Below are 70,831 nucleotides of genomic sequence, written 5' to 3' on the forward strand. Positions count from 1 at the left end.
ATCCCAGCACTTTGGGAGGCCCAGGTAGGCAGATCACATGAGGCCAGGAGTTCAAGACCAGCCTGTCCAACATGGCAAAACCCTGTCTCTACTAAAAGTACAAAAATTAGCCAGGCATGGCGGTGGGCACCTGTAATCCCAGCTACTTGAGAGGCTGAGGCTGGAGAATCACTTGAACCTTGGAGATGGAGGTTGCAGTGAGCCGAAATCATTCCACAGCACTCCAGTCTGGGCAGCAGAAACTCTTTCTCAAAATAAATAAATAAATAAATAAATACGTAAATAAAATTAAATTTTTGGACCACCCTTTCTAAGAATCAATTTTCATCCCCATTAAGAAGGTATTCTCTCTATTACCTCCATTCCTGATGGCTTTGATTGGGGGGCTATTTGTGGCTGCCACATTCCCCTAAAAAACACAGACCAGGGCTATCCACAGGTGCCATCTTGAATAGCAAACGAAATGTTTCTGTTCAGAAAATCGAATTTGTCAGCCAGGTGCAGTGGCTCACATTTGTAATCCCAGCATTTTGGGAGGCCAAAGCAGGAGGATCACTTGTAGCCAGGAGTTCAAGACCAGCCTGGGCAACATAGTGAGACCCCCTCTCTACAAAAAATTTAACAATTAGCTGGCTATGGTGGCATGCACCTGTAGTCCCAGCTACTCAAGAAACTGGGGCAGGAGGATGGCTTGGGCCCGGGAGACTGAGGCTTCAGTGAGCTATCATCTTGCCTGGGCAAGAGAGACTCTGTCTCAGGAAAAAGAAAAAGAAAGACAGAAAATTGAATTTGTCCCTAATACCAGCCTTCTATCAGTTCTGAGCCTTTCTCTTAGCTGCAATACCTTGTGTCTTGGGATTATCAAGGCAGGGTGGTGGAGCACTTTGGAAAACAGAGATGATGTTTTTGATGCTTTTTAGAAAAGTAAACAGTGTGAATTCTTCTTGATTTTCTGTCAAAGCCTTCGGCCCTCACCCCTCAGGAGCCCAGAGCTGGAGTGTGCTAGCCCTCTCTTCCCACTTGCCCTTAATTAATCCCTGAAGACTCAGGGGTCTGTCTGAAGTGGTCTTCAAGAGCCTACTCTGGGGCCTGACAGGGGGCCCTCTTGAGCCTCCCCGTCAGGGACAATGGCACTGCATTCTTACCCCGTTTCCGCCCCGCCAGGGCTCCCTTCTGACCCTTGGAAAAGGGAAGGACAACAAGGCCCTTATTGGAGGGCCCTGACATTGCAATGCCTGCTTTTGTCGTCTCCCTGGTGTCAGCAGGATCTGCCCCCCAGCCCCCATTCTCGGGCACTTCCTTCCCACTCCCATGGACTGATGTCAGTTCCAGAAAGAGTGGATTGTTCTCCCCAGCCACCCGGCGGCAGAGCGCAGGGTCCAAGACTGGGAGAAAGAGGGTGCGAAATCGTCCAGCACCCTGGCGACAGAAAACTCATTAAACCTCCTGCCAAGGACGCCCCCCCGTCTGTGGGCGCCGATCCTGCCATTCAACAAGAAAGTGGGTCCTGGCATTTCTGACGGGGTGGGGGCATGTGTTGTCCCTCCTGAGCTCGTAAAATGAATCCTGCCACAGAAAGGAAATGGAGCTTGGGCGTGTTTTGAAGTCCAGAGGAAAGGCAGATGATGGTTATGGGGTCCCATGACTATAAATGTGTGCCTTCCACTTTTTTTTCTCAACGGTCTCATGGCTTTCAGCCAACTAAACACTAATTCAAGGATTTGGTGCCAAACATGAGGAATCTTCTAGAAAAAGAAGCTAACTGAAGGGGGCATGATATGGTCTTGACTTTTATGGTGACATTGATGTCTAGAGCCTTGGGAGTTTCACTGGTCCAATGCGCCCGTTTCACAGGGGTAGAAACAGAGGGCCCAAGGAAACAAAAGAACCCACCTGAAGCTCCTACAGCCCAACATGTAGAAGGTTCTGGATATATATATATATATATATATATATATATATTTTTTTTTTTTTTTTAGGCAGAGTCTTACTCTGTTGTCCAGGTTGGAGTGTGGTGGCACGATCTCTGCTCACTGCAACCTCCACCTCTGGGCTCAAGCAATTCTCCCACTTTAGCCTCCTGAGTAGCTGGGACTACAGGTGCCCACCACCATGCCTGGCTAATCTTTGTATTTCTAGTAGAGACACGGTTTCACCATATTGGTCAAGCTGGGCTCAAACTCCTGATCTCAAGTGATCTGCCCGCCTTGGCCTCCCAAAGTACTGGGACTACAGGCGTGAGCCACTGCACCCGACCAGATTCTAGCCTTTAAGTGACAGTGTTTTCTCCCACAACAACTCTTTCCTGGCCAAAGGTTCTCATTACATTTCACATTTTCTATGAAGAACAAATAGAGCATTCTGTTCTATGGTGATATACAGGGATGCAGAATAATGGTTCTATAATGTTTCTTTTCTTTTTCTTTTTTTTTTTTTTTTGACAGGGTCTCACTCTGTCACTTAGGCTGGAGTGCAGTGGTGTGATCACAGGTCACTGAAATCTCTGCCTCCTGAGCTCAAGCAATCCTCCCACCTCAGCCTCCCCAGTAGCTGGGGCTACAGGTGCACATCACCATGCACAGCTAATTTTTTTAAAAATTTTTTTGTAGAGACAGAGTCTTGCTATGTTGCCCAGGGTAGTCTCAAACTCCTGAACTCAAGTGATCCACCCACCTCTGCCTCCCAAAGTGCTTGGATTACAGGCGTAAGCTACCATGCCTGGCCTGGTTCTGGAACTTTAATCCATCTATTAACCATGTGAGTTTGAACCGTCAATCTAGCTCTTCAAATTTTCTCTCTTCCCACCAAGGAAAGACGATCACCTAATTCATAGGGTCATTGGGAAGATTAAGCATGATATTGTGGCTGGGGGTGGTGGCTCATGCTTGTAATCTCAGTACTTTGGGAGGCTGAGGCAGGAGGACTGCTAGAAGCCAGGAGGTCAAGACAAGCCTGGTCAACATAGTGAGACCTCTATCTCTATAAAAAAATTAAAAATTAGCCAGGTGCAGTGGTGTGTGCCTGTAGTCCCAGCTACTTGAGAAGCTGAGGCTGGAGGATCTCTTCAGCGCAGGAGTTTGGAGCTGCAGTGAGCTAAGATTGCACCACTGCACTCCAGCCTGGGTGACAGAATAAGATCTTGTCTCTAAAACAAAAACAGGGAAAGAAAGAAATCTACTTTATCAATCTACAAGGAACCCTACAACTGCCAAGTCAGTTTCTTGAGTCTCCTGACCAAGGTGTCATCTTTAGAAAACCCTAATGGGGGCTGGGCGTGGTGGCTCACACCTGTAATCCCAGCACTTTGGGAGGCTGAGGCGGGTGGATCACGAGGTCAGGAGATCGAGACCATCCTGGCTAACGCGGTGAAACCCTGTCTGTACTAAAAATACAAAAAAAATTAGCCGGGCATGGTGGCGGGCGCCTGTGGTCCCAGCTACTCTGGAGGCTGAGGCAGGAGAATGGCGTGAACCTGGGAGGTGGAACTTGCAGTGAGCCGAGATCGCGCCACTGCACTCCAACCTGGGCAACAGAGCGAGACTCCGTCTCAAGAAAAAAAAAAAAAAAAAGGAAAAAAAGAAAACTCTAATGGAGAGGTGGAATCTGTTTGGCAAGTTAAATGAATGAAGTTGAAGTTGTCCAATAACCACACCCTGAGAGCAGGGAGTTGGATAGATGATTTTTTTTTTTTAAGTGCCACACAGCCTGGGCAACACGGTGAAACCCCATCTCTATAAAAACTACAAAAATTAGCTCAGCGTAGTAGCACATGCCTATAGTCCCAGGTACTTGGAGTCTGAGGTGTGAGGAGCACTTGAGCCGGGGAGGTCGAGGCTGCAGTAAACCATGATTATGCCAGTGTACTCCAGCCTGGGTGACAGAGTGAGACCCTCTCAAAAAAAAAAAAAGTTACAGCTTCTGGATGTAACAGCTGTAGTCATCATCTTCACCTTGAAGATACCCCCCTAGTCCAAGCAAAGGAGTTTTTGAGAAGTGTATTTCAATATAATAGGTCTTCTTTGAAATTTTATGCATTTTATTTTATTCATCTTAAAACATTAATCTGAGAAAGAGTCCATAGGTTTTACGAATCTCTAAACAGACTGATGGCCAAAAAAAAAAAAAAAGAAAAAAAAGTGAAGGACTTCCAAAGTGTTCAATTAACATTCCTTCCCTTAAGCAGAAACTGAATAGGCAATCAGTTCCATGGGTGTAGGGTCTGATCCTCACTGTGTCCATCGGTAATAGTGCAAGGCGTATGATAAATGCTCGATAAATACTTACTAAATAAATACATGAACTTCATCCCACCGTGTTCTGGCTATGGTGATGTTATATACTTGACTGCAGCCAAATTCCCCCCTCTCCGTCTTGTGCCATGGAAACGGTTGTTTTCTCAGGTTTATTCTTTCATAGATCTGCTTTCCTCTGACAGATGAAGCCCGCTGCTTTCTTTTTCTTTTTTCTTTTTGTTTTGTTTTGTTTTGCTGTGTGTGTGTGTGTGTGTGTGTGTGTGTGTGTGTGATGGAGTCTTGCTCTGTTGCCCAGGTTGGAGTGCAGTGGCGCAATCTCGGCTCACTGCAACCTCTGTCTCCCAGGTTCGAATGATTCTCCTGCCTCAGTCACCTGAGTAGCTGGGACTACAGGCATGTGCCACCATGCCCAACCAATTTTTGTATTTTTAGTAGAGATGGGGTTTCACCATGTTGGCCAGGCTGGTCTAGAACTCCTGACCTCAAGCGATCTGCCTGCCTTGGCCTCACAAAGTGCTGGGATTACAGGCATGAACCACCATGCCTGGCCCACTGCTTTATTTTTCCTGGGAGTCTGCTGATTACCCTATGCTTTATCCCTTAAACATCCCTCTACTTGCCACCTGGTTAACCCCAAGTTGTGATTCACATCTCAGCATTAATGATGTTTTCTTTGAGAAAACCATCCAAGACCATCCTAAAAATGTCCAGGTTATTCTTGAATTTCTTATGGATATATCTGACTCCAGTGGGATGGTGAATCAGTTCAAGTTATTTTTTTTACCTGGAATCCCATTCTTCCCTTTGAGAAATATTCTCACATTATGTGCATTTACATTCATTTGTGTGTTTTCTTGCTTAGGGACTGTCTCCTTCAACAGACTGTAAACTCCGTGAGGGCAGGGAATATCTGTTTGGGGCATCTCTGTGTTCTTAGCATTTAGCATGATGCTTGACACAGAGGAGGGGTTCAGGAGATAATTGTTGGATGGATGGATGGATGGACGGATGGATGGGTGGATGGATGGAAATCATCAATGATAGAGGAATTGCAGATGGGGTATGGGGGAGAAAGGATAATGGATTCAGGTTGAATATACGGCCTTTGAGTTATCATTGAAATGTCTAGGTAGAGACGCTTAGTTCTCTCTCTTGCTCCTGGGAATCAAGAGAAAGATCTGCCCAGACAGGGACTGATTTTGAAGCCAATACATTATTAGGGAACCATGAAATCAGGAGACCAAGAAGAGAGAGGAATTGAAGATGCAAATCCAGAATTAAAGCATGAATTAAAGAATAGGCAAAAAGAAAGAACCTGTTGGCAAGGTGCAGTGGCTCATGCCTGTAATCCCAGCACTTTGGGAGGCTGAGGCAGAAGGATCACTTGAGGTCAGGAGTTCAAAACCCGCCTGGCCAACACGGTGAAATTCCATCTCTACTAAAAATACAAAAATCAGCTGGGCATGGTGGTGTGCACCCATAGTCCCAGCTACTTGGAAGGTTGAGGCACAAGAATTACTTGAACCCAAGAGGCAGAAGTTGCAGTGAGCAGAGATCATGTCATTGTATTCCAGCCTGGGTAACAGAGCAAGGCTCCAGGAAACAGGGAAGAGAAGGGGAGGGGAGGGGAGGGGAGAAGTGGGGAGACCTTTCACGTGTGCAGTGGGTACTAAGACGGCCAGAGATGTAGGGAGATAATTAGAATTAGAGGACCATGGGGTCATGAGAGCTGAGGAAACAAAGCAGTTTCAAGGACACATGGTCCACAGAGTTGATGGAGGCCAAGAGAATCACGGAAGATAAGGCCATGTGAACAGTTTCAACAAAGTGTGGCGTACAACGGCAGTGGATGGAGTACAGCGAGGTTTATCTCTAGCCCTCCACAATCTCCTTCCTGGAATATACTTGATTTAATCTTGCAGCAGTGACTTTTTACCTTTTCAGGAGAGGGGCATAGTTATCCACATACTTTGACAAGTTGAAGAAAACTATGAATCATCTACCCAGAAAAATGCACATCTATACAGCATCAGAAAACTAACATTTCAGAGGATTGTGGACCCACTGAAGCTGGAGCCCAGATAGGAAACAACCAGCCAAATTTTAGGGGCCGGGAGTGAAATTTCTTCTTTCTTGCTTTTTTTTTTTTTTTTTTTAATACAGGGTCTGGCTCTGTCACTCAGGCTGGAGTGCCATGGCGCGATCTCAGCTCGCTGCAACCTCTGTCTTCCAGACTCAGGTGATCCTCCTGCTTCAGCCTCCTGAGTAGCTGGGACTACAGTGCATGCCACTACCCTGGCTATTTTTTGGAGAGACGGAGTTCTGCCATGTTACTCAGGCTGGTCTTGATCTCCTGAGCTCAAGCGATCCGCCTGCCTCAGCCTCACAAAGTGCTGAGAGTATAGGCATGAGCCACCACCCCGGCCTTCCTCACTCTTTTCAAAGTCTTTCTTAACTCAAAAAGTGGAAAATACTTGTTTTCTTTTTTCACCCCTAAGAACAACTAATGAGATTGTGAGTAGCTTGTAGGAACGGCCAACGTCTCAAAATGGTGTAGAGGTTCTTTGTAATCACTTGGGAAACCTTTTAAAAATACTGGACCAGAAACTGTGGCTTACACCTGTAATCTCAGCATCCTGGGAGGCTGAGGTGGGCAGATCACTTGAGCCCAGGGGTTTGACACCAGCTTGGGCAACATGGTGAAACCTTGTCTCTACCAAAAAGTAAAAAATAAAAAAATAAAAATTAGCTAGCCATGATGGTACATGCCTGTAGTCCCAGCTTCCTGAGAGGCTGAGGCTGGAGGATTGTTTGAGCCCAGGAGTTCGAGGCTGCAGTGAGCCCTGATTGTACCACTGTACTCCAGCCTGGGCAATACAGTGAGATCCTGTCTCAAAAAAAATAAAATAAAATAAAAGGAAAAGAAAAAGAAAAAGAGAAGAGAAGGGGAGAGAAGAGAGAAGAGAAGAGTAGAGAAGAGAAGATAAGGGAAGAGAAAAGAAAAGAAAAGAAAAAAGAGAAAAGAAAAGAAAGAAAAAAAAAAAGAAAGCCAGAGAGGGCCTATCCCCCAAACTTTAATTCAACCAGTCTGGTGTGGAGCTCAGGCACTGGGAACCGTTAAGGCTCCCCAGGTGAATTTAATGTGCAATTGGGTTGGGAATGGCTGTTCCCAATGGAAGGTTGCTATGGACATGCAATGATTGGCGAGAGCACACCTGTTTGATTTTTAGCATCACTACATATGTTTTGATTCACACTCAACATTTTTGTGCTCCTTTTGGCTTGCTGGGTTGCCCTTGTGTTTATGGAACGTGGAGTTCTCTGGCCTTGAAATGGCTTTGAGTCCTGACATCAGGACTTAACCCTTCTACGCCTCCACTTCCTTATCTGGGCCCATGAGTAAGCCTGCCAACCCCCTGCTGCCCTGACTGGCGTGAGCAACGGCAATAAATAAATAAGAACAGAGACAAGAAGCTTATGTACTTTGGAGCTCCTGGTTCTATTTGATGTCATTGGACACCAGTTTGCTTTTCTTTAAAGCCTGTTTCTTTTGAACTGGGCTGCCGCAGTCTATAAAATTTTAATGCATGGATTTCCCATTGTTCGGGTGTCCGTGGGGCACCAGCCTTCCTGTTTCACCGTGGTGTGCCGACCAGGAAAGAAGCCGACCGGCTGGGAGGTCTGCCTTGTTTCTGGATATGCATGTGATTGTGTTCACTTTAGCAGATGGGATCTCAGACCCCACAAATAATCATCATAGCAGGCGTGCATCAAACTTACTGTTGGAGTCCCTGGGGGGTTCTGTGCGGGATCTGCATTATCTCCCAGCAACCCCATAAAGCAAGGATTATTATCAGCCCTGTTTTAAGAGGAGGGAAGTGAAGTCTCCAAGAAGCTTCAACCCTTTCCAAGGTCACACAGTTCCTAAGCAAATGGGAGGCATGAGAGGGGAGGGGGACAGACATATCTCACTCTAAAATCCACTCTTTTTTTTGTAAGAAATTATAGAAGACTTGTTTTTAGTTTCTTTTCCAAAACTCTGCTGTATTTGCTCAATTTTATTTTTGAGCGTGCACACACACGCACACCATAGCTGCTTTGATATTACATATGTTGGGAGTGTTTTCACAGAGCAGAATTGCTAGGGCGTTGAGTGTGCCTCCTGGATGGGGTTTTTGTGGCAGCACAAAGGTGATTGACCTCAAACACAAATTGGCTTGGCCCTCCAGAGTCCACCCAGTCGGCCTCTCTCTCCCTGTGGTTTTGTTCCTGCCCTTTCTCCTTAGCTACCAGGCCTTGTTCAACCGGGGACAAAACAAACAGGGGCTGTCTGTGGAGAATTGGCCTCTTCAACAACACAATGGGGAGCAGGAGGGGAAACAATTACTCAATAATTCAGATGTGGATGTTAAAACACTCACAACACAACCCCCACGTTTACCTAAATTATCTGGGTAATTGCCTCCATTTTCAGCTGGGATTTGGCTTCTGTAAGTCCTGGGGCTTCAAGATGATTAATAAGGAGATTCTCATTTAGGCAGAAGCTGAGAGGACCAGGGCACTGGGGCGATTGTGATGGAAGGGGACGCAGAGGGGGAGGCCCTGTGTTCTGTGATGAAGTCATGCATTGGAAGGGGAACCTGGGGCAAATCACTTAGAGTCTCTGAGCCTCAGTTTCCCCAGCTCAACCTACAGTGAAAGCTGGGTTTTGTGTGTTTGTTTTTGAGACAAGGTCTTGCTCTGTCACCCAGGCTGGAGTGCAGCGGTGCCATCACAGCTCACTGCAACCTCGACCTCCTCGGCTCAAGCGATCTTCTTGTCTCAGCCTCCTGAGTAGCTGGTACTACAGGCAGGTGTCACCACACTGGATTGATTGATTGATTGATTGATTGATTGATTTTTGTACAGACGGGTTCTGGCTATGTTGCCCAGACTGGTCTTGATCTCCTGTGCTCTAGCAATCCACCCGCCTCAGCCTCCCAAAGTGCTGAGATGATAGGCAGGAGCCACTGCACCCACTCTTTCTTAATTTATTATTTTATTTTTCAGAAAGACTAGTCAAATACAGTAGTGAGAAAAGGAGAAGGAATAGAATAAAGAGTTCAATCTGTAACGGACTGTGAACAATCAATTGAGATAACTCACTACCTTCTGACCAGCCAAAGCTGTTATCTGCACTAGGAAAGGATGGACGAAGAGAGAAAGGAAAGAGAAAAGAAAATTATTGTAGTCTCCTTTGTGTGCACTGAATTGCTACAAGCATTAGAAAGGAGTAAACATGACCTTATGTCTCCCCATTCAGCCTAAAGGAAAGCGAATCACAAAACCCTCCTTTCAGAGGAACCTCAGCTTTTGTCTTTCAGCTTTAGGCATTCTGGTTTTAGTTCACTGGAAGTGGAATCTAAAACAAAGCTGATTTCACCTTGAGCCTGCAGTACCCACCACCATTCAGCTTCCTTTGATTCCCACAATCTGTTATTTTTAACCTTTGACTGACTCATTTTAAGATGAGACATCCTGCAACCAGCGTGTTCTCTCCAAGACCCTGCCCTGAGGAGGGGACATTTTGTGAATGAACAGGCTATTTGATTGAGGACCTACTAAATGCTGGATGTCTTCATGGGCTATAGCTCATTTTCATTTCAAAGTAACTTTTAAATTCTTATTATTAACCTCATTAGCACCTTGGGAGCCTAGCCTTCAAGAGACTGGGCCCCTGGTCTACATATTTTTGTTTTTCTTTTTTTGGTTTTGTCTCATTGCAACGAACTGGCCCAGGGCTTTTTTTGCATGATTTGTAACACAGTTTTCTATTTTGGCAAATGGATGTAGTAGCCACCGCTTCCTTTAGACCAGGAGCTGGTAAGCTTTTTCTGCAAAAGAAGATAATAAACATGTCCAATTTGGAGGGTCATACAGTCCCTGCTGAAACAAGACAATATGTAAATGAATGGGCATGGCTGAGTTCCAATAAAACTTTATTTATGATCACTGAAATTTGCATATCATGTAATTTTCACATGTCATCAAGTATTGTTCTTTTTTGCTTTTACCATCTAAAAACGTATGGCTGAGTGCAGTGGCTCGTGTCTGTGATCCCAACACTTTGGGAGGCAGAAGCAGGAGGATCACTTGAGGCCAGGAATTGGAGACCAGCCTGGGCAACAAAGTGAGACCCCATCTCCATGTAAGAGATAATCAAATAAATAAATCAATATTAAAAAGTGAAAATCATTGATGCTGTTGAAAGGACAGCGGAGAAAGGCTGGAGTGACAAGTGGAAAAGTCCCAAATGACCCAAATATTTCAAGTAGAGCAAATGCAGCTAAACGGACTTTGAGGTCAGCTTTGATCAGTTGCTGGTGACCTTGTAAGAAGCCCTCACTAATTGCCCATTATTTGCCTGGTCTCCTGATAGCAGGTCAGTGAATGACGCCCACCAGGTCCTTGCCATGGGTTGTTTATGCTTCCCTAGGGGGTACATATACTAAATATCTCATTATGGAATTTGTTATCTAATTATAATTATTATCTGCTCAGAGGAAGAGGAGTTAGAGGCCCTGAAAACCTGTAACAGGGAGACCTAAAGCAGTGTGGGAGGCTAGGAAAGATTTTCTGGACAAAGTGATGCATGTGCTGAAATGAACCCAAAGGGAAAGTGGGGGCCAGGCTGGGTGGCTCACGCCTGTAATCTCAACACTCTGGGAGGCTGAGGTGGGCGGATCACTTGAGCCCAGGAATTCGAGACCAGCCTGGGCAACACAGTGAGACCCGGTCTCTATAAAAAACAAAACATTAGTTGGGTGTGATGGTGTGTGCCTGTGGTCTCAGCTGCTTGGGAGGTTGAGGTAAGAGGATCACTTGAGCCCAGGAGGTCAAGGCTGCAGTGAGCCGTGATGATGTCACTGCACTCCAGTGCCTGAGTGACAGAGTAAGACCCTGTCTCAAAAGAAAATAATAATTAAAAAAGAAAGAAAGAAAGAAAGAAAAAGTGGGGAAGGAATTCAGGCTAAAGCAGTGATTCTCAACCAGGGGTGATTTGCCTCTTCTCCCCCGACCCAGGACACTTGTCAATGCCTGGAGACATTTTCTATTGTCGCAACTAGGGAAGAGGATGCTACTAGCAGCTGGTGGGTAGAGGCCAGTGCTGCTGCTAAACATCCTACAGTGCATAGGACAGCCCCTCACAACAGAGAATCATCCCGTTCGAAATGTCAAGAGTGCCAAGGCTAAAAAACCTTGGGCTAAGAGAACAGCATGTGCAAAGATGTTGAGTAGGAGAAAAGAAGTATGATGACTTGGACAACATAGTTTGATTTTAAAGAAGCCGGGCACTGTGGTTCACGCCTGTAATCCCAGCACTTTGGGAGGCCGAGGCAGGTGGGTCACTTGAGACAAGGAGTTTGAGACCGGCCTGGCCAACATGGCAAAACCCCATCTCTACTAAAAATACAAAAAATCAGCCTGTTGTGGTGGCAGGCGCCTGTAAACCCAGCTGCTTGGGAGGCTGAGACATGAGAATTGCTTGAACCTGGGAGGTGGAGGTTGCCGTGAGCAGAGATCATGACACTGCACTCCAACCTGGGCGACAGAGCAAGACTCTGTCTCAAAATATAAAATAGGCTGGGTGTGATGGTTCATACCTATAATCTCAGTACTTTGGGAGGCCGAGGCTGGAGGATTACCTGAGGCCAAAAGCTTGAGACCAACCTGGCCAATATGGTGAAACTGGTCTCTACTAAAATCACAAAAAGTAGCAACCAGGCGTGGTGGCTCACACCTGTAATCCCAGCACTTTCAGAGGCTGAAGCGGGCAGATCATGAGACCAGGAGTTTGAGACCAGCCTGACCAACATGGTGAAACCACATCTACTAAAAATACAAAAATTAGCCAGGCATGGTGCCAGGTGCCTGCAATCCCAGCTACACAGGAGGCTGAGGCAGGAGAATTGCTTGAACCTGGGAGGCAGAAATTGCAGTGAGCCGAAATCCTGCCACTGCACTCCAGCCTAGGTGACAGAGCCAGACTCCATCTCAAAAAAAAAAAAAAAATGGGAAAAGTAGCTCGGCGTGGTAGTGCATGCCTCTAATCCCAGCTACTTGGGAGGCTGAGGCAGGGGAGGCAGAGGTTGCAGTGAGATGAGATCATGCCACTGCACTCCAGCCTGGGTGACACAGCGAGACTCCATCTCAAAAAATACAATACAATAAGATAAGATAAAATAAAATAAAATAAGAATAGAGAGCAAAGTGAGTCTGGAGAGAGAAGTGGGGGCCAGATCAGGCATGCCGTAGGAGGCAGGGAAGGTTTGACTTGATGCCACAGAAGTCACTGAAACAGGAAGCTGATGAGGGCCCTGGGGTCGGTCCTGTGTGATATGACCAATGGGTTTGAGGGGAGGCAGTCAGGAGTGGATTTGGGGAACCCCATAATGCCAGGATTACCACTGGTGGGAAAGGCTGCTAGCAGCAGCTAGAATTGGCACAATCATGCCAGACCTCTCTCAGTAAGTGCGGTACCAGGAGGCCTCGTAAAAAAAGACAGCTAACTGGAAGACCAACCTCATCTTACTCATCTTGGAGTATTTTAAACCCACACACTGAATCTTGACTCAATTAATATCGAGGCCAGGCACAGTGGCTCATGCCTGTAATTCCAGCACTTTAGGAGTCCTAGGCAGACGGATCACTTGAGGTCAGGAGTTCGAGACCAGCCTGGCCAACATGCTGAGACCCCATCTCTACTGAAAATACAAAAATAAGCCAGGTGTGGTGGCACATGCCTGTAATCCCAGCTACTCAGGAGGCTGAGACAGAATCACTTGTACCCAGGAGGTGGAGGTTGCAGTGAGATGAGATCACGCCACTGTACTCCAGCCTGGACGACACAGCAAGACTCAGTCTCAGCAAATAAATAAATAAATAAATAAATAAATAAATAAATAAATAAATATCAGTTGAATTAAATAGATGGAGATTGGTGAAATTGGAAATTGGCATAGGAGATGAAGCAATTTTCTAGAACGCTCAAGAGGGAAAAAGTGCTAAGTAAGTCTGTACATGGTGGCTCACGCCTGTAACCCCAGGATTTTGGGAGGCTGAGGCCGGTGGATTGCTTGAGCTGAGGAGTTTAAGACAAGCCTGGGCAACATGGCAAAACCCTGTCCCTACCAGAAATACAAAAAAATTAGCCGAGCAAGGTGGCACAAGCCTACAGTCCCAGCTACTTGGGAGGCTGAGGTGGGAGAATTGCTTGAGCCCAGGAGGTAGAAGTAGTGAGCTGAGATTGTGCCTCTGCACTCCAGCCTGGGTGACAGATTGAGACCCTGCCTCACACACACACACAAAGCTACCTAAATAAATTCTGCCTTTGCTGGAATTCCCGAAAGGGGAAGGAAGTAGAAACTACTGACGGAGCAGGTGCTTTGCAAGGATATTTGTCCCTTGCTCTTTACAGCACATCTGCCTGTAAGGATGTGGGTATCATTATTCCACTTTTATTTTATAAGGAATTCAGACCCAGAAAAGTTAAGCCACCTGGCCAAAGGACACACATTCTCTCTATCTCTTAGTTTTCAGGGAATGGCCGCGGGGCTTGCTTCACTGGAATGCAAGTTCCATGAGAACAGAGAGCATGTCCCGGTGATGATTAATTGTTGAATAAATGAATGATAGATAAATGAGTATGTGACAGCCGCCCAGAAGTATTAGAAAAGCCTCATGCACTTTCCCATGACACCAGCAGATGGCGGCAAAACAGCATCTTAGCAAAGGCAGAGGCAAACACTTGGCGTTTCTTTTATTTATGTATCCTCTCTTCCTTGATCTTTGCAAAACAGGTAGTTTGCATTTCCCCTATACTCCACCTCCACCCCCTCCCCATTCAGGAGGAACCAAGAGGTAGTGCTCACAGTCTATAGTCCTCCCTTTCTGTTTTGACGTCTTTGCCCCACCTCAGAGACAAGGATGTTTCAAGAAATGGAAGAAATAACACCAGAAGAACTTTAATGGCAAGGAAAACCAGTGAAGAAATGACCTTTTTATTGACAAATAGAGAAAAGGTATCGTGTCCCCAGCTGCTGACGAGGCAGACACAGGCTGTCACCCAACACTGGCCTCATCATCCATACTTTTGTGATTTGCCTTGAAGGGAAGTTTGGAGTAGAATAGAGGTGGGCAGGGGAATTTCTTGTTGCAACAACTGAAACAGAAGTGTTGGGGGTGGGATGGTGGCAGTGGAGAGGCGTGGGTAGCCTTGGTTTACATCATTTTGTTTGAAAATTGTCTTGATTTCCTTGACGTCAGGAAGAAATCCATCCCTAAGTGGCCAAGCACCGCCAAGAGACATTTATTTAGTCAGGGCCTAAGAGTGACAAGGGACTTCCCTGTGATCCTATTTTAACAGAGGGGAGGAAAGAGGAATAACTATCTTTTCCCTTGAACATTCTGCAGTGTCTACACTATTCCTTTATGTCTGTGAATTTTCATGTGTGGTTGGTATGTTTGCCTGAATAAAAAGTGAAAGAGATACAAGAAGGAGACAATGACAGAGAGAAAATACATGCACTGGAACCACTATAACCTCTGCCTTCCAAACTAGTGGAACCCCTGGGCACATTTAAACTTGACCCACACACATGTTTCAGGCAGGTGCCTACTTTGTTCTAGGCTTTGCTGAGCAATGAAGAGAAAGGGAATTACCTGCACTGAAAGAGGTCCAAGCCTCCTGCTTGTTCATTTTTGCCCCAAGGAAAAGATTCAGGTGATTCTCAGGCCCCAAACTACCCGCTTCCAAACTATCCACTCTGATTTTCCAAAATTCAAGCCCCTCTCCAAGTAATCACAAGAATAAGGGTAAAACACACACACACACACACATGCACACACACACACATCCACCAGGTATGGAAAGAACTAAGCCTTTCTGAAGACCCAAACATGGGTGAAACCTGTCCATAGCAAATGTCATCCTGAAGTATGTGGAGGTGGAAGGTGTGGGGGTGCAGGGGCCAGGGAACCCTCAACCTGGACCCCAATAGTCTCTCCATGAAGCAGACTCCCTGTAGCTCGTTTTACCCTTGATCTTGAGGTGGGAGGCACCTACTAAAAAGCAACGTTGTTTTATGAAAAGTGGTTTCCTTTTATTACCTGTGATAGCCCAGGGTGGGTGGCCCTAGCAACAGGAAATTAACATAGAATTCATTGGAGGGCGATAATAATTGTTCATAACGATTGAGTTGATAAGTTAATATCATTAATTACTCAACAAATTATACAATGCCCGAGGCCTTGGGGTCTGGAGACTATTTAAGATAAGCAAGGAAAGAGCGTCCTTCCCTGAGAGACACAAAGAGAAAACTTCTAAAGTTAAATTCTGCTTAGCCAAGACTCGAATCGTTAGGGATCACTTTAAATGTTCCCCAATCCTCCCATTTCGTGTTGTTCCCGGAGCAGTGATGGGAGCGTCTTAATTTGTTTGGGCTCACACACTTCTGAGAATCTGAGATAAATTGTAGGATCCCGTCGAGAAATGTGCACCTCTGCACAATAACAAACTGCGTATGATTTCAGGGGATTCACGGGAAGTCCTGAGCACTCTCTTCCTATTCGAAGTCCTAGCCCTGGGACTCATCCCCAATTAGCTCAAGGGTGCTGGCTCTGGAGGAGTGGGTGCCTGGGGGGCAGAGTGGGGGGAAAGCCGGGTGTCGGTTGGGGTGGTGGGTGCGCCATTTGGCGGATACATATTCAGCGCTGGTGCTTCTAACAGGCTCCCACTGCGGCTGTATGCCTGGGTTGGGAGGGTCGGAGGTTGAGGGTGACTAAGGTAACGACCGGAGACAGCTGGCGCTTCTGCGCGAGTGAAGGGCGCCTGGTCCCGGCATAGAAAGAAAAAAAAAAAGTTTTGTCAAAGATGCCCGCGGTGGGGACTGGCGTGGACAATGCGCAAAAGTGTTAGGAAAAAAGTTCGCGCCCGACTGTCAGTTCCGTGCCTGCGGTGTTCCTGACGCTTTGGGGACCTTTGGGAGACAAGGGGTGGACCTTCCTGGGCCCGCCGCACGGGCGCGAAGAGCACCTAGGCTAGAGTTGACTGTGCGGGCCTGGGGAAGCCAGTCTGTCTTCCGGGTGAAATTCCCCAACCCGAAACCAGAGCCTGGGTCATTAGCGGGAAACCGAAGTGGCGCGGGGATCGCATTTCAAAAGCTCAAAGAGACAGGCTGACTGGGAGCGCTGGAATGGGGGTCATGGTGGGAGTGGGGGTAGTGAGGGGAAGAGCCGGACCGCCCGGACAGTACCCGTCCAGATTCCAACTGGTTGAGTTCCACCCGCACCAAAACCTTCCTCTCTTTTGCCCCCATTCCAGAGACTGCGCCTGAGTCTTATTCCCTGCTTTGGGGAGACCCAGGACCCAAAGGCAGTCAGAATTCACCCCAGCCGCGGCACAGAAGAGCCTTACGTTTTAGGGGCAGGCGCTATTCCCTACTCAAGCCACTTATTTCCACCCTTACCCAGTGTGCAGCCAGACCCAAGCTCTGGCTGTCTAGGGCCGTGGGGCCTGCAGTTGTCCAGGCTGCGGGAACCTGGGCCGCATCGCCCGGTAACCAGGCGGCGCTTTTCCTTCGCAGGGCTGCACCATATTGGCACCCCCTCGCCGGTTTCTCGGTAGAATCCTCCTTTCCACCAGCTGAACCCATGGGCTTCTAGCTGGGACCAAAACGTTGGAAGTGAGAGGGCAGAAAAAACTAAAATTTTGTAGGTTACTGGAAGCTGGGCAGGGTTGAACACAGAAAGAGCGAAGATCTCCGTGCCTGCGGCGTCTCCACCTGCAGTCCCCGGACTGCGCTCGGCCTTCGCTCCTGGGTAGACAGAACACAGCAAATGCTAGGGACGCGGGGGAGGATCTGAGGCGAGTAGAGAAAGCCTCAGACATCCAAAGCCCAAGTCTTGCTTCCAGACCCCGCGGGAGAGGGAAACCCCGGCGTCAGCGTGGTGGTCGTCCTGCGGCCCCGGCGCACGCCAGCTCTGTTGTAATTTCCTCTCCCCCGCGGTTTCCCTCGCGGCTCAGATCAGGACCAGAACGCGATCAGCTTCAGTGCCCCGCCGCAGGCATTTTTAAATAGAGTCTTGCGTTCCCCATTCAACCTCTCTCTTCCTCTACCTGGGAACAAAGGCCCCAAAACCGCGGTCTTAGCTGGGACGGGTGTCCCGGGACACAGAAGAGGGTTGGCCGGGGAGTGGGACGCTGAAATAAAAGCTGTCCTTGTACATTGCACGACAGATGTACAAATAAATTTAAACGTTCTCGTATTAAAACAAACAAACAAAAAAGCTTGCGACGCACTCCAAAATCCAGAACATCCCCTCAGATTTCTGTAAATCCGGGACATAAACACCGCAGGTACTTACACCTCCACCTGAATTAGGAAAGGGAATTACAGTGGATCCTGGAGCCCACTTCGGTTTGAATCTTGGCTCCATAATTTCCCCAGTGAATCTTGGGTAAGTGATTTAACGGTCTATGCCTTAGTTTCCTCTCTTGTAAAACAGAGATAAAGATCATATATACTTTATAGGGTTAACTGTGAAGGCTAAAGGGGGTCACTTTTATGGGGTGCTTCACTGAGTGCCTGGCTTGTGCACGTGCCCCTTGTATGCCAAGTATTTATATTATTCTTGTTTCGTGTACTTTGAACGCCGACATCTGCAACATATACTTCTTGATTATACGCATCTTGATTATAAAACAACCAAATGCATCTACATCCGGAACTGTCTTGCGCATGAACTTCTAAACCCAAATTGGAAGAGACAGCTACAGATGGAGCACGCACAGCTACACGCAAACACACACATATCCTTCTAACACCTGCAGTTCCTGGTCTCAGAACACAGACACCCAAGAGCTACCCATAGATAGGAGTCCATACTGGGCTACCTACAGAAGAGCCCAGGTCGCCGCTGGCGGCCTCGCAGCTGCACCCCGACAGCCACTCTCTTGGCTGGTTGCCGTGAGGTCACATTGGAAACCAGCGAGGCAGAAAGCGCGCTGTCGTGAAGCGTTGCAAGCCTCTCATAGCAGCCTGAAGGCGGCTATCTGTCTGCTGGCTTAGGGGAAAGGTCAGAACCTGGGTTTTCCTTCTTGGGTGGAATTTTTTTTAAGGACCTACACGTCGGGAACTGTCCCCGCAAAGAAAGGGTGGGTCCCAGAACAGCGCAGATATAGAGAGAGGCCCTAATCGCGCGAGCGCGCGCGCGCGCACACACACACACACTCCCTCTTGCACACACCCGGCTCCTTCGGGTTGCCGGGACCTCGGGGGGAGGGAGCCTCAAGGTCGTGACCCCTGCCTCTGCCCGAGCGCGCCCTTCGGCCCCTGCAATTAGCGCCGGGAGGTCAGCAGGAACCCGGACGCCTTCACCCGCGGCTCAAAGCACAGCAAAAGGCGACCCCATCCCCTCCCCTCCGCGGGTCTCAGACGCCAGGGCGCAGCCCGGACTGGAGCCGACCTTCCCGACAGGCAGGGGTTGGAGGCCTCTGACCGGCACCCGCATTTGTCACCTTAAATCTACAAATCACGAAGGCGCTGGGCCCTGCAGGCTGACCCTCGTAGGGACTGCTGCTCCCGCGAGTCACGGCCTTTGTCCTTGTAGACTCGGCCAGGCTAAAAACCAAAAACTTCCAAAGTTGTAGAGTAAAAAAGAGAGCCCTGGTACAAGGAAGTTGTCCCCAGGGCAGAATTTGAGGTGTGTATGTTGGGGAAGGAGGTATCCTTTCTCTATCCACCCATCGCGAATTCAGGTTATCTCCTGCCAGGCGGGGTCCAGAACAAGGGTCTAGAGATATCTACAAGAAGCAGCAAGGAACTTGTCCAGAGAATTATGAGCCAGGGTTCCCGCACTGAATTTTCTAACATTCTTTGGAAACCCAGAGAAGGGCAGGACTGTTTTTCTCATCTGAGGCACAAACAGGAGTGAAAGTGATATCCAGGAAAGAGGGGAAGGCGGCTTCTTCCGAGGCTGAAAATGGGGCTGGGGACGGAGGAGGAGGGGAGTGGGGCTAGGAGTTGCGGGGGATGAGAAGGAGCAAAGGCGAAGTGCCCAAGTTCCGGAACCCGAGAGGCGCTGGGGTGCCAAGCCAGCTGCGGCGACCTGGACGCATTCGTAGACGAGACAGATAGGTGGCACTCGAAGCCTAGAAAAAAGGCGAAGGCGCCTGCCCTGAGTGGCCTCTGGGGCGGCCGCAGCCACCATAAAGCCTGCGGCGAGATTGCGACCGGCGCCAGGTGAGTAATAGGCAGCAAAATCCAGAGAGACTGCGAGCGGTTCATCCCCTCCACCACTGTCCATCAGCGCCACAGGAGTTACTCATTAACATCACAATATACAAATGAGATACACAGGAGATTAAAAAAAAAAAAAAANAAAAAAAAAGAAAGCCAGTAAGAGAGACTGGACACACGTCTGAGCAGGGTCCCCAAATCGGGGGTGGGGGGAGAGAGGGGAGGAGGTAAGCAAATTTGGACTGAGAAAGAAGAGAAAAGAAAAGCATTTCTTCCCTCTTTGAGGCTGAGTTCTTTTTTCCCCAATTCGGGAGAGCGCCGCTGGGCGCCACCAGCCAACCACCACCTTCTCAGTGGCGCGGACACCGTGCCTTGTCGCTGGATCCAGAGCTGGCCCCTTTAGGCTGTAGCCGCTGCGCGGAAGGTGCGCGCCCTGAACATCTCCCAGTCCTCGGGGGAGCCCCCGCCTCAAAGGTCCCCAGGCCCCGTCTCGGCTCTGGCCCTGCCACCCCCGCAGCGCACCCCGCCGCCCCCCAACTCCGCACCAACATACTCCGGTTGTCTGTCTTCCCTCCCACCCCCGGGAGATATCGCAGAGGAGGCCGTAGGGGTCCCCACGTGCCTGGCCAGAGATGGAAGGGGCTTTGCCCCGCTCTCCAAAAGGTCTCGACCTCGATCCCTTCCAAGTACAGGATGAGGGAAGGGAGGGGGTGTCCTCCTCTCCGGTCATTCAAGAGGCCTGAAGGTGACAGGGACGTGGGGCCGGGCTGGCGGGCTCCAGGGGGTGGGGGTTGGGGGGTGGGGAGGGAGGCAGCCGCCAGGCAGGCTCCAGCTGGGTCTTCACGTCATGGCCCCCAGGGCAAGAAAAGGGCTATGGACTAACCCTCGAACCTTCCCGTGCCGCCCCCGCCCCCCAACAGACACACACCTCGGAGGCGAGGCTGGGGGTCGGGAGACCAAAAGACTGACAGTGCCTCATCATTTTTTATTGAATGTTTCAAAGATAAATTGAACTTCAAAAGGCAACTCCCCGAACAGCCTGGAGACTGGTTTGAAGGGGAGACTAGGGGAGGATGTCAGCCTCCTGGGTGACTTTTGCCTTGGAGGGGGTGAAATGTGCACCCTGGAATTACCTTTCCCCTTTCAGGAATAATTTCCCTCCTCCCTCGCGTGACACAGCTAAGTTTTCGCGGAGCTGGCCGCGCTTCGCACGCACAACTCGGGATGGATGGGGCCTCGTAGGGGCGCCTTGGGCCAGCCGGGTTCAATTTGAGGCACCAGGGACTGCAGGGCTTGTTGGGGGTTGCGGAGTGGAAAGGCGTTGCGTCTTGTCCACTTCTACAACCTGGAGGGTTGCTGCCTAGCCAAGCCCGCTCGGACTGCTGGGGGATTCTGCTGGCCTTTTCCCCGAGCCAAACACACTGGTGCAAGAAGATATTTTTGACTTGGATTCGCCAGATTGATGTCAAAAGGGAGGGCGAGCTTAAAACGAAAAACATTCGTACTGCCGAGCTTATTTCTGGTCGGATTTGGGTGGGAAAACCTAACTTAGGGAGCATGTCAGTCTTTTTCCATTAAAATTTGAAAGTATCTGAAATCACTCTTCTTTCTGTATTCTCATCAGGCCCCTTTCCGTCTCCCCGCTTTGCTCCCTAATTTAAAGGAAAAGTAATTTCAGATTGAAGTGGCTCCCTTCGCTCAAGTAAGGGACTTTTGTTTTTAGCTTTGTAACTTGAGTGACATCTCATTTTGGTTCGCTGGGGGCGGTCTTAATTATTTAAAGGCGAAGGGAAGGGGGTAAACTCAGAACAAGAAGAGAGTAAAGTCTCCCCTGACTGTCCACCTTCAGGAAAGGTTCCCAAAGAAAAGCATTTAACACAAGGCCTAAAGACATTTCAATAAAAATTTATTGAAATTTCAGTGATGTTTTAAAGAGAGGGGGAAAAAATACAGAAAACCAAAGAACTCATCAACAACTATAACACAAAATATACCTTCATGAATTTGTCTTTAAACCATCTCTCAGCACCTGACTTTTGAACTGTGAATATATCTCTATAGGCACCATTCAAAACACCATCGATATTGACAACAGTAGTAAATTCCACTTCGTTGTGAGGAAATCAGAGACTAGCACATACAAATAACAAAAGAAAAATTAGCAAGTCAAACCACAGCCTCTGCCCTCCTCCCTCCCCACAGCAATCTCAGTTATATTTTAAGGAATTTGAAGTGGAGCTGGAAAGTAGCACTCCTTCCCCAATTTTGGCTAAAATAGGAAATAGCACTTTCTCCCACTTTCGGACATTAAAAAAGAAAACAAAAATGTTGCAGACAACTCTTTTGAAAGGGTATTGGTGTTGGTGCAGGAAGTGTGTTTTCTAGTGTTAACAGCAATTCTGTGACCTGGAAATAAACCTAACTAAAGAAAAACAAGAACACAAAACCTGACAGTTGCAATTCTATTTACACAGAGCTATGTACAATGTCAATAAATTAAAGTTTAATTTTCCAAGCATTCATATTCCACCTATTTACAAGAGTTATCAAATAATTACATAAATACTTTGTCTAATAGTCTCACTTCTTCTTTATTATTTTTTTAAAACCTTGTTATTGCATATACAGGAAAGAGAAAGAACTGTCAAAGAACATGAATCCTGCTACAGAGCTTAGATAAAATAAATTCATTTTATGTGTTTTGCCCACTCCTTCCCTTTAAATCCCCCCCTCCCTTGGGTCACTGATCTGAGGGCAAAGGATTGGGAAAAGGGTAGGGGGCTATATTGTTTTCTCTCTAAAAGCAAGCGTTCAAAATAAAAACCACAAATACATTACTGTGGACATGCAAGAAGAGACCTATAGCGGCTCTGAAAACATCACAAGAATATTAAAAAGACACAGATTTTCTTAATATAGACTAAACAAGGATGGTAGGGACTTCCCTCCCCAAACAAAGCTGCTCAGTAATTTATTGAGAACCGATAATGCAAGTCCCTATAAAGTTTTTAATCTGCACAAACAGAATCATGTTAATGTATTCACTTGTCCCGATTTTTTTTTTGAAATATTTTATTTTTGTTTCCACTTGACATAGTGAAGGAAAAAATACATAAATCCGCACTGAGGAGATGTCTTTGAACACCTCCCCGCCTGGTGGGCAGAGACCCAGACCAGCCTTGCTGGAAGTTGCTCTGGACATAAATGTTGGAACTCCCACCCCCAACAGCTCAATGCAACCGACGCTTCTGAGCCCCCAGAATCTGATCCAGATCCCGGATATATAAACCACGCCAAGACGACAGGGGCTGTCTCTAGCACATTCTCTCGAGGGAGTCCAGGGCCTCTTCCCAGACGCAACTGCAAAAGGAAGGGCTAACGCCATGGCGGGCCTGTGGTTTATTTTACATCCGACAAAGTGCACGGCAGCCTGGACTGGACTGGAATGAAGAGACGTGTCTGGGAGGGGTCTACGGGGACGCGCTGCGGGACCTGTCCGGCTTGGCTTCCAAGCCGCTGACCAACCGCTGGATGCTCTGCAGTTCGCTGGTGGCCGCCTCTTTCTCCGCGCAGAGTTTGGGCGACAAGGACACGGAGCTGGAGGAGAGCGTGGAGGAGCGGCTGTTGAGTTCAGAGCCCGAGTCCACCGCCACCGAGGCCGGGCTGGCGGCCAGGGCAGCGACTTTGCCGTCCAGGGGCCCCGCAGCCGCCGCCATGGAGGGCAGGGCGGTGGTGAGCAGGCTGCTGCCGTCTGGGACCGGCACCGGGATGGAGTAGGGGCTGTAGCGCAGCCGTGGGCGCATGGTGTTCAGATTGAGGAAGGGGTGGCGGTGCACCGAGCTGGAGGCTGCCGCAGAGGAGGCGGCCGCCGCTGCGGCCATGTACGTGTAGGGGTAAGGGAACAGGCTTCCGAAAGGGGACATGGCCAGGCCCTGGGGTGAGAAAAGAGACACACAGCGAGTCAGCCAGGTGGGAGGAGCCTACCTCATCCATCTCCTCTCTTCTGCCCCTCCAACATTGGGCAAGCCATGAATCCCTGATATGTTTTGTTGTTGTTGTTGTTGTGTTTTTTTGGGGGAAGAGATGGGTGGGGGCAGGAGATAAGTCAGCACTCAGAAATCTCTAGGTACAAATCTTAGCTGTGTCACCCTAGGCCAAGAGACTTTGATTCACTTCTTGTGCCTCAGCTTCCTTATAGGAAGAAAAAACAGGGAAATCATAAGTAATTCATATGCTTATTGAGGACTTTGTAGATATTAAATGAGTGAAAGCCTGCAATATGCTGCACACAGTGTGTGCGGCCCCCAGGAAATCTCCCCTTAAGGGTTATTCCTTGCACCTGTTAAATGGGGATACAGATTCAGTTTACCCCACAAAGGTAAGCAAGGGGAAGCCAGAGGACATAAATTATTAAGAATAATTTTTAAAATCTTTCTTCTTCCCCAACCCCCATCCTCCCACCCCAATCCTAGAAGTTTCTCCAAAAAAAAAAAAAAAAGTGAAGATCTTAAGCAAAAGGAAAATGGGTGAGGGAAATAAAAGGGCATTTGCTATAAACAGAGACAAAGAAATTGTCCAGCATGATTTACTGGTGTTCCAGGTGAGAAGCCGAGGTAGGCCCCAGGAGTTCAGGAGTGCACTAAGCTGGGAATTGGCAGAAGCAGCATTTAAGATGCAGGGACCCTGGCCTGGGCGAGTTCTCTGCACCATGCCTTGAGGTGCCCTTAAGGTTTTGTCTCTACAGGCAGCCCCTGATCTACCAACCACCTGCCCACCTAGGACAGGGTCTCCAGGAGAAGCCAGCAGAGGAAATGGGAGGAACTGAGAAACGCCAGAAGCCAAGCCTTTTCTCAGCTCCCTCCTCCCTGGAGGGGAGGCCAATCTGGCTTCTTGGCTCAGGGAAGGGAGACGAATGTGCTCAGACAAAACAAAAGGCAACAGCATGCAAAACCTCATAGAACCTTTTCATCGAGTTCAGGGTGTTTCCAGCCGCCTGAGACTTCCCCCTAGCACAGCTGTCTGAGCCACACACAGGCCTCTAGGCCTGCCCCAGTCCCTGCTTATCCCTGTCCTCTGACATTTCCCACGTGTGCACAACCATTAACCCTTTGAGGAATAGGCTGGCCTGCTTGGGTTTGGGGGTGGGGAGAAGAGCTTGGAATGGGAGGAAAGGCTGGAGGAATCGAGACTGAACTCCTACTCAGGAAGTACTCACTTCTCCTCCCCAGGCCTAGAGTCCCATTCCTGGGGGAGGGTTGACTATGAGACACTTAAGAGACATGTCAGCTCTGAAGCTAAAATCAGAAACCCTCAAAGAGGCCCTGGAGTCAGACAGCCTGGGGTTGAGTCTCAGCTCCACCATGTACCGGCTGTGTGACCTTGGACAAGTGACTCAGCATCTCTGGGCATCTTCCCCTTCATCTGTAAAATGGAGGTGATAATAGTACCCCTGAAGGGTTAGGTCAAATGAGTCAATACAGTGCAAGCACTTAGAAGAATGCCTGAAAGTAAGTGCTGTGTCTAGCTGTTATCTTTATTACTACCTATCTACTCTGCTGGAAACGGCCTTTAACGTAGGAAAAATTTTAAAGTTTTTCTGGGGTGAATGGGGAGAATGAAGTCATGATAACTCAATGAGCTAAGCCTTGAACCTGGTAATGGCTCAGTAAAAATTATTACAGCTACTAGGCCAAAGGGGTCGGTGCGGGTCTGCTGGCAAAGGACAGGGAAAGTGGAGGAAAGGTGGAAAGACTGGAGGAGGCAGGAAGAAGGATCCATACCTGAGATGCCAGGACGTGCTGCTGGAGGTGGAAGGGCAGGGTGGCCGCGGACGCCCCGGACAGTCCCTGCGCCGCGGCGGCAGAGGCCATGGCCGTGGAATCCAGGCCCGAGACGCCAGTGGAGGCCCCAGACACGGTGGCCAGGAGGGGCCCCATGCCGGCGGCTGCCATGCTGGAGAAGGCGCCCCCCATGGCAAACTGGCTGGGGTGCAGGAAGAGCGGGTGCCCGTTGAAGAACTGTTGGCCCGCCAGGCCCGGAGCGAAGCCGAGGCCGGGCAGGGGACCCTGGGCCAGGTGCGCGGCGGCCGCCTCGGACTGCACTGTGAGCGGCGCAAAGGCCTCTTTGCCCGGGAGCGCGCGCGCCTCCTCCACCTTGGCCGGTGCTGCGCCCTCGCGACCCGGACTCCTGCGCTCCTCCACGCCCAGGCCGCGAGTGCTGGACGAGATGGTGGCGGGGCTATGGCGCGAGTCGGGCGACGCTTTGTCCAGCCGCCCGCTGTCCCGGGGCCGCTCGGCGGCGAAAAGGTGCGCCTTGACAGCGGGGCTGCCCTTGTCACGGCAGGGCTCCTCCGACGTGGTGGTGGAAATCTTGGCCGCGTCGCAGGCCTCGGGGCCGTGCTCCTCTTTGCTCTCGGCCTCGGCGTCGCTCTCACCCTCGCTGGGACATAAATCTACCATAGGAGAAGAAAAAAACAAGGCAGAAGGGCGTTAGCTCCAGTCTGAGCCAGTAGAACTCCAGTTCCCAAGTTGGAATCCCAGCTCGTGGCTTAGCGGCTGTGTAATCCCGGGGAAAGCCCCCTAGCCTGTCTGCACCTCAGTGTTCTCATCTGCAAAATGGGGATAATCGTGCCCAACAACATTGCTGGAAAATTCAATACGCGATTAATGAATTTAAAGTATTTACCCAGAGTTTAAACTTTCCCTTAGATGGACAAACCCCCAAATCAGTAGCCCTTCTTATTATAATGAATTTTACTTCTTTTTTTGAGTTCCTGCGGTGCAAGATTTCACATACATTTCCCCATTCAATTGCAAATCAACTTTTTAAAAGTAAAAACTAACATTAAAACTCATAGCTGGAACATATTCTAATTACTGTAAGAGTTTTTGGTCAGTGAATGACAGAGAGCAGCACCTTCCACAGATTTGTGAATTACTCTGGAAGGATTTGTTCGGCAGCAACCCTGACATCTGAATTGATAATGGCAGAAGGGACACCTGTCCCTCAACACCAGCACTCGGTTGAACCTTCTGTATTTGCCCCAGTCCCTGCAGACAGAGATGAGTGTCGGGCAGCCGGCTCACCGCCCAGAGACAATCATAGATTCTTTTTTGCTTTCACCACACCCTCTGTGGGTGTTCCACCAGAAGAAAAGAAAAAGGGATCCTATTTTATGTTTAAAGCTTAAATGGATTGAAGACATAAAGGACTTGCATTTTATTTCACTAAAAAACAGGTTTCTTCCCGTCGAGAGAGAGAGAGAGAGAGAGAGAGAGAGAGAGAGAGAGAGAGAGAGTGTGTGTGTGTGTGTGTGTGTGTCTTTCCAAATAAATAGTGCTTGCTCTTTAAACACAGGAAACTGAGGGGGGATTTGAGCCATCACGTCCACTCCTCACCCCCTCCCCTAGCTCTACCTCCACCGCAGATCCCCAGGGCTCCACCTCCTCTCCCAGGTCAATTGTTGCTCTCTAGCTGGATGTTTTCTAGGCCACCTTCCCGGTTCCAGGTAGCAGGGAATCCCTTGCTTCCCCCCCACCCAGTCCAACACATGGTAACCTAGAGTTCAAAGACAGTGAAAAGCCAGCAGTTGGAGCCTCTCTTGGTTAGAGAGAATGGGAGGAGAAAGAAACAGAGACAGAGAGAAAAGAGAGAAGCGCTTCAAGCAGGTTTTCAAAGCTGCTTGCCAAGAGGTAGTATGCAAACAGACACCCACCTCCCCTCCCCACCAGCCAAATAAGGATCTAGGGGAAAGGCCTCGGTGCTCTCCTTCTACTGCCTTAGGGGGGAAGGGGAGACACACCTGATAGCTCTTTTTGAACTCTGGCTTCTGTTTAAGGATGTTTAGAAGGGTTCTAGCTTTTAAAGGGCAAGTGCCCTGGTTGGTGCCCCATCCCCCTTCAACTCTTCCAGGTCCCGAGGAACTGGAGTCCAGTGATCACAAAGGTGGCATGGCTTACCTTTGAGGTTCGATGTCCCTACAGTGGAGACGGCTGGAGAAGAAGCCTGGGCGAAGCAGTTGAAAGCTGCTTGTTCGCTGGAGGACTCGTCAGAGGTCCCGTTCTCCTTTTTGTGTCTTTCATCAAACACCCTCATGGACTGCAGGGTGAGCTGTTTTCTGTGGCAGAAGCCCACACCCACGTTACAGAATGTAACATACATTTCCCCTCTTTGTTTCCCTTACCCTTTCCAAAGCGGCACACACATGCCTCACACCCTGCCTGCCGCCCAGGGACAACACGAATTCGCTGAAACGTGCTTGCCCCAGGGCAGCAACATAGACCCAAGCATTGTTCTTGACCCTGTGACTGGGCTGAAGAGTGTGGCACAGGGTTAGGGAGAAAGCAAGGAGGCTTCAGTTGCATTTATTCAAGATGGGGGTTTCATTAGGAAAAATCATTTGCTTGGGCTGTGAAATTTTATTTAAAAGCAAGAGGAGAGGCTGGATCTAGTCGGAGACAGCTGGAATGCTGGTCTTATATAGGGAGAACTGGGTGTCCAATCCTGCAAACACAATGCTGTCTGTCCCCAGCATACCCAAATTTTGGATGGTTGCTAAGATTTGGGAGGAAGTGGTTATTTTATGCTGCACTTTACTGTAATCGTTTTACTAATAAATTAATTGGAATAAAAATATATTTAGCTGTTACCAATTATTTTTTAATGCCCATCCCAAGGGCATTTAATAATTCCATGAATTATTAAAAATGTGGGGGTGATTTTCTGGATTTTAGAAATTCTTTGAAAGGGGGTGGGGGAGGGGAGACCCTCTTTCATATACTCTCCAGCTGTCTACTTAATGCAAAATGATACATTGTCCCCACAAAGGAGGGAGGGAGCCATACATCTTTCCAAAGGCCCCAGCTCTGTCTGATGGTATTTGGAAGACAGGATTGCAAAAATTCCCAAGCATTTTGTGAATGGCATGGTTCTTTCTGGGACCTGCCTAGGATGAACTTAAATTAATTAGGAATTAGTAGGCATCCCTGTATAATCTATTATCCCTGATGCTTCTCTTCCAGAGATAAGTATGTAAGGTGTAGCCTAGTTAATTTCCTTAAAGCTAAGGAGGCAGGAAAAGTACTTGTCCTGGGTATACTGACAGCAGCAAGCATGTAGCAGTGGGGAAAGTGAATGATTTCCACCCGCTTTTCTCAGGACAAGTGCCTGCATCTCACTTCTAATACTTCAGAGTTGGATCCTAAAAAAAAGTGATTTTTCTAAACTATCTAATAAATAATTGTTTCAACTCACCTTTTTTCTCTTCGGCCATTTCCAGTGTCCCGGAAACCTTTTGCAAAAGGGTTGTTGTCTATTTTTAACTGAGTTATCTATTGGAAGAGACACAAGCAAGACAGAGACATTGGCCTCATTTTCTAGAATGTTTTGAGGGTGTTTTTCCCAACTCAACAAGTCTAGAGATGTGATTGCCAACAGAAGTCATATAGATATGCCAGGAAAAGGAGATAATGGCAGAAGTTTGGAGAGAACTAAGAGAAAAATCAAAGGAAACTGTAGCAGGGCTTGTATCTCCTATATGAGGCCAAACCAGGGATTTGGGGATGAAATTATTCAAAGAAATTCTTTTCTTTGGGCAGCCAACAGTTTGAGTTTAGACATGGAAGTGTTGTCAAAGTCATCAAAAGGGAAAACCTGTAGATCTTAAAATTATGCTTTCATTTTGATTTTTATACAGTGCAATCAATCATAAATTATAGCATACTCCCTTGACACACACACAAACACACACACACACACACACACACACCCACACACACACCCCTTTCCCATGAATCCAATAAATGATTTATGGGGTTTCACTACCCTTGTGCGGGAGTGAGTGCAGCAGTAAGTTTGATTTTTTTTTTTTTTGCTTGGGGGGTGGTTTGAGGAAATTACAATATTGACAATTATAGTACTGAATGACCACTGGAAACATTTGTTTTCATTTATATTCTCTGCCATGGCCATTAGGTGGAGAAGGCCCATGGCCTTTTTGTCTGATCAAAAATGCTACATTTTATTATTACATTAACAACTTCATTTCACAGGATTCTGGGTTTAGAGGGCACATGCATTTTGCACTCTGAGAAAAATGCCATAGTGTGTAATCTTTCAAATCCCTTCCCCTTGGTGGGGAGAAGTTATATACACAGAGTTACTCAGAGGTGGAAACGGGGACCCTTGGTTGGATTCATGTTCTTGGAATAAATTACTCTATCCAAGACTTCAGGTTTCACAGGGAGAGATGATCATGATGTTCTGGTATTCAGACTAAAGAAATTTAGCTGGAACATCCCCACCATGAAGTCCACAGAGGACCCAAGGACAGTGACAATGACAGTGAGTTCAAAATGAAGTGTGTTGTCAGGTAAAATGGACTCTCTCTGAAGTCCAGGATTGCAGAGTGGGGGTCTTCAGTCCCTCCTCCCACCCCTATAACTGCTAACAGTCAATCTGGGAACTGGTGAATCGGCACTAAGGGTCACTTTTTCTGTGCCCATGACCTTCAGGCCACCATAGCTCTAGATATCAGGTGCTTTCCCTTTTGGGGATCCTTCTAATCTCCAGATTCAGGGCCGGGGGGGACAAATTCAAATGAAGTGGTGACTTTGGCCACCTCAACTCAAAAGCCTCAGACAACTCCATTGGTATGACCCTGTGATCAGGGTAGGTTTTTCCAACCACACGCATGCATGCACACACATGGGCGCACGCACACACACACACATACACACACATCATAAAAAACACAGCAGCATAAAAGGTAATAAAAACCAGACCAGCTACTCAGGATTTCTGGCTAGGGCAGAAAAGCTGGTCTCTACCAGGATTCCCCTCCCAGGATCCCAAATGCTTTTGCCTTAATTTTTTAGCTGGTTCCTTTTGAATATGACTTCTTGATCCTTCTTCCTCAAGGGGAAGAAGATGAACCTTAAAATAAACAGGACAAAGCCCAAGGAATGGAGGAGTGGGTAGCATCAATGACAGCAGTTACAGGAGCTTCTCTGTGGCAAAATTAGTAGGTCATTTTTTTTGCTCAGCATTATTCCTACCTAGTCAAGGTGTTTTTCTGTCTCCTTGAGGGGTCATTGTCCTTTCCACCCAAATGCTTCACAAAAGAAAACTCAAGACTCTCATCTCCACTCTCTTGTAACTTTCTCATCCTGACTTAAAGCAGCTTTTAAGGGGAAGGCAAAATATCACCATTAAAAAGGAAAGTCCCTTGGGTTTACCTTATCATTCTGGTATGCAGTCACAGCGATGAATTCAGTTTCGGGGAATAAGTATGTCCGAAATGTACTATAAGGCAGTTTCAAGATGTCATTGGCTCTTACAATGTGGAACCGGGGCTGGTATTTGTGCATGGAGTTCAATATAGTCTGCAGGGGCAGGGAAGAGGAGACATACATAAAACAAGGATTTAGCAGAACAAATGGGATCTTAGAACCCCTGCCAGGCTGAAATCTTCCCCACCGCAGGGTACCACGCTTGTACCGAGCCCACCTCCTTGGAGTACCCCCTGGGTACATTTTGCTCCACAGATGTTATCTTCTGGAGAATCCAAATTGCTCCTCAGTTGCCAAAGGGTCCCCCCCACCCTCACCATCTAAGGATCATTCGTACCTTGAACCCTAGCCTACCTGAGTACCAAAACTATAATTCCCCTGCCACGTAGCGTGATCACTTGGGAAGGCCAAAGTCTTAAAAGATAGAGAAAAACATGCATTTTAATTTACAAAATGATTCAGTACTTTAAGCGCCCACTAATTGACGAGCCCAATCCACTTAAAGCCCTGAAAGGCTGAACTCTAGAGAGGAATATTTATGCCTTAATCAAATCAAGGGCTTCAAATGCAATTCCTGCCCGCTGAAGATATTTCCGCGCCATTCGCGTCTTCCTGGGCCTAATCTTTCTGCTTACTCCTTGCTTATCACTCTGTTTATTTTATTGAAATGTTGGGGAGGGGTAGGAAAAGGCGCAAAAGGTCCTTTGCCTGATTTCTACAAGCAATCCAAGTTTTCTAAGTTTCTAAGCATTCTCACTGAATCCATATATACACTCCCAACACACAAACCATTTTTTCTGAAGATCTAAGCCTCGTTTAGGGTAAGCCTGACTCTCACCTAAGCCCACTTCTTTTTTTAGTAAAAGAACGAGTTTTTAAAAATGTATTCACACCATTTAACCAACAGAGTCAAGTCTCCAAAACGTAAACTTTCCCAAGAAAATAATATGGCTGGTTTCAAAACAGAAGAATGATATTTTAAAACAAAACAAATCCTTTATGAATACATAGCCTTGAAATTGATTTTAGCTCTTAAAAAATGGTTTTTAACTTCACTCTCAGGTCAGGCATCTACCAAAGAGCTGGAATTGCTATAGAACACAAGCCAGTAAGTTTTCTTGCCCCATTTCTTTTAGAACGCCAGGTCTTCCATTATCCGGAGAGAAACACCCCGAATCCTTTTTCCGGACAAGGACAAGTTTGCTATGCTCAGGGAGAAGCAAAGGAGAAGTCTGGGCTGAAACTCATGAAACGGGGAAGCACTGCCTTTGACTGAGTGAAGAAGGAGAAAATTTTACTGAAGAGAGCAATGAAACTTACAAATCCATGTTTGTCTGAAATGTTGTTGGTGAGTTTCAGTTTGTGGAAAGTGACGACTTTGGACATCCACTGTTCCCCAGTAGCGGGGCTGTCCGGGTGAATGTACATCCTCTTTGGCATTTCAGGGTCGGCCTTACCAGCCACCATCCACCGAGAATTGTGAAATTTATAACGACAGTCATCAGCAGCTATAATGTCCATCAATAAAATATATTTGGCTTTTTTATCCAGCCCAGAACATCTCACTTTAAATGGAGGAAACATTCGCCTATAAAAGGAAAGATTAGAAAAGAAAAAAGAAAGATAAACCACCCATAATCTTGGGTTTGATTTCCTATGTATCATATAATATTGAAACCAAGTTTAAGACTTTCTATTGTGACTGATAAGCTTATATGTTTCAGAGTGAGGCAACTGGCTGCAAAATTGTTTTCTTCCACAATTAATATATTAAATATTCTCAGTTTCTCCATATTTAGATGTCCCAAGGTTCAAAACAAATGCATTGTGGCACTGCATTTCTCTACATTGTCTAACAATTTCTTCAATATTTTTTTTTTCCTTATATGACTTTACAGATTGCCCTCCTGATAGCAAATTCTTGCCCATGTCTTTTTCTGTGGGTATCTAGTTCTAAACAGGTTGGGGTAAGATTTTAGTAAAGCGCGGTCAGTTAAGACTAGAATTTTCCACCACCCATTGATGAGAAAATGTTAAACTTATCAAGGAAATGAACGTCAAGTTGCACCCCTCCCTGCTGCAGAATAGCAATCCCGCTGTGGGCGAAGTGAAACTGGACGTCAGTGAGTTCGCAGAACGAATTTTGCAGATTTCGGTGCACTCCCTGGCCTGATAACCTATCTGCCCATGGAGCTGCTAACACATTCCCCCACTCCTTAGGCCAGTCCAAAAGTGCAAGATTGTGCCACCACATTGCTGTTAATTTCACAGAAATGTTGGCATTCTGTAGTCTTGACTTAAAAGGAAGCAAGGAAGCACTTCGCTGGAAAACTAACTAAATGTCTTGTGGGTTTGAGGATTTTATGCCAAACTTTGGCCTCATTTAGCTTGGAAGGAGACAGAATGCTTAAGATATCATGAAGGGGATTTTATTTTTATCTTTTTAACTTTATGCCTTTACAGGCTTCAATGCTATTTTTTAAAAATCCGTGTTTTTAAATGACTGTTACAGGATCTTCTCTTCCAGGCAGGTTTTGGTCAGGCAAGGACCTTTAAATATTACGTAAAATATGGTTGATAATATTCACACATTAAAAAAGCAGTGTGTGTCTCCTCACTGGCTCCTTCAGTCTGCAAACACAATCTTAAATTATGCAAAATTGCCTGCTGAACTCGCCCTTGGGTTACAGACACGTGAAGTGGTGTGGGCAAACAAACCAAAATGCCCTTCGATTTCTCTCTGACCAGGGCAGCAGCAGGCCCCTTTAGACCCAGAGGCTAGACTGGAGGGCTGAAAGGGCCGGGGACTGGTGTCACGCCTCCCGCTACCCACACAAAAGGAGAGGGCTTTAAGTTTTTCTTTCTGGAGAACAAAATAAAACAGACAACACAACATCAACAAAGAAATAAGGATGTTCCAGGAGGGTTTGCAGAGTGCATTTCTTGCAGTAGAGTGCCTTTTTTTTTTTTTTTTTTTTTCCTGCTCCCTGCAGGGATATCTACGCTCCATTGAAAAATTGTCTGTTGGGGAGGGAACCCACGATGCAGACCAAATATAAGACCCGTGCAGATGCCCAGGTAAGCTGAAATTTCCTGCCACTGGGGCAGGGCCTGGAAGTCTGTGCACGTATTTCTATGGGAACTAACTTTTCGTCCAAGCCGTAATAACCGACCAACCGACTGTTCTGGGAGCAGAGAGATAAAGGGAGGATAAAACTATCCAACAGCTTAGGGGAGGAGGCCCCCACTGCTTACCTTCCCGACTTGGTAATGACCATCTCTGTGCCCCGCTTGTGAAACTGATCCCAAAGTTCTTTAGCCTCCAGGTGCACCTTGGGGTCGTCCTCCACCTCTTCTTCGGGCTCCATGGTCTTCAAAGGCCTCAGATGCGCCTGGGGCCCCAGGGAGGAGAACGGGATGCCGGTCTCGGCCGCCCCCACCAATTGATCCATGATCGGCTTGGCCAGGGCGCCCGGCAGCGAGAGCGCCGCCGCGCCGTTGGGAGGCAGCGTCAGCGCGGGGAAGAACGGCGGCTGGTGACCCAGCACCGCGCTCATGGCGAAGTCCGGCGCCCGGTGAGGTAGGAACGGATGGTAGGCCATGCTTGTCCCAGGAATGACCGGATCTCTCATGGAGAGGCTCATCCACTCCAGGCGGGGCGCTGGGCTCCAGCCGGGGACAAGTCTGCAGCTGCTGTGTTTTGTTGTTTTTTTTGTTGTTGTTGTTAACAGCAGCACATAGTTCAAAAGGGGGGAAAAACAAAACAAAAAAGAAAAAAAGAAAGAAAAAATAAAAGGAGGCAGAAATCACAACTAATGCACTTCAAAGGGAGGAAGGAAAGTTGTCTTTTGGAGAAGGGGAGGCCGCTTTTAAAGAGGGCAAGGCGAAAAATCAGCAAACATAGTCGCGCGGGTGACCGTCCTTGTGCCTTGCGTTTTTAAAAAGCCGCTCCTGAAAGTCAGTTTCAGAAGCGAGAGAAGCGAGCAGGGTCTCGACTCGCGCCCGAGCCCTGCCGCTGAGCTCGAAATAGACACTCCAGCCCTGCGTCCCAGGAATCTCTCTCCAGCCCCTAGGTCCTTTGTTGCAAATGTGAAAGGTTCTCCTAGAAGACTTTTTACCTTTCTTTTTCTTCTTCCCCCGCCCCCTATCTCTCTTCCTCTCCCTCTTTCTCGCTGGTGGCGTCTGCAGCTGTGCTAGACCCGGCTTTAACAGGGAGCGAGAGAGCGGAAAAAGTCTCTCTCCTTTAAAAAAAAAAAATCTGATTTAAACCCCCTTCTACCAGCGCTATCAAAACTTGAACTGCAAACTGGCTTCCGTTCGCCCTCCTCCTCCTTCCTCTGCTCCGAGCCTCCGGAGGGTGTCTCAGTTTCAATCCAAATCTTGCTGGGCTCTTCTCCCGTGCCTCTCTCTCTTCCTTGTCCTAAAACGTGAGCGAATTCGCTTCCTAAATCTGTGTCCAGGCGCGCAGGGCAGGGAGGATTTAGAGGGGGAAAAATGGAACGGAGGGAAAGAGAGAGGGGGAGGGAGAGAGAGAGAGTGAGAGACGGAGTCGGAGAGGGAGGGAGCGAGGGAGGGAGCGAGAGAAAGCGAGAGCTCCTCGCCACCCTCCGCCGCCTCTAGAATTCACCGGGCGTCTGCTCGGCGGCTCTAGAAGGTCGGGCTGCGCTGTGGGCTGCGGGGAGCCGGAGGCCTCTTGATTGGCTCTTTGACGCTTTCGGACCAATTGTGTTGCTGCATAGGCGTGGTTTTCACAGGTCGAGTGCTGGGGGATAGAGCTGAGTTATAAAAAGAAGGTGTCGGAAACTGTAACGTCGCAGCGCCGCATCGGTACTACTGCCTGTCCTGTGAATATGTCAACATGATCAGAGGGAGGGCGGGAGCCACTGGGGAGCGCGCGCACAGAGTCGCCTCTAGGTGGCTTATCGAGAGATCGCTGCAGCCCCTGAGCTCGCTCGCTCTGGTTCAGCCCACGTCTGAAATGCCTCAGTCATCCAGCCGGGGATCGAGGGAGGAGGCAGGGCCAAGGAGGAAGGGGGAGGGAGAGAGGGAGGGAATCAGCGAGCAGGCGAGCCGGGAGGGGAAGGCGGAGAGCGCGCCCGGGCGCCGGGCAGGGGCGCTCGCCTCTCTTGCACTCCGCTCGCCTCTCCGACCGCCGCAGCCGGTACTCTCTCCAGCTCTCCTTCTCCCGGCGCCAGGCGAGCCGGGCGGGTGGCCGAGCCTCCCCGCGAGCTGCTATCCGGCTGCTCGTTTCTACAAAAGCCGGCGGCTGCGGAGAGGCGAGCGCCGAGACTACAGACTTGCGTGCTCTCCAGCCCCACGTGGAGCCAAGCTCCGCCTGGCCGCCGCTAAAGGGCTCCCGAGCTCGGGTGTCTCGGTGCTGGTCTCCCCTGCATCTGGGCTAGGGGAGCACACGGATGTGTGGGCTTCCTCTCCACTGTGCCCCACCTGCAGCCATGTGCGGAGACCCAAACACCCCCAGTGCATCTGTACTCGAACACGCGCCAACACAGTGGGACTGAACCACACACCGAAAAACACGTACACACAAACACGTACACAGCCTGCGCGGCTCACCCTGCCTGAGCTCCTGGGGAAGATGGACTTAGGATTTTTACGAAATGCATTTACCCGGCCCTTTTGGATCTCGTCTTTCATTTGCATGCGGGCCCCCATATTCCACCTGGATGTGGGTGTGGGTGTAGAGAAGAGAATGGAGGATCTGGACAAAGCGAGCACAGCGAGGGACTGGGTTCTGAGCCTGTCCCCTCCAAGCCGCTGCCCTCACCTCGAGGCCCGGCTGGGTGCACAGCAGAGGGTAAGGGGTGGGCGAGTGGGTTGGGGGAGGCGCGCCAGCCTGGTATCATCTCTAGGCATCGCACTTATCTCTCGGTGCCTCAGTTCTTTCTCCACCCCGGAGACTTATCTCGCCAGAAGTCGGGGAGGGAGGCTGAGTTTGTAAAACAAACCGTGAAACGCCCCCACCTCAGAGGCGAGATGACTGTTTTCAGTACGGGTAGGGTGGGGGCCTCCTCTTGGGCGGACGAGAGGGAAACGACCGGATCTTACCAATCGCCGAATTACTAACTGTTACCGCAGCGCCCGGTCGGGGTCAGAGGATTCGCCTAAGCCCACAGTTCTTGATTCTGGGGGCCAATGACTTGGACCATGCTTGCTTAGATGAAGGGAAATATTGAAAACAATGTTCTTTTATCTTTCCTGAGATGAAAGCTTCTTCGATGGAAAGGGAACGGAGAAAGGGCTGATCTGGGGGCTTCGGGGTTTCAGAGACCCCGGCTTTGGATGTGTGAGTCTCTGCAGGCCAGCGCAGGCCTCTCTCGCATTTTGCCTTGTGCACCCCCGCAACTCCCAGCAACTCCGAAACCCCAACGTGGCAGCAAGGGACGAGTGAAAATGAAGTGCTCTTGTGGGCCAACCACGCTGAGATAGGGGTGGACCTTTTGAGGCGACAAGCTTCTCCAGCCTCGCATTTTTGACGCACATGGTTAAGAGAGTTTGGCGCCAGCGTTGAGAATTCCCTGAAGTCACCAGAGAGAACAGAGTGGTTCTGCGAACTCCGTCTGGCTCGCCATCTCGCCCCTTTCTTTCCCTTTCAGTGTGTCTTTCTCTGGCGTCCTCTCTGTCTGTCTCTGCCAGTGGTTAAAATAGAGAAAGGAGAGACAGGGGGAAAAAATGAGGTGGTGGACCCTAGAGTGTTGGCTCATAACACCCCCTCCCGCATCCCCTCCGCCCCGCCCTGAAGGGTGCGAAAGACCAGGCCATTTCCCGCCTTATACAGAACACGGAGGTCACTGCAGGGTTTCATGAATCTCTGGGGATCCCCCCAAAAAAAGATAGAAAAAAAAGTGCATCCCCTTCCCCCACACTGCTCGCCTCCGGGGCCTGGGGCCGCTTCGCTGCACTTTCAAGAGCGGCCCCAAATCCCAGCGATCTGGTTTTGCCTGCCTGCCCTCGCAGGCCAGTCTCTGCCCCACCACTTGGAGTGGAAGCAAAGTAGTTCTACAACCACACTGTGACCGACCCCCTCCTCACCCACTCGGTGCCCCCAAGCGTCCCACGCACAGCAGGGAGACATTCCTCCGCATTGGCCAGCTGTCTGCTTTGGAAATGGGAGGGGAGCTTGCGGATTTTACTAAAAAATGTCTCGACTTGTTTTTGGCTCCGCGGGTGGACTGAGAGGGAGTTCTGCCCCTCACACTGTCCTCCTCCCTCAATTGCCTATTTTTTGCCCATAGCTCTAACTTAACCCTGGGATCACCCCAGATCACTACTTCTGACCCCCACGTCCTCCCCCACCCCCACCTCCAGCGCGTGAAGCAGAGAACGAGAGGAAAGTTTGCGGGGTTCGAATCGAAAATGTCGACATCTTGCTAATGGTCTGCAAACTTCCGCCAATTATGACTGACCTCCCAGACTCGGCCCCAGGAGGCTCGTATTAGGCAGGGAGGCCGCCGTAATTCTGGGATCAAAAGCGGGAAGGTGCGAACTCCTCTTTGTCTCTGCGTGCCCGGCGCGCCCCCCTCCCGGTGGGTGATAAACCCACTCTGGCGCCGGCCATGCGCTGGGTGATTAATTTGCGAACAAACAAAAGCGGCCTGGTGGCCACTGCATTCGGGTTAAACATTGGCCAGCGTGTTCAGAAGGCTTGTGCTGGGCCTGGCCTCCGGGAGAACCCACGAGGCCAGCGCGCCCCGGACCCCGGCATTAGGCGCCAGCTGCCGGCTCTCCGCGGTCTTTTTCTCTCTGCAGACCCCTCGATCCTCGTTCCTTCGGTCTTAACACTCAACAAAAGACAGACTAGAGACGTTGAAAGAGCCTGCCCTTTAGCAGAGTCCAAGAAGAGGGTGACTTAAGGGCAGGAGAAGGGAGAAAGAGGGCAGATTTCGGGTCAGAAAAGACCCAGATAATTTCTGGTGTCTCTGAAATATTCCTCCACCTTTTCGCAAAAAGAGTTTTCATTTAATTGTAGGTCTGGAATTAAAAAAGTAAATTAACTGAAAAACCTCTCTATCTGCAATGCCTGCAGCATTTAAAGTAGTGTGAGTGCATGTAGGCGAGTGTTAAAGGTGGGTGGGGGGAGGACCCCGAAAATAATGTTCGTTTGTGGGGGTAGGGTCGGGGTGGGGGTGGGGGGAACAAAACCAAATCAACTGTCCTTAGCCCAGGCCACGGTGCCAGCAAAGAAGCTGGCCTTGCCTGAGACGGAAGCTTAGCCCGCACCACTTTTCCCTGCCGCACTGCCTGCCTCAAACTATAAAGGGGACAAACCGACCCTTTTGTGATCAAATGGTGTTTATCTGAAGTTTACAGAAAAGGCGGGGAGGAGGGGAAAAGGACGGTGGGTAGGCGGGGTCGTTTACTTTGGCCAGTTTGCTGTAAATATTCCCTTCAGCATGTGTGAGGTCTGGCAAGAGACTATTACATGCTTATTCCCTCTTAAACTTTCACCCCCGTTTGCCGCAGAGCTCTTTTCAGTCGGAGGTGTCACTAAATTGGGAATTCTGTTGACAGAAGGGCATCCAAGATTCTCCGGGGATAGGAGACCTAATTAAGAAGTTTCGTACAGGGGTGGGTTCATATATGAACTTTTCCTGGGGGAGGGGCTTTCTGGTCATCCTGGCAGTTTGGCAATGGCTTCTCGTTTCTGCCCAGTGCCCCAGCCCATTTGATCTCAGGATCCCAGCCTCTTTTGATATTGACAAGCTTTGAAACTGACCAGGTGCCTGCCCCCCTAGGGCTCTCATTCTCTTTCGGGCTCAGTTCTCCCACCTGAGGAAGTGATTTTCTTATCACGGATCCCAAGGAAGTAGCTCTCTGGGGAGTATCTAGTTTACTGTTTGTGGTTCCTCCTGCAAATTGCCTAGCACCCCCTACCCCTCTGGGGTACATACATTAGCACTGCTGTGCTACCCGGAACCCTGACTCTCCCCCTGGCAGTGCTGAACCCAGTGGAGGCTTGCTCTTCCTCCAGGAGTCTCCACTCACCATGAACCCCCACCCCCTCCTCCTCCCCAAAGCTTGCTTTGAGAGCGTTGTTCCTCTCTGGTCCAGAGGCTGCCTGTCAGTCCCTTGGAGACAGGCTGGGCTCCACCACCTTTCCTCCCTCCAGAGCAGACACTAGCTTCTTGGTTGGACCAGACAGACAGTCCAGGACATTCACCTTTTGTTTCTTTTTCCCTTCCTTTCTTTCTCTTCCCCACCCCGCCCCCACACCCTTTTCTTTTGGTCTCCCTGTCTTTCTGCTCATCCCCATTTAGGATTATTTGAATGTGGGTCTGGAATCTTTCTTACTCTTTTTCCTTCTACTTTTTGTTTTCTTCCTTGCATCAATCTTGTTCTTGGTTTCTATTTCTCTTTCTTGTCTTGTATCTATTTCCCAGGCTTTCACTTCTCATGTTTTGTTTTGTTTTGTTTTGTTTCTGTCTTCTTTATCCTTTCTTTCTATTTTCTCTGGCTGTCTTGGTCCTGTCTGAATTCTCTCCTGTTTTTCTGACCTGGTGCCTCCGTACACTGCCACCTTTCTCTCCCTCATCTTTCCCAGCAACCATGACAGCAGGGAGATCCCTCTTCCTGTGGCTGAAGCAAACACCTTCCCCTCACTTCCTTGACTAGAAAGATAAAGTGTCTTGAGAGATGGAAAAACGTTGTGTGCATTTGCCTAGGGTGGCAGTTTCACCTTCTCCTCTTGGCATTTCCAAAGCCACCCCTTTCTCCAGAGTTGAACCCCATCCTTGCTCCCTAAGCTCTAAAGCCACCTCCCCATCTTTTCCAGGGCAGGCATCTAGGGTGAGGAGCTGCAAGTGGAGCTCTATAGCCCCAGCTCCCAGCTTCCTACTTGCCCCAGCAGCACGGAGCTTTCCTGTAACGCACATTTCTCCTATCCTCTGACATTCCTCTAAATTATTGATCTGGGCAATTTGGTGCAAGCATCTGTAGCATGTTTCAGAGAGAGAAGATTGTGAAAGTTGTCTAGCTTGGAGAAGTAATATTTTCAGTACAGAGGCTCAGTTTGGCGCCAGTTGGTTTATGCCGTTTCTAAAGCATCATTCTCTATGCACTTAATCCATGCTCATCATACTTCCTTAATGTAAATATGTTTTTGGCAGAGGCGAAATGAATACATTTTGCCCTCCATATTATTCTTATTAGCACCTACCTTTCCTTAAAGCTGATCACCCTGCAAAATGGCAAATTTGTACACAGCCAGCGATTTAGATAAGTTAGAAGGGAAATGAGAGAGGTAAGATTGAAGGATGTGTTTGTGTCTGGGGAGAGTGCTTTTTCTACATCTGTGAAGGTTTTTTCCTCTCTCAGGAAAGGGAACTAATTGTGGTTTCCTAATTTCAAGTCAATCTATATCTTCAACCCTCTGTGTGTGTGTGTGTGTGTTTTGCCCAATTACTTAAAAAAAAAAAAAAAAAAAAAAAAAAAAGATAATGCAATGGGCATTACTTAGGCCGGCAGAAATGAACTCACAAGGAAGGGGCCAGGAATTTTTTCTCTCATTTTATCTGACCCAGAACCACCAAGACACAGGCCAGAGCTGACTTTTGCCCCAGGCACTTTTGACCACCCAGCACCTTTCTTTCTTCAACATCCTCTTTCCAGATTTTCAGTCGAGACAGGTAAGGGTGTAAGTGGCCTCTCAGAGGTCTCTATCAAAATTTTACTTGTGGGGTAGAGGGACTAAGTGACAGAATACTTTAAGAGGGTGGAGGAGAAATTTAACAGTCCTCCTGTGCAGACGGAGGGTGACATTCAAATGGGAGAACTTACTTCTGCGGTTTGCTGCTGTTTCGTTCTTTCCATTATCATTGGTAGTGTTGTTAGGTGGCAGGGTTGTGAGGCTGAGTGGGGTTTTGCCCCCGGGGGAGCATATGTGACAGAGGGCGCAGGAAGATCTGTAAGTGAGAGGGCATAGCAAATTAAATGACCGCTACTGTCAGGAAGGTTGACAGGCCAAAGAAAGATCGGCTCCTCCAAATCTGCTGAACTAACTCTCCCCTCATAGCCCCAGACACGTTTTCTCAATTTGAGCACAATATCCATTACTATTTCCCGTACTGGGTTTCAATTAAAGAGGGTGAGAGTAGAAAGTTCACTGGTGTTTGGGGGTTCATTTATTTCTAAGCACGATGCAAATGAAAGGGGGCCGTGGGCACAGAGTCGTCGTGTGTGTTTTTCCTCCTTCTTCTTTCGGTTTCCTTCTTGCAAACTTCCCTCCACGCCTTGCCAGCCACCCAGCACACCTGTGTTCCCAAAGCAAATGTTTTCATGTCTTGAAAATCTAGTTAGGGTAAGGAGAGAAGGAAGGTGATAACATCATACCTACTCATGCCCCATAGAGATGAAGCTGTCCTGGGGGCACTTCAGGCTTTAGGGAAGGTTTTAGCTTCTCGAGGTGGGCACAGGAATTGGGGTAGTGTGAGCACTTGAAGGGTTCTAGGTTTTACTGTTGCACTGAAAACAGATGCAATCCCTCCTGCTGTAACATACTCCTATGGAAAAAATCTAATCTTCTGTGTGCTTATCCTATTTTGGTCTTAGAACACAGGGTGGTGATCTTGCTTCTCTGGGGGGTGCCAGGCAGATAGAACACGTGAAAATCTGCTGCCATGGTCGGGATGTAGGTCCCGGATTCAGGATCTTGACCCCAGGCCTGCCCTGCCCGCTGAGCAGTAGTCTTGCAACCAGGCAAACTCTCTGGCGGAACTCACTTCACACAAACTTGGAACTAAGCGCCAGCCTCCCCACCCCCTCCATCTTCTATGATCACTGACTCTGTACCATGGCCACCCAGACCACTGGGCAGAAGAGTAGCTGCAGGGTGTCCGTCTTAATTTCATGACACTCTGCTTAGCTTCCTCCTCCTTCCATGTCAGCAAGAGAAACTATAGGCCTCAACAATGTGACTGTAGTTTGAGTTGGGATGTGTCCCTCCCAAACCAATCATCCCTGACGCCAAATAATACAAACAAATCCTGCGTATTTTAAAATGTCCCAAGTCTTGTAGGATATCCAGGGACCGATCAGTGCCGACTGAAGAGACTATTCTCTCTCCCAATCCTTATAAAGGGATAGGTGAAGGTTGTGGCCCTAGAGATCCCAGAAGCCCTTAAAAGTCTTTAAATTGGGGTCTGAATAATGAGGGCTAGATACGTCTTTTTCCCTTCCTTTCAAAAAAATTTTTATTTATTTTTAGAGGAAGGGGAATGAGGAAGGCGCACGCGCACGCACGCACACGCACACAGAAAGGGAAAGAATGTTTGGAATTGTGAAAGTGCCTTTCCTAATAGTTGCTTTTACTGGCGCCCAGGCCTCAATTCATTTCATCTCCGAGCCAGTTACTAAAAATCCTCCCGGCAAGTGGAGAGGACTGGCCTTCCCGGGTCGGGAACCCGCCCTCTGTCTTCCCTCGCAGCGCCCTTTCCTCCTTTGGCTTGGGAAAGGACGACTTCGAGCCCCAGGAAGGAGTTGGGAGTGAGCGACACCCCAGAGCGTCCCATAAGGTCCTTTTGGCCATGTTTCCGCCCCAGGGGGCTTCACCTAGATCCCCCACCCCACCCCTTACCCCCGTTGCAAATACGTAAGCTGGACGCGCCTCGGTGCGGATCCAGGCCTCGCTGAGCACGGAACCGGAGAAGCAGCTCACGGTCTCGGATTGCACTCTCACGCAAGGGTGGAAGGGGTGACAGGGCTCGGATCTTGCCCCAAACGCTGCACAGGCCTGCAGGAGAGCAAAGAGGTTTCGGACAGGCTGTCCTTCCCCAGCTCTCGGTCGCGACAAGGTACCAACAGGTCAGGGAACCTGCGAACCGCCTGCAGGTAACCCTGCGCTGGGTACCTGCCTTCCCTCTCCAGCTACCGGGGCGGGGCTCGGCGCGGCGGGCTCCCAGGGTGGGGAGTGAAGAAAGCGCGGCGGACCCAGGGCAGCGAAGCGCAGGTCTTTTTCCTTTCGAGAACCAATATCAAGATTGCAGGAATTCAGTTAGAAGCCGCTCACCTACCTCCACCTCCCGCCCCACTCCGTCCGATGTGTCTTTTTCTGCCGCATTGATTGCTACCTTCCCCCCTCCCTTCGCTTGCAAAGGACAAATCGGGAGTGGACGGTAAAGATCTTGCGGGGGGCCGTGGGGGGCGGGGAGGGGTAACCAAAAATAAAACAGAAATGTAGGACACTGTGTCTCCCAAAGTGGTGGAAACGCGATTGCAAGGAGATAACTCTCGGGAGAATAACAGGCTTAGAGAGAACGAAGCCGAGCAGGGGGATCTTCATGTTCGGAGCCGGGAGGGTTGAGGGGAGGGAGAGTTCTCGTCTCCCACCGCTGGGGTGTGTTTTTACATGTTTTCTTAGCAGCAAGTTTTATAAACAGGTCATCCCTACGCTGCCAGCCCAGGGAGTTGGAGCCTGTTTCTGGCTTCTGATGCAGACACCCTTCTTTCCCATTCGCCCCTTGCAAGCCAAACGCGCAGAGTTGGGAGGGAGGGGAAGCTTCCTTCCACTTCTGATTTGGGGGTACATTTGCTTTTGAAAGGCTCTTCTTGTCTTCAGACGGTGAAATACGAGTTCTCCACATGTCTGAGTCTGGTACCTCAAGCATAGATGCATGGGGAAGTGGGGAGCGCTGCTCTAATTACCTCTGCGCTGGATGGGGGTGGAGCGGGGGATTCTGTCTTTCAACCTGGCCCTGCTGGGGTGCCGAGGCGCATTATTAAACCCAGACGCTCGGGCCAGGAGTTGGGGCCATGCGGAAAAGATTTACAATTAAGCCAATTGGGGCCGAATACAGCCATCCAAAGTTTGCAGGTGTAAATAGTGTCTCGAATTTTTTTTCTTCCCTTCCAAGTAACTTCATTGCCCAACACCACCCCCACCCCACCCCACCCCCGCCTCCCGCCAACCCCTTCCCCACTTCCTGGGACTCTAATTCTTTTGAGAACAGGGAGAGGAGGAAGGACGGTATGGTAGAGTTGGGATTTTTCTATTAGACAAGTTAAAATATGATGTTGCATTCACTTTTATGTGCGCGTATTAATGCAGCGAATGTAACCAGGACAGGCTCCTCCATTGCATGTCTCCATCTAGAATTTGAGAATTGTTGGAGTCAGTGAGACCTTTTGACTTCGACATATGATTTTTTTTAAGGGAGTGGAACAGACTTCTGTAAAACAGGGATATTGCAGTTGAATTATGAAGTTTTTGAGTTGGGGAGATTGGGTGAGGCAGGAGTCAAATGCAAAGGAAATTCCCTCTGGTAGGGGTATAAGAAGATTGCTACAGATGGAATCTGAAGGGGAGGTGAGGCTGGCTTGCTAGGAAGAACAGAGTCACGGACCTTTCTAGCGCTTCAGTTTAGATCTTCCTAATGTTTAGAGCGCTTACTGAGTCGTGTATAGGTCCAACCTTAAGCCCATCTCTCATTGCATTATTTAAATGTCAAATAATATGCATGTGTGTTTCTAAACTGTTTTTTGTGGGTATCAGTGTGTATATGGACATTCCAAGTAGCCCAGAATATAACATTAAATCTCAGACTTTAAAAATGCATCGCAATCACACCCCATGGGCAGACTCTTATTTGATCAATATAGACGGAACTAAATTTGTTTTGCAGCTACGCAGTTACTCTTTTTCTCTTGGAGCAATAAAGTCTGTCTGTTACAAATTACCAGGGAATTGGAGAATATACCCCCCCATACACACAGACACCACAACTGTTGTTCGGTGTTTTTAGTCTCCCACTAACCCACTCAATAATAGGTATAATATGTGTGTACACAGGCACTTTTCCAAAAAATTAGCGATAACATTCTGGGTGCATGAAGAGGGCATTTTTCTCTCTTTGCATTTAGGATTGGTTGCACACTAAGTTGCTACTCAGGAGACCCATTACCAGGGGGATAGACACCCATGGGGCCTCAGGGAAGAAGTTTAACAGCCTGCATTGCATGCAAAGACAGGGAGTCAAGGCGCCTGATTCCAGTCTGAATAAGGGCATAGGTGTAGAATTAGTAAGACAGGACTTAACATGTCCACGGAGCTGCAAGCGTCACCCAGCCCAGGATGAACCCCTCAGCTGCCACAGGAAAGTTTCCAGGCAGTGGTAGTGAAAACACTTTTTCTCTCTCTCTTTTAAAAGCTTCCCAGCCCAGTGCACAAGTTCCGCATAAATAAAAGGGGCTACTTGAACACTAGGTGAACCTGAATCAGTCTGAAGCAGAGAAGGAAGTACAGGACCCAGGCTGGAGATGGAGTGCCCCAATTTGCAGAGGTAGAGAAGGAGTGGATTGCTTCCCACTTGGAAACCTCTGCTCTTCCCTTCTGGAGAGGCTCATCGGGAACCCCTGCGGAAGGTGCCCTTGCAGTCTCCGCTGGATGGCGCTTGGGGGAGACGTGGCTGGTGGACAGTGTCCTCTGTGTGCCCCAGAGGGCCTTGTCAACTGGTTGGGTTGGGTTGAGGCCTCAGTTTGGAGCCTCTGCGGTGGCAGTTCCAGATATGCCAGGAGGCTGAAGCTGCTCCTGGAGTCTGGAGCAGGAGAGGGCCACCTGGAATCTGCCAAATGTGGGAGCTGGGGCAAGAGAAGTTAGGTGCAAGCCAGGAAGTGGGGGAAGAGGGTTCTCAGCGCAAACTAGCATCTCATTTCTAAAGCTCTGCTTGCACTGTATTAACTCCTGTTTACCGAGAAAGGTGTTGAGTGAGTGCGTGAGTGTGTGTGTGCTGCGGGAGAGTGGTCTGGAAAGGACCATAGCCAGACAAGTGTGGAGATCCGCAAAGGGTTCATGGTTTTAGGAACCTCAGGGTCCCACATCCCTTTTTGCAAAGGCCAATCTGGTGCCTGCCCAGCCCCGGTCCACTCGTTAGAAATTGGAGTGGCTGACATTAGCCGGGAACCAATCTGAATTGTATCTGGAATTGGGAACACAGGAGTGGGTTCTAATCTAATCTCATGGGCACAGGACCCCCTTGGAGGACTGCTCAGTCCATTGTATGACTGGCTTCAGTAGTCATTTGGAAGGGTCTCTGTCAAGGTGATTAAGACCTCAGCTGAGAGTGGAGCTGTGGGCTACAATATTAGGAAGAATAAATTCATCCAACACTTACTGAGTTCCTATTGTGTACCAAGCAATGCCCTCACCTTTATGATCTTGTCAAAAGTTAAAGAGCTAGGCAGCAAAGAAAAAAGACTACCAACTATAGCCAAATAAAGTTAATAGGCTACACAGTCTGTGTAGAAGTGTCTAAAATTAGGTTTTCTATTTTGTAAGAGATGGGGTTCCTCATCTCTCCAGCTCTGATCACAGTGCTCACAGCTAATGGGTGCTCAATAAATAATCGTTCAATACAGGAATGAAAGCCAAGAAAGAAAGGGAGAGAAAGAGACTAAGAAGGGCATTTTCTCTGCCTTTGTAAAACAAATAACCACTTCCAAAGTGCATTTGTAAAGAACCAGTATTCAATTTATTAGCTACTCCCCTAAACGGATTCTGATATATAAAATAAGACAGTGAAAAGCTGACTTACTCTAAGATGGTAATGGGAAGAGAGGTTTGGTATAATGGATAGAAAATTCCACTCCATCATTGAACAGATATTGATTGAGCTGGTACCTATCTAGGTACCAGTTAGTCTTCGAAGTGCTGGAGACAAGGGGGTGAATACAAGATGGGTCCCTTCCAGCTTAATGCTTATGGTCCTGAGTTTTGTTCACTCCGGTAAAAGTATATTATTAATCCCATTTTGAAGATGAGGAAAATCGAGGCCCACGAAGAGTGGAACAGGAGAGGGCTTAATTTCAAGATCTCTGGGCAGGACAGGCCAAACTCAATCAGCCTTAGCTCTTCTACGCGCTGTGGAGAGGTAGGGCTGGGTGATTTTTTGCTCTTGGGAGCCTTGGAAACCCAGACAGCGTTACTGACCTGACTGGCGGAGGTCACCGCGGGCGCCAGGCGTGCGCGGGAGCCGGAGCTTAACACCCAGCCGCTGTCCCCCAAAAGACTTTCCCGGATCTGCTCACCCCAGCTCCCAGCTCAAAGGCCCTCACTTCTAAACTCTCCGGTCCGTTTCTTGCACTCAGAGCACACGCCTAGCCTACAAGTGGGTAATACTGCCGCTCTGCACAAACAGAAAACTTTGGGATAGACAACTAGGGAGTCTTGCGCCTTCACATTGTTAAAAATTGACAGTAAAAAGGTTTCCATAACCCCTCCCCCGCCGCCAGGGTTTTATGCTTCTGTACAGACCTCTCCCCACCGTTAGTATCCCAATGCTCAGCGCTGTCTCTGGCACATGCAGTGTGTTCATCAAATGTTTGTTGATTGACCAAATAAACTATTTTTCTTTAATTTTTGTTTTAAAAACATAACCAAAGTAAAAAATGAATTAGTGATCGAATAAGAGGCAGTGGGGTGAGAAGCTCGTTTTGCGGGCGCCCTGGGAGGGGGTGGAACCGGCTTAGGACACCCGTTCGTTTTCCAGCAGCCGCTGGGTTACTTCCCACCAGCTTTGCAAAGACGCCTGCGATTTCCTTTGGTCTACATTTCTGTCCCAGACTTCGTTCAGTTGATCGATGAAGGAGACAAGCTGGCCCACAGGGAGGTCAATACAATCGACGCGGACCTCGACGAAACGGAAAAATCTCACCGGTTCCTGCGTACTGGGTTCCACTAAAAATGTTTCCGGATTTAGGGTTTCTGCCTCCTCGCTGTCATTACTGAACTGGACGGAGGATGGCAGTGGGTGGGCAGGAAGAAGCCTCAAGTCGCACTCAGGTGAGCCTAGAGGTACACCGGGCCTGGAGAGCTCCCCCCCCCACTTCCACCCAGCTGGTGTAACCCATACCACCGAGTGGTGAAATCATCAGAGTTCCCTAGTAGATTTCGTTCTTGAACTTCTCGGCCTTGGAATCAGACGCCCGGGTCATTGCGCAGCGGGGCCACTCTTCTTAGCTCCGGGTTCCTCACCTGAGAAATGGGTTTCTTATAAAATACAATTTATTGGCGAGAACATTTGTGAAATACTTAGGAAGATGATAATGTTCTAAGAGTTCTCCCACACATCAGCTTATCAACCACAATAATCTAATGAGGCGGGAGCCTTCTCAGTGACCTCCACTTTCCAGACGAGGAAACAGAGACACGCAGAGAAAGACAGAGGCTTGCCCGAAGTCGCACAGCCAGTGTTTTGGGGAGCTGGAATTTACCCTGGGGTTTGTCTAATTCGCGTCCGACTTTTAACAGCAAAACAGTAGGAGTCCGACACACGCACACAGTAGGTACACAGTAGCGATCTGTTTTCTTTGATCTTTGCCCTTTAGGAAGAGAAGTTCCATCTAACCCTTTCCCGCACAGATTTGAAAACTGCCTGTATTCTTTGGTCCCTTCCTTCTGGAAGCAAATGCAATTGGTGGGTGGGGAGTGCGAGTCTGACAAAAACCTTAAACTCTGGAAATCCAGATCTTTACCGCCCCCTCTTTTTTCAGCACGAAGGAACCAGGGGAAAGTGCGCGCGCGCGCGTGTGTGTGTGCGTGCGCGCGCGCATTTGTGTCTAGAATCAATATGGCCCAGACAGCCCTTCACAAAGGGGCTCCAGGCGGGCGCCTCCGCGGCACAGCCCCTGCCCCACCGCCCGCGGCGAATTAATTGGGCCCTGAAAGAAGGGGCGACGTAGCTTCCAGTTAATTAGTCAAGAAATGAATCAAGTCCCAGCGGCCTGGCAAAGGCTCTTGGGGCGCGGGTTTTGTGCAAGCCACAATGGTCCGTGGGGCTCTCCCCCTGGGCGGGGTGGGGCGCGGTGGGGAACACAGCTTGGACGCCTAGGCGTCCTGAGCCCGGCGCCCTGCGCGCAGAGCAGACCCAGGCGCTCTCGCGGGCTCTAGCGTCCGTCATGTTTCCTCTCTTTTTTTCTTTCTTTTTTATTTTCTTCTTTTTCCTCTCTCCTCTCCTCTCTTCTTTCCCCCTTCCTTTTCCTCCTCTCTCTCCCTCTAGCTCTCCCTTTGTCTCTCTTCCCCTTTCCCCTTCTCCCTCCCTATCTCCCCCTTCCTTTCTCCCTATCTCCCTCTCTCCCTCCCTTTCTTTTTCTCTCCTTTTTTCTCTCTCCCTCTCCCCCTTCCCCTATCCATCTCTCCCTCTCCTGACTCTCTCCCTCTCCCTCTCTCTCTCCTCACTTCTCTCTTTTTTTTCCCTCAGTCCTCACCATCCCCGTCCCCTTTCCCCTTCCGTGGTTCTCTCCTGAACTTAGTCCAAGTTTCCCACCTGCAGGCGCTCCTCCCCTCACCCCAGCAGCGGCCCTGTCCAAACTCTCCTCCCTGAGGTCGCTCTTTCTAAAGCTCCAACCTCAGCCTGGCAGGATCTGGGGCTGGGTGGTTTCGGGATGTCGGGAATCCTTGACTTAGGGGGAATGGATAGAAATGAGCGCTGACTTTGGAGCCCAGAGGCCTGAGGTGTGTTGCTGGATAGATTCTTCACCCTTGGGTCACCTTGGATTCACCCTCCCCAAGGCGGTTAGAACCCTCTGAGATCATTCAGGGCTTTGAAAGGGCTTGGTAATGGGCGACCTGTGTCCTCACTCCACGGAGATTTAGAACTAAGGCAGACCTGCAACACAGGAGCAATTATTGAGTGCCTGCTGTGTTCTCATCTTACATTTCTTCTCAAACACCCCCGTGTCAACTAAGGCACTGAAGATCCGGGTGATCGGGTGTTTTCGTCAGAAGCAGCTCTGTTGGGGGAAGGGAGGGGAGTCACAAATCCTAAACCCAATTTTTTTCATGGCTTTTTTTTTTTTTTTTTTTTGGACCGAGTCTCACTCTGTTGCCCAGGCTGGAGTGCAGTGGTGTGATCTCTGCCCACTGCAACCTCTGCCTCCCAAATTCGAGCAATTCTCCTGCCTCAGCCTCCCGAAGAGCTGGGATTACAGCCACCCATCACCACGCCTGGCTGCTAATTTTTTGTATTTTTGGTAGAGTCAGGGTTTCACCATGTTAGCCAGACTGGTCTCGAACTCCTGACCTCAGGTGATCCGCCTGCCTCGGCCTCCCCAAGTGCTGGGATTACAGGGATGAACCACCGCGCCCGACCTTGTTTCAAGGCCTTTTTGCTCCACGTGCTGGCTGCCCTTCCAGAACTAAAGAGACAGAACTCAGTGCTCAGAGAAGTAGAGACACTTTCCTGGAGTCACACAGCAAAGGAGAGGCAAGGCCGAGGGTTCCCCCCACCCCAGGTGGACATTGGGTTCCTGTTGCCCGCCACTTGGCACCGAGAGGGCCTCACGGAATCACATGTCCGCCTGGCCTGGCCTGGCACCAAATGTTTACAGACAGGACGAGGGTCGCTGGAATCGCTTCGCCCCTTTCAGCTTGGCGCTAAGGTCCGAATCTCGGTCCTTCTAGTATTTCTCTGTCGTCTGTCTTTATCTCAGTCTCTGCTTTTGTCTCTTTCTCCCTCCTTCCTCCCCAGTCTCTCCGTCTCTTTTTCCTCGAATGCACGGGGAATTCGGAATTGAAAGTTGAGGTCAGAATCTCCTCTTTTTCTTCCACTTATCCGCTCCGCTGCCCCACGCCTCGCGCTTGGATCTGCCTAGACATCTATCTACCGTCAACAGGATCCTAGTTGCAGAAGCAAACCCTATCTGACTCCGCACCATCCCTGCTCTGTAGACCCACTGCCTCTTCCCACACCACATCTTTGAGGTTCAAGTAGCGACTCCAGCGGATGATTCGGAGAATGCCCTGCTTTCCAAATGCCCCAAGCCGCGTTTTTATTTTCTTCTTCCTTTGCCCGCTTGACCAACTGTGGTTTCGTTCAGGGTCCGGAGGTGCCTGCGCCGCGCTTGGCTTTGCTTTCCGCCGCCCGCAGGAGGCCCGGGACTGTGGTTTCCGCTCCCCACATCCCAGCCTGGTGCGCACGCAAGAGCCTGGCGAGCTTCCAGCGCGCGCTTACAGTCAACTACTTTGGGTCTCGGTTTCCCTGCTCCTTGTAGATCAGAGAAGAGACGGGCGAAATGCCTGCGAGGGAGGGTCGGCGAATGGATTGGTTGGTGGCAAGACTGCAGTTCTTGTACATGGACGGGGTTGGGGGGTCAACACTGGAAGAACTCCTGCCCGACGCCAAGAACCACCCGTTTTCCAGCTCGTCCCACTCCGCGGACGTTTACCCACCTTCATGCGCAGAGGAGGAGGTGAAACACTGGGAATGTCTTGTTTTCAACACTAGGAAAGGAGCACACCAATTTCCATGGCCCCAGTCTCCCCTAAGTGGGACCCACAGCTTGGTGGACTCTGCCACGCAGGTGTGCCAGGCTGCGTGTGTAGGCGAGGACAGACCAGGTTCCAGCCAGCAGGTGCACATTCGGGTGTGTGCAGAGGTGGTCCCTTGTGGGCCTGCTTGGTCCACTGTGATAGCTGCTGACGTTTGTAGACTGGGTCAGTGGCTTTCAACGAAGTGTTAACCGACCTCCTGCTGAGCATTTGGAATTTAGGAGATGGCATATTGGAGCCTTGGAACTTTGTATCCCTCCATTTACCTCTGTAAGCCTCCCTTGCCGCCTCTGAAAAACATGAGACTCTCAGGCTCTCCCACAGAGGAGCACTGCAAGGAGTAAGTGAAATCATGCATATGCATCACGCAGCCCAGTCCACCCCCTGGCACACAGCGAGTGCTCATGAATCATTAGCTGTTTGGACTTCCTAAACTCTGTGCTTCCGTGTGTATATGTATATGTGTGTATGTGTAAATATATAAATCTATATATACAATGGTAAATATATACATATATTTATATATACATAATGATATATATAATATATTTACTGAAGCACAGAGTTTATATATATTATATATGTATATACACAGAGTACACTCTTAGAAGACTACCTGGCATATATTATGCCTTCTCTCTGTTATTATTCTTACTCTCTCTTGCCCAGTGCTGTTCCCATCTCAGTCTGAAACCCCATTACTTGTCTTCTCCCCAAGTCGATACTAAAGTGAGATCCTCCATTAAGCTTCCCACTGAAGGGTTAGCTCCTGTGGACCCCTTTCCCGAATCCTGGCATCTCAAAACTGTGATGGATCCCAGAGACAAAGTGCTCCCTTCCTCTCCTTGCACTAGAGTTCAAGTCCCCAGCTAGGCTCAGAGACCCTGGTGTCCTAACTTTGAATCTAATCCCTTGCCTTTTCCACTATCTCCACTCTGCCCAGGTCTTCTCCATCTCCTGAGGTCAGGAGAAAAATTTCTCAGACCTACTGAGAAATAAGAACTTGTAGAGAATAAAGGAACATTAGTGGGTCCCTGGTGGAGCCCCTGAAGCAATGACCTCTGAAAATGAGGAGGGGGTTGCATGTGAACAGGACCAGAGAGAATTTCTGACTCCTAGGGATGCCCAGAGACCCCCTGTCTCTCACAGCAGCTGTGTGGCACTGAGGTCCCGACTCCTAGGGCCAGGGTACAATTGCAAAACTCCAAGCCAGCAGCAGAAGCCCACTGTCCCCCTTCCCAGTTCTCTGGGGCATTGCAGATCTACTGAGGCAAGAGCTGGGGCTGTTCCCAGCCCCCCAGCTTGAGCGTCTGGCAGGAGGGTGAGGAGATGAGGGGAAGGAGATGAGAAAGGTGGAAAAGAGTGAGGACAGTGGAGCTGGGGAAGGAGGGTGAGAGAAAGTGAGAGAGGGTATTTGTGGATGAGGGAAGAAGGACAAACAAGGGAGGAAGACAGACAGGCATAGGAGATGAAAAGAGACCCTTATATACCCTGATAGTGGGAGAGGCATGGAGAGGAGAAGAGGAGAAGAGATGAAGGTTAGAGAAGAAGACACAATGACAGAGAGAGATGGATCAGGCAGCCTGGAGGTGGGGTGAAAGGACAGAGATTAAGAAACACAGAGAGCAAGGAGCAAGTGCAGAGGCGAGGTGGTGAGGGTGGGGAGGAGAGGGGGGGAAAGAGAGAGAGAGAGAGAAGAGGTGAGACAAAGAAAGGGAGAAGCACCTGGAGGCAAAGAAAGTGGGGAAAGTGGGGACTAAGGAAAGCACATGGTAAAGGAGTGGCCAAAAGGAAACATAAGAAAGATGGTGGGGAAATGGACAGCCAGAGAGCCGGGCCACCCTCCGGATGAATTACTTAACATACGTATGACATTAACGCGGTATAAATGCCTCCATTAAATCACGATAGAGCTTCTCAAACCGACCAATTCCCGAATAGCCTCCAGCCCTTGGGGAATATGGTTTTCAAAACCGTATAAAGCAACAGATACTAGCAACTTAGGAGAGAGGTTCTCATTCATTAGGGGTTTCCAGGGGCTCCCAGAAGGGCCTTTGTGGTAGAGGGTCGGGGAGAGTGTGTGGCTGGGATCTTGGGGAAAAAGACACTGTGTTTCTCTCTTTGTCATTGACTTCGCAGAAAAGCCTCTTCACCACTCCAATGGCACCCGCCACACAAACCGACTAGGAAGTTCTGGTTGGTAGGGACTACTTGGCCAAGAAGAGAAATGGGATTCCCTAGAGTCCTCCCTATTCCCAGAGTGCATTTGGCCCAGTAAAGAGGGGCTGCACAATTTCCTAGACATTCCTGCTTGCAATGGAGAGGGAGGGGACGATGAAGGGCAGCCTCCTTCCCAGTCTCTTGGGAAAACAGAACTTTGTTGAACCACAGGAGGCTGGTGGACCATGAGGAGGAAGTTTGAGAGTAGCCTGGTGAAGGTGAAGTCCGCATTTGCACCCCCTCCCCTCCCCCCTGCAGGCTCCCAGCTCATCACTCCAACTAGTTCAAATAAACCGAAGCTCATCTTCCCTCACTCTACCTCCTCCCTTACTTGCCTCCCAGTCTGCCAAGAAAGGTATTTTAAAAGGTAGCAAATACAAGGATTTGTTTTCCTTTTTCCTTTTCTTTCTTTTTTTTTTTTTGGTTGGGAAGTCTTGTTTGCTTTGCTTTAACAAACAGCTGATAGAATTTGCTTTAAAGGAGCACTAAAAAAAAAAAAAAAAGAAAGAAAAAAATAGTGCCCACAGGGCACATGCCTGCATATACCTGTGTGTCTGTGTGTGTGTGTGTGTGTGTGTGTTTAGACCTCCCGAGCTGGTGTGCAGTAATAAATGGAACCTGCTTCAGGTGCAGAAAGCTGGGAGGGGTCGAGGGGAGGAATGCATAGGCTGATTTACACCTGTCCCTACAGCTGCTATCGACAACACTTACAGCCTCCAGAAATGACCCTTGGTGCCGACTTGTCTGGAAGCCATCAGGGTTAGTTTTGAAACAGGAATCTTCAAGTGGACCAGAGAGTGAGCTTTGCCCAGCCCCGCCTTCCCTGCCGTGGTCTTCAAGTGCTGCCCAGTGGAGCAGGCTGGCTGCTTCTCTCCCTCTCTGCCCACCTGCTCTTTCTTCTCTGTTTCCTCTCAGACAAATATCATCATCGACTTTCAGCTGTCTTTGGTGCTGCCGCCCAAAAAGGGCTGGGCAGGGTGTAAGGTTTGCAGCCAGCTCATCACCACCCTTTCCCCCTAGGAGCTGGGTCTGGCCCCAGGAATCTGTGTGGGATTCCTCGCTCTACCCTCCAGCCAGTTTCTGCCCTCTGCCACTGGCCTCACCCCACCCCACTGGCCAGAGAGCTGAGTTACTGATAACTTCCAGATGCCTCTGGAATCTTGCTTCCAGTCCTCCCAGCACTCTGCCTGGTCTGCAAAAGTGGGGGCAGTGGGGAGCAGGCACCCTGCCCTGAAACTTGTTGCCACCTCTCAGAGGCTGATGAAAGCCCCACTCAGCTGGGCCCTTCAGGCCGGGGGACCCTGGAGCCAGGGCACTCAGAAGGGATGTTTGACACCCACGCCAGGAACGTGGAGTCCCTGACTTTCTAGCCCAGGCCCTACAGAGGTTTAGGAGGACTGAGAGGGGGCAGATTGCAGGCCACCAGCTACCAGAGAAGCCACAAGGAAAGGCCTGGCACTTTCCCTGGGAATTAACAGGCTCTGGGAAAGTATCTGGGTCCCCATTGCCTTACTGGTAGAACAGAGCAAGGGGTGGGGGCAGGAACTGTAATATATACTACATTGACATTTTATTTTACTATTATTTTCAGACAGAGTCTCGCTCTGTTGCCCAGGCTGTAATGCAGTGGCATGATCTCGGCTCACTGCAACCTCTACCTCCCGGGTTCAAGCAATTCTCTCTGTTTCAGCCTCCCAAGTAGCTGGGATTACAGGCACACACCACCACGCCCAGTAATAATTTTTGTATAATTTTTGTATTATTACTAGAGACAGGGTTTTGCTATATTAGCCAGGCTGGTCTAAAACTCCTAACCTCAGACAATCTGCCTGCCTCAGCCTCTCAAAGTGCTGGGATTACAGGCATGAGTCACCATGCCTGGCCTTATTACTATTTTTTGAGATGGGGATCTCACTATGTTGCCCAGGGTGGTCTCAAGCTCCTGAGCTCAAGCGATCATCCTGCCCCAGCCTCCCAAAGTGCTGGGATTACAGACGTGAGCCATGGCGCAATGCCCTAATAGTGTACTTTTGAAGTTGGAATGAGCAGAACAACATTTCAGGATCACAGTCACATCTGTAATGCAATATACAAACACCTGAGATTTCTTTTTTTTCTTTTTTTGAGATGGAGTCTCGCTCTGTCACCCAGGCTGGAGTGCAGTGGTGCGATCTTGGCTCACTGCAACCTCCGTCTTCTGGGTTCAGGCGATTCTCTTGCCTCAGCCTCCTGAGTAGCTGGGACCACAGGCATGCGCCACCACACTCAGCTAATTTTTGTATTTTAGTAGAGATGGAGTTCCGTCATGTTGGCCAGGCTGGTCTTGAACTCCCAACCTCAGGTAATCTGCTTGCCTCAGCCTCCCAAAGTGCTGGGATTACAGGTGTGAGCCACCGCGCCTGGCCTAACACCTGAGATTTCTGTTGGTGACCAAGTCACAGCCACTGCTAATCCCCGCTGTGGTTTGTTGTCTATATTCATAATAGAAGGAAATACTAATTTCACTGCAAGTTTAGTGATAATGAAAGTGTGATTTTTTTTTTCCATCCAAGTTCACAGATTCATGAATTCTGTCCATGGACTCCTATACCCCCATAAAAGTCTATTGGAAGATAGCAGGGTATGAACCCCTGACTTACTAAGGAACTAATTGGTCTCTTGGTCCCTATGGGGACAGAGGAGGATTCTCATGAGAAATAGGCACAGTTTTGAAAGCTGGGGCAATGTGCTTGTACCAAGAGCCAAGGCAAAGAGATGGTTTTTGTGGAATAGAAAAGCCATTCTCTAAACAGCTTTTCAAGGAATATTCCCAGAAGGGTAGGAAAGAGCAAGGTCTGGCTTAGGCTGATTTTGGCTCAAAGACAGGGCTTGGGGAGGGAAGTTTCTCCTAAAAGTGTCTATCAATACCTCTATCCTAATACATGCACACTCTACTTCTGGCGTGAAGTTCTGTGCAGCTCTGGCCTCTCTGAAACCTCAGTTTTCCACCTAGAAAAAGAATCCGTCCCTCCCCCTTTCCCCCAACATCACCCTGTAAACACCTTTGCAGCTTTTTTTGCCCCAAAGGATCTGTAGACAAGTCCTACCTTAGCACCAAGTAATCCCTTCACAAAGATAAGTCAGGAACTGAAGCATTTTTTGCCTTTAAGCAGAGCACTTAGTGAAACACCTCTGCTCATGGAAAGGAAGTCACAAATGGCCCCAGGACAGCAGCACTCACTGTCCTTGGTGAAATACAGCTTCAAGAACTCTGTGCCATTGGGACAGGCATTTGGAGACTGATTTAAGTGACAGACAGAAATAAGAAAGCTGAAAACTCAGAACACTCATAAGTTAATCAAACGTGGCTTAGAGTTGAAAAGGATGATCTCAGTGAATTCTGGGGTCCCAGCAAAATGAGAACAAAAGCATTTGTGAATCAGCTACACTATGCAAGACCCATGCCATGCTCTTTGCTTGCTTTATCTAAAGGTACCAATACTAGGTCTGATACTCATTCATTCTTTCATTCACTCATTCATTCCGCAAATGTTTACCAAGGGCCTATCATGTGTCTGGGGCTCAGGATGTAGCAGTGAATTAACCACATTAAAAACTATTAGACTGGCTGAATGTGGTGACTCAGCCTATAATCCCAGCACTTGGGGAGGCTGAGGAGGGCGGATCACTTGGAGCTCAGGAGTTCAAAACTAGCCTGGGCAAGATAGCAAAACCCTGTCTCTACCCAAAAGACAAAAAATTAGCCGGGCATAGTGGCACATACCTATGGTCCCAGCTACTCTGGAGGCTGTGATGGAAGGATTGCTTGAGCCTGGGAGGTGGAGGTTGTAGTGAGCCGAGATCACATCACTGCAATCCAACGTAGGTGACAGTGTGAGACCCTGACTCAGAAAAACAAACAAACAAACAAAAAACACAAAGAAACCAAACCAAACAAAAAACTATTATCCCCAAAGACATTATAACTGGGGAGAGAATGATCATAAACAAAAACAGATAAAATACATGTTTGATTGTAGTAAGTAACATTGGAAAAATAAAGCAGTTCAGGCAGTTCAGGCATGGGGATGGCAGGGCTGAATTTTAAAGGATGGTCAGAAACAGTCTCACTGAGAAGGTGACCTTTCAGCCAAGAGCTGAGGGAGGTGAGGAACATTGGGGGTTGTAGGGGGAGCATGAGAGGGGAAAGGTATAAGAGACCCACCTTTACTTGAACACTTCCTCTGTACTAGACTCTGAATTAGGCTCTTTGTAGCCATTGTCTTTTTTTTTTTTTTTTGAGATGGAGTCTTGCTCTGTTGCCCAGGCTGGAGTGCAGTGGCACGATCTTGGCTCACCACAACCTCTGCCTCCTGGATTCAAGTGATTCTCATGCCTCAGCCTCCTGAGTAGCTGGGATTACAGGTGTGCGCCACCACACCCAACTAATTTTTTGTATTTTTGTAGAGATAGATTTTCGCCATGTTGCCCAGGCTAGTCTTGAACTTCTGGACTCAAGCGATCCACCTGCCTGGGCCTCCCAAAGTGCTGGGATTACAGGTGTGAGCCATCGTGCCTGGCCTACTCATGATTTTCTTTCACATTCTACCATTGGGGAAGGTGAGGCTCAGAGAGGTTAGGTGACTTGCTTGAAGTCACTCAAATAGCACAAGGCAGAACTAGAATTAGAACTTGGGACTCAACTTCTCTTTTTTGCCGCACCAGGCTGCCTCTGACATGTTTCTGGGAAAAGTGAAAAAAAAAAGGAAAGGCAATGGAGAGCAAATAAATAAATAAATAAAAGTCAGAAAGGTAATGGAGAAGAAGAAGAGCTAAGAGGAAAATAAGCCTTTTAGCTAGGTTTTACACCTAGAGAAACTGAGGAGCAGACAGGAAAAGTAATTGTCTAAGGTCACAGAGAAAAAACAATCATAATGGCTAAGGGTCTTAGCTCAGAGGTTGCCCCACTCTGCCTTTCCTCGTCTTGGTACCATATGGCAAGTGACTGTGGCCTTCCAGGTCTCAGTTTGCTTATCTATAAAATGGGCCTAACCACAGGCGTCTAAGACCAGCCTGGGCCACATAGTGGGACCTCATCTTTGGAAACAAAAACAAAATTAGTTGGGTGTGCTGACATGTAGTCTCAGCTACTCAGGAAACTGAGGCAGGAGGATCACCTGAGCCCAAGTAGTTGAGGCTGTAGTGAGCTATGATATATTGCTACTGTAGTCCAGCCTGGGAAACAGAATAAGACCTGTCTCAAAAAAAAAAAAAAAAAAGAGATTAAATAAATGGAGCTAATCAAATCTCTTTCTCTGTCTTTTCTCTTTTCTTCTCCTTTTCTTTTCTTCTTTTCTTTTCTTTCTTTGATGGAGTCTCGCTCTGTTGCCAGGCTGCAGTGCAGTGCCGTGATCTCGGCTCACTGCAACCTCCACCTCCCAGGTTCAGGTGATGCTCCTGCCTCAGCCTCCTGAGTAGCTGGAACTGCAGGTGTCCACCACCACTCCCAGCTAATTTTTTTGTATTTTTAGTAGAGACGGGGTTTCACTGTGTTAGCCAGGATGGGCTTGATCTCTTGACCTCGTAATCTACCCACCTTGGCCTCCCAAAGTGCTGGAATTACAGATGTGAGCCACCATGCCCGGGCTAATTTTTGTATTTTTAGTAGAGATGGGGTTTCACCATATTGGCCAGGCTGGTCTCGAACTTCTGACCTCAGGTGATCTGAAAGTGCTGAGATTACAGGCGTGAGCCACCAGTGCCCAGCCTGAGAATGATTTCTTTTTTTTTTTTTTTAAACAACACGACCACAATAGTGTTATTGAACACACCTCAAAAGACAATGATTACATCATGTTATAAACTCTCTGTGTAATCCTCAACCATCCCTGATTATATCCATTATTTTCTTTCTTTTCAAAAAATTGGCCAGGTGTGGTGGCTCATGCCTATAATCCCAGCACTTTGGGAGACCAAGGCGAGCAGATCGCTTGAGCCCAGGAGCTCAAGACCAGCCTGGGCAACATGGCGAAACCCCGTCTCTACTAAAAATACACAAAAAGTAGCCAGGGGTGGTGGCATACACCTGTAATCCCAACTACTCAGGAGGCAGTTCAGTGGCTCAGCCAAGATAATTTAAACAAACCACATTGCTTGAAGCAGGAAGGTCGAGGTTGCAGTGAGCCAAGGTCATGACACTGCACTCCAGCCTGGGCAACAGATCGAGACTCACCCTAGCCCCAAATTTCTTAAAAGGACATCACATAATTCATAACTAAGGTTTGAGTAGATGCTATTCAATATCTGTATATATCTGCATTTCTAAGTTATATATGTCTTCTGTGAAGTTGACATATGAATTAAACTTCACTAAGATGGAAATTCCAAAGGATAATATTTAAAAACAAATGTGCGTAGGAGTTGTTCTTGCACCCAGTGGTTTATTCATGAACAGTCTGGGTGTGGAGGGAACAACCTCATCAGGCGTTTTCTAGATCTTGAGACGAGTCAGAACTCTGCTTGCAAACCAAAGGAAAAGGGAGCCCACGAAACTCCGTGGAAAGTGTTCATCTCTCTGTCTTCCCACTATTCACCGATTCTGGCAGAAGTAAAGGAAGGCTCTCCTGCCAAAGCCTTCATCAGTTTAAGGGGATCTGGGCAATGATATATACAAACCGGAAACTGCTTCAGGGAAGGGGGTGATGTTTTTTTCATTTTTGGTTTTAAAGTGCTCGCTCCCTCAGAGCACACGGGAGGCAGGTCAGTGGCTCAGCCAAGAGACTTTAAACAAACCACATTGCCCGCAGGCCGGCTTGGTGAAGGAGGGGATTTACTTTTCTCCCCTCCGCCTGAGGGGTGTTAACAGCAGAATTAAGTCTGGGGAATCTGGCAGGGGCTTTCTTGCTGCGGGGGAGGTGTGTCTGTGCCTCTTTGCAAAGCATTAATCACTGCTTTATAGAGCGGAGAGAGAAGAAACACGCACATACCACGCAGGAAGCTGGTGCGGCTGCTCTTTCTTGGGTTCCCTGCGAGGCAAATCTCTCCTCTCCCCAATTCCACTGGGATCAGCTTGCCTTTGTCCAGGCCTCCAGGGGAATGTGGGCTAGGGGAAAATCCTCAGGAGGTGGGGAGCAACCAGAGGAAATGCACCACTTTCTTTTATTTTTTGAAATGTATATTTTTGTCCAAGTGCAGTGGCTCACACCTGTAATCCCAGCACTCTGGGAGGCCAAAGAGAGAGCATCACTCAAGCCCAGGAGTTCAAGACTAAGCTGGATGACATAGCAAGACCCTGTCTTTAAAATAATTTTAAAAAGAAGTAAGGAAGAAATATATTTTTATGCCAGAGAATGTTTTCTTTTTTAAAAAAGGATTTCTTTTTTTATTCTGAATTTATTTACTTAGGATATCTTTTAATATTAATAGTTCACATTTAATTCTGTACTTAAAGAATCACCTTTATTTAAAAAAAAAAAAAAAAAAAGCCAGTGCAGTGGCTCACACTTGCATTCCCAGCACTTTGCGAGGCCAAGTCGAGAGGCTTGCTTGAGACTAGAAGTTTAAGACCAGCGTGGGCAATGTGGCATGGCCTCGTCTCTACAAAAAAATTTAAAAATTATCCAGGCATGGTGGCGTGTAACTATAGTCCCAGCTACTTGGGAGGCTGAGGCAGGAGGATTGCTTGAGCCCAGGAGGTCTAGGCTGCAGTGAGCCATGAACGCTCCACTGTACTCCAGCCTGGATGACAGAGTGAGACACTGTAAAAAAGAAAAAGAGACGAAGACAAAATGAGCAGTTCACTAGGAAAGGGATGTACACAGCAGCTATGGATAAATCACAACTATCTGCTAGATAAATGGCAACAACATCCAGGTGTTACCCAGACACAAGTCATTTTTCCCCTCCACCTTTATCAATAATAAATGCAATACCCCATCAACTGGACCTCAAGACTTTTGCCTGCACTGCAGGCAGATTTTACTAAATGGACTGAAAGTGGCAGGCTGAGCAAGTGATACTGAAAATTATTTACATCCTGAAACCCTCAGCAATTTGGCCACATGTTTAACAGTGTTGGCCTCCGAAGGTTCCAACTAAATCCTTCTTCCTCTTCTCTGGCAAGGAGTTCCACTTTATGGCACCTATGATGTTGGATATATTTTAAAATGAGCCTTCTAGAGTCCCTCCGTGGTCAGGTCATCTGCTACCCTGCTGGCTCAAATCCATTTGCAATGGCTGTAAAAGACTGTCAGCTGATGCTCGCAGTAAATCTCCTTTCATTCAAAAAGGCTGACAAGAGGGAAGCAGCTTGAGTTTTCACTCCAATCTTGCAAACTTGCAGTCCTGCTGTGCCGCCTTGTTTTTCAATACACAATCCCCACCCTCCCTCTGCAATGTTTCTATCCCATGATGGTCAGGTGCAAAACTGGAGTCCAAGGTGTGGTTTCATGGTGGTAGAAGAAAGGTCAGATTGTATTCCATGATTCTTAGGCTGGTGGCTGTTCAGATCACACAGCCGCTGTCCTTCTGTGTCTTTGTGAAAAATGGTGCACTTTTGCTGGCAAACAGGTTTTTCTGGCTGGTTACTCTTAAGATGGATGTTTCCCTTGACTGAGGGAAGCCAGAGACTGTCAGGAATGTTTGCAAGTGAAGGAGTGTTGGTGGTGTTCTCAGAGCCTGAGACTAAGAAGTGAGGGACTTAGTTGTAGACTCATATCTGAACCTATCTCTCAGGTTAGTCATGGCTCCTACTGGTCAAAAGGTTCTAGAAAAACAGCATCAGCCTGGCTTATTGATTGAAATTTCGTGATCAAGTCAGACAAGCAAACTGGCAGAAAAGTGAGCTATGGGTTTTGAGTGAAAATATCTGGCTTCAGACTCTTCTATCCCAGATATGCTGAGCAAGTCCAGCCAGACAACCTCTCCAACCCTCCAACCTACGATATGTCTGTCAAATGGGGGCTGGAGCGTCCTGCTCTATCTCCTAGGGCCTTTGGATAAAATCCTCGCCAAATTTTACAATGCAGAATGTTTGGAGATGGTTGTTGCTATTATGGTAATTATGACAAAAGGGAAACACCTTTTGGGAGTGAAATTAGTTGATATTTATAAAACAAATGGAAATTTCCTGCACCCTGTGCTGGGAAGGTGTGCATTGTGGAGAGTTTGCAAGTTGAAGCAATGGAATTGATATTGTTCCAGGTGATGTACAGATTAGCTGCTCTTCAGATGTGTGAAAAGAGAAATCCTAGGCTGCCACATTCTCTGAGGAAGATCTGGGCGTGTTCCTGTAGAAGCATAAACATACACTCACACACATTCAAACACATGTAGAACTGGAAGGTATAGGGCACGTGGAATTTTGGTTATTTTTGCCCTTTCTAATCTGTTCCCTATAGCGGTAGCCAGAGGATCATTTTATTTTATTTATTTTTAGCAGAGTCTTGCTCTGTCTCCCAGGCTGGAGTGCAGTGGGGTAATCTCAGCTTACTGCAACCTCTGCCTCCTGGGTTCCAGTGATTCTCCTGCCTCAGCATCCCAAGTAGCTGGGACTAGGGGTGTATGCCACCGCTCTCAGTTTTTTTTTTTTCTTTTTTTGTATTTTTAGTAGAGATGGGGTTTCTCCATGTTGGCCAGGCTGGTCTCGAACTCCTGACCTCAAGTGATCTGCCTGCCTAGGCCTCCCAAAGTGCTGGGATTACAGGCCTGAGTCACCATGCCTGGCCCAGAGGATCATTTTAGAATGCAAATCAAATCAAATCATTCTTTATTGCCACATTATATATCTTCAATAGCTTCCCATTGTTCTTAAGGGAAGGACCAACATTTAATAGGTCTGGAAGGCCCCGCAGGATCTAGCTCCTGCTCTCTCTTCTCCAGCTCCATTAGCCTCATGTTCTCAGTCGTTTTTTCTGCTCTCGCCTTGTAATAAATTGAATTATTGACACTAAAACTTCATGCCAGGCTGCTGTGGTGGCTCATGCCTATAATTCCAGCACTTTGTTTGGGAGGGCAAGGCAGGAAGATCGAGACCAGGAATTGACCAGTCTGAGTAATGTAGCGAGACCTCATCTCTACAAAAAAAAAAAACAAAAAAACAACATTTCTTGTATTCATACCCTATGCCTGAGATTAGGCAGTTTCCCTCTAATCTTTGACTTTAAAAAGCTTGGTCATGTGATCTGCTTTGGCCAATCAAGAGTGAGCAGAAATGACTGTGGGCCAGTTCTGACCCCAGGCTTTTGGAGGCATTGCTTGTTTCTACTTGACCTCTCATGCCTCTGTTACTGCTGTGAGGAGAGCTGGTGTTCCTTTGGCCTGGGGCCCACCCAGAATGGACATACTTGGGGGCAGACTGGAGCCCACCTTGCATCTGGAGCTAAACTGTCAGACCTGCAGCTTGAAGCAGGGCAACCTGGCCGAGGTCCACCAAGATCAGCCAACTTGCAAACACAGGAGAAACCAGTGCTTCCTGTGGTATGTCTCTGAGGTTTTGTGGTTGTTTGTTTTGTGGCAATAGCTGACTGATACAAGACCCCCTGGTTTTCTTTTCTTATCTTTTCTTTAGAGACAGGATCTTGATCTGTTGCCCAGGCTGGAGTGGCATGAGCACAGCTCACTTCAGCCTCAACCTTCTGGGCCCAAGCAATCCTCCCACCTCAGCCTGCTGAGTAACTGGGACATGAGCACATCATCATGTCTGGTTATTTCTTTTTCTTTTAAAAGAGACGGGGTCTTGCTATGTTGCCCAGGCTGGTTTCAAACTCCTGGCCTCAAGAGACGCTCCCATCTTGGCCTCTTAAATGTGCTGGGATTACAAGCATGAGTCACCATGCCCAGCCCTGATTTTCTTTTCATCACCCATCCTTGCCATGATTTCTCTGCAACAGGACCCAGGATACTGCCTTCTTTTTTTTTTTTTTTTTTTGAGACAGAGCCTCACTCTGTCACCCGGGCGGGGCACAATGGTGCAATCTCAGCTTACTGCAACCTTTGCTGCCTGGGTTCAAGTGATTCTCCTGCCTTAGCCTCCTGAGTAGCTGGAACTACAGGCACCTGCCACCACGCCCAGCTAATTTTTTTTGTATTTTTAGTAGAGACAGGGTTTCACCACCTTGGCCAGGCTGATCTTGAACTCCTGACCTCGTGATCCACCTGCATTGGCCTCCCAAAGTGCTGGGATTACAGGCGTGAGCCACCACGCCTGGCTAATACTGCCTTCTTATCACTGAGAGATTTCTATTCATCCTTCAGGTCTCAGCTCAAAGTTCATTGCTCTTGAGAATCCTTTCCTAACTAACCCCTCAGGTGAGGGGTAAATCATTTCTCACACACCCTCTCTAGCCCCATACCTCTCCTTCATGGCACTTATCAGAATTGTGCCTTTATATGATCCTTCAGTTGCTGTCTGTCTTCCTCCCTAATGCTTTATGAGGTTAGGAACCTTCACTCTGGGTCACATCTGCATTCCTAGAACACAGCACAGCACCTTCCCAGGCACGCAGTAGAGGCTCAGTACATTTTGCTGAAATGAATCAATGAATGAAGGAGCTGAGCATCATTTCTCCAAGTTAAAATATTGTAAATTGAAAATGAGGCCAGGCACAGTGGCTCATGCCTGTAATCCTAGCACTTTGGGAGGCTGAGGTGGGTGGATCACTTGAGGTCAGGAGTTTGAGACCAGCCTCCCCAACATGGCAAAACCCCGTCTCTACTAAAAATACAAATTTTAGCTAGGCGTGGCAACACACGCCGGTAATGCCAGCTACTCAGGAGGCTGAGGCATGAGAATTGCCTGGGCCTGGGAGGTGGAGGTTGCAGCAAGCTGACGTTGTGCGCCTGCACTGCAGCCTGGGTGACAGAGTGAGACTGTGTCTCAAAAAAAAAAAAAAAAGAAAAATAAAAAGAAAATGAACAATTTATGTGGCCCAAAAGATCAGCATAGAAACAGAGAATAAGGCCATGCACCATGGCTCATGCCTGTCATCCTAACACTTTGGGAGGCCGAGTAGGACCTCTTGAACCCAAGAGTTTGAGATCAGCCCAGGCAAAATGGTTAAACCCTCCTCTGCAAAAAACACAAAAGCTACCTGGTAATGGTTGTGCTTGCCTATAGTCCCAGCTACTTGGGAGGCTAAAGTGGGAAGTTTGCTTGATCCCAGGAGGTTGAGGCTGCAGTGAGCTGTGATCATGCCACTGCACTCCAGCCTAGGTGACAGAACGAGACCCTGTAAAAAAAAAAAAAAAAAAAAGGCCGGGTGCAGTGGCTCAAGCCTGTAATCCCAGCACTTTGGGAGGCTGAGACGGGCAGATCACGAGGTCAGGAAATCGAGACCATCCTGGCTAACACGGTGAAACCCCGTCTCTACTAAAAAAATACAAAAAAAACTAGCCGGGCGAGGTGGCGGGCATCTGTAGTCCCAGCTACTTGGGAGGCTGAGGCAGGAGAATGGCGTAAACCCAGGAGGTGGAGCTTGCAGTGAGCTGAGATCCGGCCACTGCACTCCAGCCTGGGTGACAGAGCAAGACTCCGTCTCAAAAAAAAAGAGAGAGAGAGACAGAATAAAGATATGAAACAAAGAAAATTCTATACACAGCAGCAAATCAACAAAGATGAATGGGCCCAGATTGAGGGGGATGTAGTATAGAGAAGAAAATAAAGTTGGGTTGGTTGCATCTATCATTCATTCATTCATCCATTTGTTCACTCATCAAGAACATGCCAGGGGCTGGATGTGGTGGCTCATGCCTGTAATCCCAGCACTTAGGGAGGCCAAGGCAAGAGGAGTTCGAGACCAGCCTGGCCAACATGGCGAAACTCTGTCTCTACCAAAAAACAAAAATTAGCTGGACATTGTGGTACACACCTGTAATCCCAGCTACTCGTGAGGCTGAGGCACGAGAACGCTTGAACCCAGGAGGCAGAGGTTGCAGCAAGCCAAGATCACACCATTGTACTCCAACCTAGGCAACAGAGCGAGACTCTGCTAAAATAAATAAATAAAATAAAATGATCTGTCTCCAAAATAAATAAATAAAATTAAAATAAAAAAAGAACATGCCAGGCCTTTAGAGTCTGCTGCATGATGCCCGGAAAGACTTCTAACATGGACGATCCTTGGGTTGAGCCTTGGAGGTTCTGAAGTCAGGATGTGACAAGGGCAGCAGCTGGCTACAACTGTGACTATTGCTGCTCAGTGCTGTGGAGACTTGAGGGAGGCATCAAGGAATGCTTCCTAGAGGAGGGGCCTTTTAGGATGCACCATATACATGAGCCAAGTTCACCAGGTGGTGTTGGAGGAGAAGAGATGTTCAACACAAAGGAAGCAGCACACAGAGATGAATAGGGGCAGAAACTGTTCTGAGAATGGCAGATCATTTGGTGGAGTGAACCAGGGTAAGCTGAAGGTATAAGAATGCGCTGGTGATTGGGTTGACAAGTAATAAGGGTTAATATTTATTTATTTTTTCTAGACAGACTTTCACTCTTGTTGCCCAGGCTGGAGTGTAGTGCGATCTCAGCTCACTGCAACCTCCACCTCTTGAGAGGTGCTGGGATTACAGCCTCAGCCTCCTGCCTCAGCCTCCTGAGTAGCTGGGATTGCAGGCACCCGCCACCACGCCCGGCTACTTTTTTGCATTTTTAGTAGAGACGGGCTTCACCATGTTGGGCAGGCTGGTCTCGAACTCCTGACCTAAGGTGATCGGCCCGCCTCGGCCTCCCCAAGTGCTGGAATTATAGGCGTGAGCTACCGCATCCTGCCAAGGGTTAATATTTCTGATCACTTACCCTGTGCCAGCACTATGTGAAACACTTAACACCTATGGAGTCTCATCCTAACCTTACCCACCTCCATCACCGAGGATGTTGGTAATCTTGTCCTTCCTTTTAACAGATCAGGAAACTAAAACACAGAGAAGTCAAGTAACTTACCCGAGGTCATAGATAGATGAAGTGACTGGGTCAGGATTTGAATTCAGTCAACCTGGATCCAGATCATGTGTCTCAGCCATTAGACAACACTGCCAGGGGCTTGTGGTGTGCTGGGCCCACCATCAGGTCATTGTTCTTCATTGCTTGCTTTTTTTTTTTTTTTTTTTTTAAGACAGGTTCTCCCTCTGTTATCCAGGCTGGAGTGCAGTGGCACAATCACAGGGAGGCTCACTACAGCCTCCCTCCAGGGCTCAGGTGATCCTCCCACCTTAGCCTCCCAGGTAGCTGGGACCACAAGTGCTCACCACCACACCCAGCTAACTTTTTGTATTTTTAGTAGAGATGGGGGTCTCACTATGTTGCCCAGGCATAGTGAGACCTCCTCAAACTCCTGGGCTCAAGTGATCCACCCGCCTCATCCTCCCAAAGTGCCGTGATTACAGGCGTGAGCCACCACGCGAAGCCAGCACATAGTTCTTGAGCTATGGCAAATCATGGAAGGTTTTTGAACAGGGGACGTGTGGCCAGCTGTGGAATTTGTGGGAGCCAGGTTTGGGACAGTAGTTCAAGGCATGCATTGGCTAAATTGAAACAAAGAGACGGCTCTGGGGTAATGAGTGGACTGAGTTGGAGGTCAATTTAACAAGCAGCCAACAGTTCTATAGAGAAGTTCTCAGAAGCGGGAAGAGGAGATTGGCAGCCTGTGGGAGAAAATGAGGGAAGCAGTGAGATGCTGGGGAACTGATAAGGAAGATCTAAGTAAATATTTCAGCGGGGTGGGGGAGCCCAGTGATATTTTTCTGGCCAGACCTCAGTGCAGGAGCTAATGGGAAAAAACCTAACTTGGGGTTATGACATTTGGGGTGGGGAGAAATCAGATGGAAAAGATAGAGGTATCAGAAGGAAAGGCTAATGGAATGACAAGGGAGGCATTAAAAGGCAATAAATCTGGCAGCCTGGATGGTATTTACCCAGGAATTTTGCAGAGGACGTTTAACTCTTAGAACCCTGCTCACCTGGGTCTGCGGCTGAGGCTGGTAGGCATCCTACTCAGGCTCCCAACAAGAGGTTTGAGCCCATTCTCAGAAGAATCAGGCCCTAGAAGCTATGTGTCTCTAGGCTGGGAGCCCGGGGAGTCTTTGGAGACAGACCGGAGCCCCAAATGGCAGAAGGATGGGCTTCTAAAAAGGGTTCCATCACCTCAATCACTGGGGAACATTCTCCAGAAGAGTTAATCAGCCCATGGGGAAGGGAGAACCACAAGATGTAATTTATTTACCTACTCTGACAAGATCCTTCCCAGAAAGCTGTGGATGGTAATTCTCTGTAATTATATCTCAAGCGAGGTTCTTTAGACTTGTAGACATGTTAACTCATTAGTGTTCACAGCACACCTGGGAGAAAGGTCGAGGGGTGATCGCCAACTCCAACAGCCTGATAGGGGAAACTGAGGCACTTTTCTGTTTACGCCAGCCAACTGGGGGAAATTGATCAGAAGAGCAGAGAACTATAATTTCCCTAGTGTTAAGTGTTTAAAGGGAGGCGAGAAAGAGATTAGGCACCAGCACCTGCGTTCAGTTTCCCTTCTACGGGTGCTTTCTGTGTAATCTGAGAAAAGTCACTCAACAGCTCTGGGCTTCAGTTTGATCTACAAATACAAAGAGCTGGGTGCAATGGACTGTATCATTCCTGATTCATGAGCCTGTTTGTTTGGGAATTTAACCTCCCTTTGAGTTAAGGAGAAATGCCAAGTTTGTTGTGTGATGATGAGGGTGGGTTTCGGTTAGACTGTAGGATGAACTTGGTCACATTGTGATAAATTCCTCATGACCTTCAATGGTGGATAAGTCAAGGACTAGACTCTCCAGAGATCTAAAGGTATAAATGAGGAATAGCAAAGTTAGGATACCAGCTTTATGCCATACAGCAAATTACTTGTCAGGGGTCAGGGAGCTGAACTGGGGGATTTCAAGGATGGCTGCAAAAATTCCTTCCATGCTCCTTTGTATTAGGCCTTTGCCCCTCCTCCTATCAAGAGGTGGAGTCTGGGCCCTGCGTGGGGGCTAACACCTGTAATCCCATCACTTTGGAAAGCCGATGCAGGTGGATCACTTGAGGCCAGGAGTTCAAGACCAGCCTGGCCAGCATAGCAAAACTCCGTCTCCACTAAAAATACAAAAATTAGCCGGGTGTGGTGGCATGTGCCTGTAGTCCCAGCTACTCAGAGGCTGAGGCAGGAGAATTGCTTGAACCAGTGAGCCGAGATCATGCCACTGCAATCCAACCTGGGTGACAGAGCAAGACTCTGTCTCCAAAGAAAAAAAAAAAAAAAACCAACCAAGATATGGGGATAATGATGCTTTGTGACATCTTCTGGTACCATGCAACGAAAGCTTCAACTAGATCCCTGAGTGACGAGAGCTCACGTCAAGACCCGGCGGGCTCCAGCATTTAACCTACAAAGCCCTGACATATAGGGAGGCTATCTTAGGGGTCCTCACTCCAAAAACTGTCCAGCACAAGCCCACCCATCAGAAATGATACATCATGGTTGCTTGAAGCCATTACATTTGGGGTGGTTTGTTTCAGAGCAAGTAATAACTGAA

The 70,831-nt window shown here is 48.6% G+C and overlaps 1 protein-coding gene across 2 annotated transcripts; it reads right to left on the reverse strand.

The window, feature by feature from the left end:
- Window positions 1-21,419: 21,419 nt before the first annotated feature.
- On the reverse strand, window positions 21,420-35,698 carry TBX3 (T-box 3). 2 transcript variants are annotated; one of them, XM_025403092.1, is made up of 8 exons: window positions 34,075-35,698; window positions 32,140-32,407; window positions 31,174-31,233; window positions 30,766-30,912; window positions 28,784-28,860; window positions 27,490-27,647; window positions 25,312-25,982; window positions 21,420-23,463 (listed from the first exon to the last, which is right to left on the reverse strand). In XM_025403092.1, the coding sequence occupies exons 1-8, from the start codon at window positions 34,461-34,463 to the stop codon at window positions 23,002-23,004; spliced, it is 2,232 nt and encodes a 743-aa protein (XP_025258877.1). In that variant the 5' UTR covers window positions 34,464-35,698; the 3' UTR covers window positions 21,420-23,001. The 2 variants fall into 2 exon arrangements, with proteins under 2 accessions (XP_025258877.1, XP_025258878.1); XM_025403093.1 differs by lacking the exon at window positions 31,174-31,233 and having other exon boundaries at window positions 34,075-35,444.
- Window positions 35,699-70,831: the final 35,133 nt, after the last annotated feature.

This window comes from Theropithecus gelada, chromosome 11 (assembly GCF_003255815.1).
Source record: "Theropithecus gelada isolate Dixy chromosome 11, Tgel_1.0, whole genome shotgun sequence".
NCBI lineage: Eukaryota > Metazoa > Chordata > Mammalia > Primates > Cercopithecidae > Theropithecus > Theropithecus gelada.

Coding starts and splice junctions, on each gene's coding strand:
- TBX3 (XM_025403092.1), bottom strand. CDS start 34,463: ATGAGCCTCTCCATGAGAGATCCGGTCATTCCTGGGACAAGCATGGCC. Junction 30,913..31,173: donor ATTATAGTTTTGGTACTCAG/GTAGGCTAGGGT, acceptor CTGCCCCTGCAG/ACTATATTGAACTCCATGCA. Junction 25,983..27,489: donor AGGGACATCGAACCTCAAAG/GTAAGCCATGCC, acceptor CTCCTATGGTAG/ATTTATGTCCCAGCGAGGGT.